This window comes from Centruroides vittatus, unplaced genomic scaffold, assembly GCF_030686945.1.
Source record: "Centruroides vittatus isolate TY-2023 unplaced genomic scaffold, ASM3068694v2 contig_390, whole genome shotgun sequence".
Lineage (NCBI taxonomy): Eukaryota > Metazoa > Arthropoda > Arachnida > Scorpiones > Buthidae > Centruroides > Centruroides vittatus.
This window is the reverse complement of record NW_027122206.1, coordinates 1046568-1118656: the sequence shown is the minus strand read 5'-3', so window position 1 is coordinate 1118656 and position 72089 is coordinate 1046568. Positions and strand designations below refer to the sequence as shown.

At 33.1% G+C, this 72089-nt stretch overlaps 2 protein-coding genes across 2 annotated transcripts; both read right to left on the bottom strand.

Moving 5' to 3' along the window:
- Positions 1-23843: 23843 nt before the first annotated feature.
- On the bottom strand, positions 23844-32648 carry LOC136975867 (nose resistant to fluoxetine protein 6-like). Its single transcript, XM_067271013.1, has 3 exons — positions 32492-32648; positions 31749-31891; positions 23844-24416 (listed from the first exon to the last, which is right to left on the bottom strand). Exons 1-3 carry the CDS (start codon positions 32637-32639, stop codon positions 24225-24227), a joined length of 483 nt encoding a protein of 160 aa, XP_067127114.1. The 5' UTR covers positions 32640-32648; the 3' UTR covers positions 23844-24224.
- An 8258-nt stretch (positions 32649-40906) lies between these two features.
- On the bottom strand, positions 40907-65833 carry LOC136975844 (nose resistant to fluoxetine protein 6-like). The gene is made up of 8 exons (XM_067270986.1): positions 65497-65833; positions 61027-61277; positions 60762-60885; positions 59969-60056; positions 47772-47866; positions 47394-47567; positions 41094-41187; positions 40907-40997 (listed from the first exon to the last, which is right to left on the bottom strand). Exons 1-8 carry the CDS (start codon positions 65780-65782, stop codon positions 40907-40909), a joined length of 1203 nt encoding a protein of 400 aa, XP_067127087.1. The 5' UTR covers positions 65783-65833.
- Between the last annotated feature and the right edge of the window lie 6256 nt (positions 65834-72089).

Sequence of the window (72089 nt, the reverse complement as noted above, 5' to 3'; positions counted from 1 at the left end):
TAGGCTAATTAATTTAATCTTAATTTACGTTGTGGGCTGGAAGCGTTATTTAATAATAAGTATTATACACGAGATGAATTTGAATGTTACAAATTTTCCAGTAAATAATTTAATAATAGAGACAAAATAATACATTTATAAATAAATGCACAATATAGAACATTTCTTTAAGTTTTACTTCTCTTGCCTTTAGTTAAGTAAATTCATCAATTATTTTATCGAAATTAATTTGTTTTGTAAATTCCTGTTCGATTTATAAAACTTCCCTGCTTAACAATTTTTCCCGAGCAAGTAACAACTTAAACGTGTTTTCATAAATTTCAGTTTACAAATGCCTCTTTCACAAAAAGCTAAAGTAGCAGATGCTGTTAGAAGTACTCTCAATGCAGCTTCTAAATTTAGATAGGACTGAACTAAACTATATTAATGAATCGCTTTTAAAAGATCAAAACTTGAAGCTGCTTTAAAGTATGGAATTACCGTCATTTGAAACTAATTATTTTTGATAATAATTTTACAGAATTTATATTGTTTGGATATTTAAGAAATAATGCTTACTAAGACGATATCATATGAGGAAACGAGTGTATCGAGCCAGAGCGTTTGTTACAAATTGTTTGTGCTTAAAAGTATTTCATAAACATTGCAAGATACATTTGAGTTTTTAATTTTTATTTTGCAATTTATTAATTTTCATTTTTCACCAGTTTGGAGCAGTTTCTCATTGTTCGAGTGAGGCAAGTGCCTGGTTTCCTCACTCTTGTCACGGCTTTACTTTTCGTCTGATTCGAAGAGTAAAATAGCATGTTTACCATTTGTTTACCATACTGTCAACGTTGTTAAACACGTTATATGTGAAATAAAATGGAATGTAGTCACAAAGTTTAAACAGTACTATTTGTGATATACCTGCACAATACTGTGAGAGCCCAGATTTTATTATCGATTATAACTTTTTATATAAATTCAAAAACAAAAAAATAATTTAATTTTTTATAATTATAATTTACATTGCGGTTAAAATTTATTTTAAACGCAATGAAAATTATATGAAAATATTATCCCAGCAATTAATAAAAGATGGAAGGATGTGATTGTGTTTTCCACCGGATTCACTTACAGCACCCATATTAGTTATTTGGAGAATACTATTATGATTCTTTGGGTCTTCTCAGAGAAACGTGCATGTTACTTTTAAATTAAGCCACCTCCATAATTTGATTATCGCTAATACCAACATCATACAGAGGCATTTTCATAGGCTTACTCTTGTCCAGAGTTAAATCTAAGTCGAATTTACGTTTTTTAGACTTGTAGTCTGTATTATTTTTAGATTTCGGTAGCCTCTTCTTAGGTTTTTTTTTCGCAATGAATATCATATTGTAAAATTAAGTTGATATTACTATAATTATTAAATATTTTAACAAAAATTATTAAAATAAAAGTACTTACCTTCGGAAGACATGTTTTCTTGAATATTTTTGTAGATGAAAGGATCGTTGAATAATCAAATGTTGAAAATAAGGGTATATTTATCTTCTCAACTTATTTCTTAAAGTGATAGACATGTTCGGTCACGTCTGAATTTAAAAAATTGCCGTTGTTTAACCCACTGCTTTGTGTGATGTTTTAAAAAATGAGACACATATTTTTAGGAATAGGATAAAAAAAGGTGTTGCCCGACCCACAGCTGAAAACTATCGTTTACTTTATGAAATTTTACGATGCGTTTGTAATGATAATTTTATATTAGTCGTTATTTACCATTAGTACAAAACTCTTTTAATATCTCTGACTTAATGCGCAAATTGACATTGTTGGTTACAAGTTTAGGCTGATTTGCCAAATCTATATGAAGACGTTTGACTAAATGAATTACTCTACTTATTTTTCCTAATATTAAATCTTTTAACAAATCCATTGTTAGTATTATTTTCTTTTAACCTTACGCGGTATCTTTAAAAAATAATGGCTTGTTAAAAATGTTTTTGCACTTCTTATGAATTAAATAGCAATGCATGTATTTACCGTTCAATCTCATCATAAAAATATAAGTGTTATACTGATAATGCATAATTTATTTCCTCGTAATAAAGTAATGAGAGATATAAGTTTAAATACTCATTATTTAATATTATTTAAGAATAATAGAGATGAAAGTCAAATCAATTGTCTTGCTCGACAAGCGTTTATAGGTAGGATGTCCTACTTTATTCCTTTCCATGCGGAAAACTTTTAGCATTAAATAAATAGGTGGAATTCGTTATGCGGCGCATTTTTGCGTTTTTTGGGTAATTTTTTTGAATCGCGATATTTCGCTTCAATATCGCGCTATACTCAATCTGTTTTTTTGTGTTTGATTAAAAACATTACAGTTTACGATTGTATAATTTTTAGTTTTATACATATTTAAAATAATATGAAGTTTACGAACAAATTTGAAGGTTACGAACAAAAAAAAAATTAATTTACAGAGAATCGCTGAACTTTGTACATCTGTTAGATAGAAACATCTGTCCTCTATTAAACAAAACAAACCGCAGCTTTTTACCTAGAGCAGGGGAGAAGGTATTGTCATTTTTCACACTATGTCTCTAATTACTTAGCTGGGAGAGTAGTCGATTGTTATCGTGAAGCGACACCGATTAGTCAGCTGTACGACTGTGTCAGTCGTAGAGCTTTGCTCTTACTTTTGTAAAATAATTAAATGTATTCAAAATATATATGAATTCATTTGACAAAAATTTTAAAGCCAAATTAACAGCGCGAACACTTTCCATAGACTTACTATAAGAAAGTGGAGTTTCCCGGAAATATTTATTGATAGATAGTTTTAAAAACATATTTACTCGCCTAAGTATTGTCGAATTAGCTAATTTAATGTCTAAGGGCATTAAATTAGTTTATTAGAATTAAAAATCGATTTAAAAAGCGAATTTACACTGATTGTTCACATTTTACTTCGAAGGTTGTAGGCGGAGCTTTTCGCGGCAATTTTTTCGTTTCATAAGTCTGTGATTACTTAAAGTAACGTCAACAAAGACAGATGAGACTCAATAAAACTGTAGTAGAAATTTCTCTTTGATTGTTTTCAGCCAACTGTGTAGTTAACTGTGAAGATTTACTGTAGAATAGTAGGGGATGTATTTACCAAAGTATTTATGGCCCAGGGGTGGAAACAAAACGTTTATTGGATTAAACAAAGTCAATCGACATACAGAAAAGCGAATCAAAGCTAAGATCTCTGAAAAACTCGAATATAACGCAAATTAATCGAAGTTTTTTATTAATTTTTTAATTTGGACCAATCGGTACGTTTCACATCACCGATAAACGAAGAAGTCACATGATACAGACCGATCGGTACCTAACCGCATGGAAAGGGTTAACGGGTAAACGACCTTGAAGAGTGTTTTCACAAATTTTACATAACTTTTATTTGATCGGCAAAAGCTTCCTTTAACAACGCTTTTCTCTGAGCAGATGTTGTCTTTGCAATCACATTTAACAAATGATAATGTTTCTTGATATTCTTCATTTTTGTGGAATATAAACCCAATATACACTTTGATTGTCGGGAAAACAGAAAACTCTTAAACACAATTTTTTATCTGTAGACAGGTGGAAATCAATTAATAAATATCCGTATGGTTTGGATGTTGCAGTTAAATATGCATCTTTAATCGAGAAAAATAGATATATAGAAGAAATAAGAAGCGAAAATGTTGAAAATACGATACAAATACCAAGTGAATTATATGGAACAAAAAAATTTCTTAAATCATTTCAAATAATAAGTTTTAAAACACTTCCAGATAAAAAATTATTATTGAAAGTTTCACAGGAAACATCCATAAAATTTAATAGACAATTAAAAGATATATTAGGATTCCATCGATCAGAATATCCTGAAGGAGAATTTATAGGGACCTATCCTCTAGAATTAAATGCAGGAATAACGGAAATATTTGTATATTCTAATATAATGGAATCCCATCACGTAGGCGATACTACTGCTCCATTGTTTCCAGTAATTCCAGTCATGAGAGAAAAAGATAAACAAATTGATAAAATTTATATAACTCCAATATTTTTCCCGGTTCGAACAAATCACATCTAGACTATTTTTATAGACATACGATTAGCGACTGGTGAAAACATAATTTCTACTTCTGGAAAATCGCTTTTGGTATTGTTTTCGACGAGTATAAAAACCTGATTTCACGAAATATAAATCCGTTTTCATTTATTTAATAAAAGGAAGCTTAAACCGGAAGGATCGGGATTTTTAATCCCGATCCTTTATTTCGACAGAGATTTTTAGTCAGATCCTATATATCAACAACTCCGTTTTTTCCAATCAGGAAGAAGTCAATATTTTAAAAGTCGACCGATCCAACGCGGTTATGGATTTTTTGGAGACGTGTTTAGACAAGCAATACCAATTTTAAAAGATGCCGGAAAATATATTGGAAAGAAAGCATTAAATGTAGCAAAAGACATTGGAATGAATTTACTCAGTGGGAAATCGTTAAAAGATGCTGCACTATCGCGGATTAAATCAATGGGAATAGAAAAAAAAGATGACGTCATTCAAAAAGTTCAAAGCGGATCATGTAAAAAACGAAAACGTCGAAGAAAACATGTAAAACGAAAGAATATTGAGGAGGAAAGAAGTCGATATTTTCTCGTAATGGATGAATTTTCATGTCCTTGTCTGAAATTTGAATTGGATTTCTTTAAAACTATTCCCACACAGTTAGCCATAGAGAATACCATATCTAGTATTCTTTACCCTATTGCCACTATCACCGATCAAAAATCTCTTATAGAATTTCTAATACCTGGTTCGGGTGAAAGCTTAATACATTTGAGCAGCATTTCGATTAATGCTCAGTTATCTATTACTAAACGAGATGGAACATCTACATTGGATACTGATCTCGTTATTCCGGTAAATGATTTATTGCATAGTATGTTTTCACAGTGTGCCGTATGGTTTAACGAAAAATAAGTATCGTCGCATGTAAACTATGCATATAAAGCAATAATTGAAGCTCTGTTATTTTCATCTAAAGAAGCGCAAAAAACTTTTTTAACAAGTTTTTTTTTCTACAAAGATACTGCTGGATTTTTAAACGAAACCGATCCGATTAAAGATGCTATGAATAAAGGATTAATCACTAGGTTTAAGAAAAGTAGTAAAAGCCAAGTATTGGATCTAAATGGACGACTTCATTTCGATTTTATTAATTTACCTAAATTATTGATAAATGGAATTGATGTTAGAATCAAATTGGAATGATCAAAAGATGCTTTTGCTCTAATGGCAACCGACAATAATTATCAGATTCGATTAAAGAATATTACATTAAAAGTAAACAAAGTAGAAGTTAGTCCTAGCATTTTAATTAAAATGGAAATGGCCTTAGAAAATTCTGTAATTAAAATGCCTTATCGACGAGTTGATATTAAAGAATTTACTTTAAGTAAACGTATTTTAAGTTCAAATATTTCAAATGCAATAATTTGTCAAATCCCAAAAAGAATTATAATTGGATTAGTTCGTAATAATGCGTTTAATGGACAGTTCGATTTAAATCCTTTCAATTTTGAAAATTTCGATTTAAATTATATTTCTGTTATAAAGGATTCAATTTTAATCCCTTCTACGCCATATACTCCTGATTTCGATGAAAAAAGTTATGCTTGAAGTTATGCAACATTATTCGAAGAGATGGGTGAAATTCCCTATGGAAAATATGCTAATATATCCTATTCCGATTACGCCCAATGATATATGTTTCGCGTGTTTGATTTAATTCCTGATAAGGCGGCGTCAGAAAACCACACAGATGTTTTAACACAGGGGAACATTAGTATTGATTTAAATTTTTAAAGATCTTTACCCGAAACAGTTAACATCGTGTGCTTTTTAGAATATCGTAATACAATAGAAATCGATCGATCTCGGAATATTATGTCGACTTCTAAGAAAATGGATACAATTTCTTTATGGAAACTAGCATTAGGAGATCTGGAAATTAGCAAGACATTTAGAGGAGTTTATCCATCGGATTTATTGTTTCAAGAAATCGGAAGAAAGCGATGATTTATAGTTAACACTGAGAACAGTCGAAAGCCGAGACAACATTGGATCGCAATTTATTTTAAAAATTTTACCTGTTATTATTTTGATTCCTACGGACTACCTCCGAACATCCCATCAATTATAAGATTTATTCGTCGAAATAGTGATCGAATATATTGGAATCGTTGGGCTTTACAGGGACCGTATAGTCCTGTCTGCGGATACTTTTGTCTATTTTTCCTCTATAAAATATCAAGAAATCAAGATTTAAGAGAATTGCATCCTTTCACAAAATTGTTTAACCACGTTTACGTTAAATCTTTTGTAATGAATAATTTCCGTTTTGGTCGTCTACCGTCTAATATAAAAATTAAATGTAACCAATGTAATATTGGATTAAATTTATTTAAAAAAATTAAATGTAATCAATGTAGCTCTAGTTTAATATAAGATTATTTTAAAAGTTTTAAAAAAAATATTTTATTGAATACTGAAAAGAAACTAGTGTTAGATTTATCGATCTATGTATAGAATAAAAAAACAGAAATATTTTACTTACCGCTTTTATATTACAGATTCTATGACAAAATATCATTTTTTTCTATATATCTGCTGACAAAAATATTAAATATCATTTTTGTATTTTAATATATTATTTTGGATTTAAAAACTTAAATATAATCAACATAGTGCTAGATTAATAAAAGATTATTTTTAAAATGTTTTATTAAAAAAGTCTTACAAGTAATAGAATTACATTTGTTTTTAGCAGGATAACTAACTAATTTTTTAGGTACTACAGTACATGTAAATGTTTAGTTTTATTATAAATAATACATTTCTATAGCAATATTTTTATATGTTTAAGGTTTCTGACTATTTTTCTTTCATCTATATAATTTATTATGTTAGAACAAAACTACAGTACAGCTGCTACAACATGATTATTACAGTACTCCAATCAGATAAGCTTCCTTCGCTGGTACACTAATTATTAAGTTATTCTAGAAAAAAAAAAAAAAAAACATGCAAATTATAACAATTTATGCTTAGTTGAACACAAAATGTTCTTTGAACATACATATTCGTAGATAGACGGTTTTCTAAGAAGTAATAATTTCTAGTAAAATTAGTAAAAAATAAAATTTTGGTTATATTTTGCTACCTTACACTAATTATTATATAATATATATATATATTTATATTAATACCATCGCTTAAGCGGATATCGGATCTAATGTAAACAGATACCCTAACTATCGATTTTTTTCATTTGTTGCCTTAGATTGAAGCTTAAATATGAACGTAAACATAAAAATATAGCGAATTCATGCCGATCTGTTGTCAAATGTGTTCAAAAGCTTCTAGATTTTTTTATAAACAACTTTACAGAAAACTTACCATTTAAAATACACAGAGCCACGCGAAATTTTTGACAGAACATGGCGGATTTTAACCACGTGATACAACTAACCAATAGAAAATTTGACAACCCATTGTCGCTACTCCGATAATCTAGGTACTCTATATAAAATTATACCGACGTTCCATCTGGTTTCATAAGGTTCCGATGATGAAACAAGATATCTCCAGTCAATCGGTTGAGGTTAGCATGTGGCGACCAGAAATATGTGGGAAATAACATAAGACAAATAAGTAGATTTTTTTTCAGATTCGTTTGTCAAAATTCGATTTTTCAACATTTGCTTTTCGAACTTCCCAACGTGCAACACATGCGCAAATCTCGCACTACTGCCTGTTTGTAGAGAGCGTCACCATTTTGTATTTTATTGTGTTTCGGTTCTCGGTCCCCTGACTACCTAAGAGTCTGGTTTTTTTACGCGCGCATGATTTAGGCACCTAATACTCTGTGCCAAATCTCAACTCCTTACATGTACTCCTTCATACCTCTAAGCTGATAAGACGGCAGGCAGTACGATTTTATAAACAAGACATAGTCTTGTCAATTATACTCACACAAAATATAAACGAATTCAATGCGATTTTTTACATTGCTTTTTTATATTGTCAATATATGCGTTTATTGTACAAGTCTAAATTCTAACAATGTTATTGAACAGAAACGTACTCAGCAAATTAATTAATCAAGTAACTAACATCTTATTCGTTGCCCAGGGAGTTTATTAAAAACGAACGTTTTTGATCTACTCCATACATCATCTTCAGGTTGAAACAGTCGAATTTGAAATAACTACTACAGAATAGAACACCAAATTCAAATTCAAAAATAGATAAATACCGACAACGTAGCAACTAATTATAGTAAAAATTAAAGCGTAAAAATACATAAATGTAAAAATAAATAACAAACAATTCTTAAATACTATTATAAGCCATAATCCGTTAACAAATAATAATAATCGTTAAGGTTCCCATAACGAGATTGCGGATCATTGCGCAATTCATGAACTACTTGTAAGCTTTTAAGTTTTTTAATGGCGAACTGCTGAGGGTAGGCCTCCGCCATAGATGCCGGAGGCCTACCCCATCCAGTACCGTAACGTTTGATCTTTTCCTGATACCTTGGCAAAAACCTTGGGTTACAGGAGAAATATAATTGCTGGCATTGTTTAAAAATTTGAGATAGGCGATACAAGGGCCTCTAAACAAGGGCCGAGGACAAGGGCGATACAAGGGCCTCTAAACAAGGGCCGAGGACAAGGGCGATACAAGGGCCTCTAACAACATTTTTGTTTCAACCTGAAGATGATGTATAGAGTAGATCGAAAACGTTCGTTTTTAATAAACTCCCTGGGCAACGAATAAGATGTTAGTTACTTGATTCTAAGAATGTTAGTTAAATGGGAATCACTCAGCCTATTTTTTTCAGCAGTTTTGATGTTTTGCAAGCAAGAAAAAATTGTAAGAAAAAGTTTTGATGTTTTGCAAGCAAGAAATAACAAACAGATGGAATGTACAGGTACAAGAAGTAATACTCCACATGTATAACGGTTTTCTAGATAAACTGACAATTTCATCAAATTCATTGAAAAATGAACTTTTTTACAAACATTGGGAAAGCTTTATCTATAGAAGTGTTTGAATTAAGAACTATAACCATAGCCTATATTAATTTTATTGTTGCAAGTCTACAATCAAACCAAACAGGTCGACTGAGTTCAAAAAAATAATCGGATTGTGTAAGATGCACTTTTCATGTTATTCAATTTCAGAAACGTGTACATTTATTTCTATTTTTGATTAAAAGAGCCTGTGCCTGGCGAAGCTCCGGTCAATCGGGAAAACGAGGACTCTTCAACTATTAAATTATTCATTATTCTTTTGAATAAAATTGTGTTAAGAATTACATAAGTTTTAAATAAAGACATCTCGTTCATCTACTTATACAATAGTTCAATAATAATATTACTTTGATTATATGATTTAAAATTTTGCCAAACCAGGGTGGCAACGTGGAGTTTCCGGATTCTCCAAGTCTGTGACTCCTGAATAAGAGCCAGTTATTATTAAAAAGATCTCCCAGGAAGAATCCCCCCTGTAGGCAGATCGACCAAGTGTTGCGTTGACGTAAATTAACTAACAAACAGATGGAATGTACAGGTACAAGAAGTAATACTTATCTAATGTGAGTAGGAAATACTTGAAGGTAACAAAGTAACTGAACTACGAAACATTATCGAAAAAAAAAATGAAGTCAAAAAGTAACGTGATTCGCAGAGCAAAAAGTGCTGAGAATTTAGAAATGAACGAAGTAATTTGATTACACTAGTCGACGGTGACGTTCATAAACAAACGTTACAGAATGAATATCGAAAAACAGTTAACCAAAACGATATGGTGTTACAATTAATGCAATCAACGATGCACCTGATAAATAAGCAAGTATAATGAAACCGTAACGACGACATTTACCACAGTTGAAGTGCAAACAGAATACGATTTAATTAATGACTTGAAACCGTGTCGTGCTTGATTCTTGTTGACTATGAACACAATATGGTGCTTACGACGATCACTTGGTTTTTTCTTCTCCCTGTTATTTAGTTGAGACAAGCATTCCGTGCGTATGTAGCTCATTTGTTGTGAGTCGAAGTTTTAAAGTAGAAAGCTTTAAAGTTAAAAAGTTTTTAAAACCAACGTTTTTAACATTAGTTGTAAAGTGTCGTCGTCCTAATATTTAGTTGACTGAAGAGGGGCATATTAGGCCCGAAACGAGCTACTTACGCACGTAATGCTAGTCTCAACTAAATAACAGGGAGAAGAAAAGCCAATTGATCGTCATAAGCACTATATTGTGTTCATAGTCAACAAGAATACGATTTATCAAGGTCGATGGAGGCAGGAGTTTAGTGAAACAAATAAGAAGAGTGTGGATGAATGGATTGATTCAGTAGGATATGAAAATAGCAACAAAATCTTGCACCCCAGCTATGTTATTTGTGGATGTAATTGTTTACATGCAGCAGCAAAAGACTAGCACAAAACAACAGGAAGAAACTGTACAACAAGAGAACAGGGGAAGGAGAATATTCACAAAGAATTTGGACGCACTGACTGAGTACATTTATGTAAAGCTAAGATTTCCAAGTATAAATTGTCCATTTTGAGTTACAGAAACTGATGAAATAGATTACATTGTCAACAATACGTAACAAACATCACGCAATAAACATTGCAATGCATAATATTAAAACAGTAAGTCAACTACAGCAAATAGTGCAACTTGCTCACAGATACAAGTGAAAAATGCGAAAGCAAAGAAATATGGCATAAAAGTAAAAGAAACAGCCAAATAATAAACAATGATAAATAACAGAATGAATCGGTAAAAATCTTCAACAAACATCAAGTAAAACGAAAAACAGGAAAGATTCTTTATGAAATAGATCGATGCCTACAGAGGCCGATGTTTTAGATACCAAAAGAAAGGACACTTCGCTAGATACAGTTTTGAACCACCCCGAATAGATTATTTACAAAATAAGTACATGTCAACAGCTTGTAATAATTCTAATTTTACATTTTCATTTTAAGTCTCACAAGAAATGACAGGCGAAGAGATGAAATGAAATAAACTGGATTTAATTCAAAATAATTTATTGCGAAATTACGAAAATCAGTAAATACGTCTTCTAAGATAAAGCGTCTAAATTCTGATAAAATTTTAAATAATCTGTATAAAATTTACATTTAAATTTTTTCTAAACTAGTTGAGCATGGTCATATTTATCATCACTTACAAGAGAATTAGTTACTTCATTAAAAAATATTTTTTTGAAGGTAATTTTGTTTCGTATAATACTTGTCAATCATTACAATAATTATAATAAAACATTTCTTTCTGTTTTAATAAATATCAATCTTACTGTTTTTCAGTGGCGTGCCGTGACATTTGATGACAGGGAAGCTGTGTTTCTGTAAGAAGCCGACTTTCAGGGGCAATCAGTTAATTGCGCGTCAGTGATGGTCTAGGGCAGTGGTTCTTAACCTTTTTATACTCACCGCCCACCAAATATTTCATAATTTTTTTGTGACCCCCATTTTTTAATAATAATTTATATTTGATAATTTGATAATTTATCTATAATAAATTGATTTTTTTATTATTGCTTTATTTTTTATATAATAAATGTAAATCATAACTTTATTATTTCATTATCTATTTAAATAACATTCAAACTTCACAATTAAACACGAAAACTCATTAATTTTTAACAGAAAATAAAATAAGAAACACGTCGATAAATCGATCCAATGTCGATGCCAAAACTAAACTAAAACTAAAACGCCCACTTGTGGTAAGGATTTTGCATGACTTTTGCAAAAATATTTAAATTTTCAAAGCCTACTATTTTTCCTAATTATTTTTAAAATTCCAAGCATTAATAGTTTCTTAAAATTGCTTTGGAATAAAAGAAGTAAATACTGCGGTGTAAGTAGCATATTTACATTTATTTCTTCTGTACTAACAAAGTTGTATGTAGGAAGAAATACAAAATAAATAAATAAAAACTAAATAGGAAAACTTTATCTTACTTATTTAACTTTTCAATACGATATTCGGATTATACATCAATTTTCTTTTTATTATATTCCGAAGGAAATTTTGCATAATTTGGCGACCCCCGGCAAACTTCTTACGGATTCCCAGGAGCTGCGGCCCCCTGTTAAGAATCACTGGTCTAGGGTCCATTCGTATTCATTTGTTCGATAAGCCAGTAAAAACTGTAGACTTCTCTAAATGTATTTTTACTATCACAATTACATTCCGAATCGCTAGCCACGATATAAGGGCTAAAATTAAAAATAAATTATAAAAACTTACTCGGTGAAATAAAATGTGCGATGGATATACATACCTGGTACAATGTATTGTTCGATTGTATTAATATACTTTTAAAGAAAATTATAATTAAAATATAGCTTTGTAAAGAAACGTACATAAAAATAACATAAAATATTCTTTACTTTTTAAATCTTAAAACAATCCACTTAGTCAAATATTTTGATACGAGTAGCTAATGGATGGAACTAGTGCCGGTCCAGGTAGGTGTGTAGTGAGTGTGTGCGTGCCAAATCCCGAGGGTGCCGATACCGGTCGATGTCAAATGCCTCTTTTGTCGCGTCACTAGTATATCTCAAAGGACGCCACGGGGCTGTTGTAAATTTTAAACGTTTTCACTGTAGCTGTAAAAATCTAACTATGTTAAACTTAATAGTCATTCGTTTTCTAACTAATTCGTTTTAATACCGGGTGTACACGGAAATCAGTTTTCCACTGTACTGAGCGAGTGATTGGTTCTGTTAAGCTTTTGTTGAAGTAAAATTCTGGCTCTTTCAACAGGATTTTATTTATGTCCCCATTCCCTAATCTCTTAATTATTTAGTCACTTCTTAAGTAGAAATAAGTCGAAACCAGTTACTTTGTACCTGAATATCTGTAGTCTTGAGAAAACAGTGGAAAGACAAATATTTATGACAACGGATATATAAATCGTAAATTTAAGGAAAATAAATTCTAGAGCTTTTTTTGTACCATTGTATGTACTGTACGTCTCATTCATTAAATTTGGTTGTAAATGATGCTGCCAAAGTAACAGTTAATTTTTAACATTGTACTAGAATTGTACACGTTTTTTCTGTATCCCCTTACAGATGGGACATACTAAATGGTAATATCACCGGTTTAACATCGAAATCCGTAAGTAATATAAGATGGGAGAGCGGAATAAACGCAGAATAAATATATCAAATATTTTAATGGAGTTTTTTTAAACTCCTGTCAACTATACGGAACTATCATAAAAACGTGCCAGTAAACTCCTATCGGTTGGGTTGTTATAAATGCAGTCTAGGGTGGGCAACCCTTTTTATATCATTGCCCAGAATAAATTTTACGTTTTTTCTGCGGGCCGTAGTAGTTAATTGACGCCTTTTTGTGACTCGTAATTTTTTTAGTCTGCAAATGTGAAATAAATAAATAAAAAGTTAATTACTACATTTATTTTTTTATCGTTTTCGAAAATTACAAAGAATTGGAAAAATAACTAATTAATAGTTATTTTTCCAATTTAATAATCTATTAAAGATCTCGCGGGCTGGAATAAAAACTTTTCGCCAGCCGTAGCTGGCCCGCGGGTTGCCCGCCGTTGATCTAGTCTGCTCGTGATTCACATAATTGGGCGAGGGTGGCCGAATATCTAGCAGGCGGCTAACAGCCCACAACCGCTCCGGGATATAAAGTCGCGTACTCTTTACGCGTGTGTCGCTTCTATTAGCAAAACCGTGACGTTGGTGCTCTGTAGAGCGCATGCGCCAATGCCTATAATCTGGCTGCTTGGAAGTTGACAGGCAGGCGGCTAACAGCTCAGAACCGGTCCGGGTTATAAAGTTGGACTCCGTACGCGTGTGTCGCTTCTACCAGCTAAATCGGGTGAGGTTGGTTCTCTGTAAACCGCATGTGCTAATGCCTATATAATCTGGCTGATTGGAGACTGACCCGGTTTCGACATTCCTTTTGCCACTGAATTATTCGAATATACAATAGCGATCTTATCGTTTTTTTTCACATGTAGTATAGAAATTTGTAAAAGATACATAATGCAGTTATAATAAAATATTCATTTTAATTAATTCAAAGTACGTTAAAATATGAAAATTTATATTGTATAAAATACAAGGGAAGGTCATTGGAAGGTGGAATCGGCGCTTCTATCGCTTCCAATGACGGCACGCCACTGCTGTTTTTTTAAAAAATTATTAAAAGATTGAAAAATAAAAACTTGATAGAATTAGATTTAGATAAACTTAAATTTAAGAATTAATAACTACAGTCGACTCCGCATAAGTCGACACCCGAAGGGGAAGTGAAAATGTGTCCAGTTATCCGATGTGACGACTAAAGCGAAGTTGAAAAATAACCAGAAAACTACAGTTAGGAAAACACAGTAGTGTAGGCTTACAATACATTGTGTCCTCTATTTACATACTCTGTAGATGAAAAACTGAAAAATTCGTTTAGTGTTGTTTGTTTTGAGCACTTAACTGTCTCGAATTTCTTTTTCAACGATCACGAACGCCTCGAAAACATCATCTTCGCAATTGTCAAACGTTAGCAAGTAACGTCTAAGGATTCTAAAACTAAACTTGTGTCAATTATCACCAACTATAATTTCTAATGTAAAATATTTTTACATAAAAACATTAATCTTCTTTTACAATTTCTTTCATCAAATTTTTTTTATTGGGATATTTCTTTTCATATATTAGAATAATATTTTATATTTTAATTTTAATTTAATAAAAATCTGTAATATCATTTTTTCCACAATAAAACTTTTGAAGTATTATATTAATTTCGTTGTCAACAATTACCATTAAATAACGTATAGGAACATGGATTTGAGTTGCTGAGCTGAAACTTTGAGTATTACTTAAATGTATTGATTGTATTGTTCTTGATTTTTGTGAAACCGTGTTGTATTATTCTTCGAAGTATCAAACACAAATTTGTGTTAATAACAACCACTTGGCTTTTTCCACCTTTATTTAGTTGATACGGTACACGTTTCGGGCCTTATGCCCCTCATCAGTCAACTAAAATAATATAAAATAATGTATACAGCGTTTTTACCGACAAGTTATATAAATATTTAAACGTATATAACATACCAATTCTTCCCCCAGTATGGCACTTGTACACGGTAAGTTTGGATTGTTCTTGTTAAACATTCAAAATCAGTATATACACACAGTTTCTGTTTTCCTTATTTTATTAATAGAATTAAATTGAATTACTGAATTATCTTTTCAGGGAAGAGATCTTATTGATATTTACAATTTTGACATAAATCTATATGATTGACTAAAGTTGAATATCAAAAGAATCCACTTAAACAAAGCGAACAAAAATAATTTAGTAGTTTTCTTTTATCACATTAAAATGTATTAAATTTTTCTAATTAAAAAGTAATGAGATTTATATAAAAATAAATTAATTTTTTTAGAAAAATTACCTGTACTCATTATAATTAAAAAAAATATTTTGTTATCATAACATTAATAGATAAATTATTATTGTTTTCAAATCTTGGAATTTAAAGAAGCGGCATAGTAAATTTTACATTATTAATAATTAAATATTTTATATACGAGGGTGAATCAAATATAAACGGGATTTTTGTTCCCGAGCAAGTAAGGTTGGCAGTACAGGGCCCGCGCGTCTAGTCTGATTGGCTAGGGTCATTATAAGTGAGGGACACCGATCGTTTCATACTTTCAACCAATTCGTCAGTAGTGCTAACGATGTCGGAGAAACAGGTGCACCCCTCTGTCGCGTAATACATAATCATACAATTTCTTGCTCGTGAAGGAGTCAACGCGACAGAAATTTTTCGCAAATTGACTGCACAGTTTGGGGATAAAACACGGTCAAAGACTCGTGTGTTAGCCTGGCATAAAAAGTTCGAGGATAGACACGAGTGGAAAATCAAAAACACGATCGCCGTCGTCGGACCAGCATCACAAGCGAAAACATTCTAGCGGTTCGAGACATTATTGAAGAGGAGAGACGAATCGGAGTTTGCGAAATTGCAGAGAAGGTCGGAATAAGTTATGGAAACTGTCAAGCGATCCAGATGTCATTCTCCTCCCCGATAATGCCACGCCCCATACTGCGGCTCTAACAGTCTCAAAACTTAACGAAATGCACTGGACTGCACTTGATCATCCTCCCTACAGCCCGAACCTATCGCCATGCGATTTTCGTTTGTTTGGGCCGCTTAAAGAAGCTATAGGAGGGCAGTTATTCGAAGATGATGCAAGAGTGGAGGAATTCGTGCGCAATTGGCTCCTGACGCAACCAACTTCATTCTACGATACTGCAACTGGAATAAGAAACCGTCCTTCTTGCTGGGAAAAATGTATTTCTATAGCAGGAAGCTATGTAGAAAAATAAATCATAATATTTTTTCTATTTCTTAATAAATAATTTTAAAACATAAAATAAATCCCTTTATATTTAATCCACTCTCGTATTTCTTAAAAGACGAAGAAGAAATTATTTTTATTGTAAATGTTGGGAAATCAACAATTTAGAACTGAATATACAAAACACAAGTTATGATTACATTACATTTGTAATAAACATTTCTTTTTCTTTAAATTTATTGAAAGTTAAACTTGCAAATCAATATACATAATGTTGAAAATTTCTCATTCTGACTCATTTCGAATAAACTCAATAATTTTATTTAGTATTTGTTGCATTATAAATTTTTTCTTCTAAGTCATAAATAGATAATGACCATTAAAGTTTAGATGAGAAATAAAATTTTTGAAAAATAGGTTCATCGGGAACATATTTAATAAATTATTTAATGTTTAAAGAGATAATTCTTAATTGTAAACCTATTTCACTATTATATAAGAGAAAAATATAATAGATGTATTTTTAAATTTAACACAACTTATAAACATATAATTAATACTTAATTATTAATTTGTATATATTAGGAATATATATTTTTATTTATAGGTAAGTCTTTACAATTATGGCAGTTAATCCGAAAAGAAAGTCGTTTTCACCGAGTTTAACGGAAGGAGAGACCAGCAGTAAAAAGAAATCTTTGAAGAGTTGCGAGGAAGAAGAATTTGCATATCTTCTGGAAGGAGAAAATTTTAACCTCGAAGAGGGTATACGTGTTCTGTTGCGTTTACATTTTTCTATGAATTCTAAGGTTGACGAACTTATTTCAAGATTAAATTACGTATCGGAATGGTTAAAAAATTTGGATGAAGGTTTGGGTGACTTAGATACCAGATTAGAGATATTAGAAAAATTGGCTGACAAAAATTGTGGTTTAAGCGATCAAAGTAATGTTACGAGAAAGTTTAATGATATTACTCGGGAACTTGATTTTTTGGATAACCAACGTCGTATAAATAATGTTGTCATTTCCGGTCTGGAAGAGGTACGGGACGAATCATTTCTAGAAACGAAAGAGAAAGTAGTTGAATTTGCTACGCGAGTCTTACAGATGCCCGACATTAAGATTGGTAGGGCAATGAGAGTGGGAAAGAAAAAGGCTAATTCCCCTAGATTAATTATTTGTACTTTTGTTGATTATTATGAAAAAATGAACTTTAAGAAACGAATTCTGGAATTAAAACCGGATGGTGTCTATGTAAATGATGACTTTTCTCCTAGATTGAGAAATATTAGATTTAAGCTTCGTGATTTCGGTAGACAGTCAAAACTTTCTGGAGCGCGAATGGTAAAAATAGTTTATGATAAAATTATTATTGATGGAACGAAGTACTTTTACGATGTTGACTGTGACCAGGTTAAGCCTGTCTCATCCTAGCAATTGCCGGATAGGGGTACTTCTTTTTTAATTTGGAATTGTGCTGGTTTGTTTAATAAACCTGAGTTTTTTTGGAAGTATCTATTGCAGTACGATATTATATTTCTTTCTGAAACTTGGTATGGTTCTACTAATAGAAATTCGGACGTAACTGATTGTTTGCAAGGTTATAATCTCTATTTTGGTAAGGCTTTTAAGTTACATACGAGAGGTCGTTATTGTGCAGGCTGGTTATTGGCAATAAGATCCTCTTTTCCCTGCGTTGTTATTTATCAAGATAACTATCTAATACTTGTTAAATTTGGTGCCGAACTTGGTAATATTTTGGTATGTTTTGTTTATTTTAGGGAAAATGACTGGCAGTCTATTTTTGAAACTTTAACTGGTTTGATATTACATGATAGGAATGTAATGATTGCTGGTGATTTTAATGCTAGGATTGGATTGGGGAATATAATCTCTGACGCTTTTTGCAACTCTTTTGGTATTGTTTGTCCTTTGCATAGGAATTCGAAAGACTTGGTGATTGATTCTTTTGGTAGAAAGTTGCTTCATCTATGTGATGATTTGGATTTGATTATTGGTAATGGAAGATGTTTAGGTGATGAAGCGGGTGAATATTCTTATATCTCTAGTCGTGGTTGTTCAGTTATTGATTTGGTTATAGTTTCTCCGTTAATTTGGAAAGATATTCTCTCTCTAACGATGGGTCAGTTTTTGGATTCCGACCATAACCCTTTGATTTTACGACTGGCTTGTGGCAATGATAGATCGGTTTCTTTAGAGAAGAGGCAGAGGATTAACAGATTGTTCTGGGATGAATCTAGAAAGGATGAATTAAGGTTGGCTTTGGAGGAAATGTGTATCTTGAATAGGTTTGATTCAATGGAAGACCTGAGTAATCTTCTTTTTAATTTGGCTTGTAAGTGTGGATTTAATATTAGGAGACATAAGAATTCTTTTTCGTGGTTCGATTCGGACTGTAGGATGTTAATTTGCGCCAGGAATAGAGCCTGGAGATCTTTTAGAAAGAGTAATGATTCTAATGATCGTTTGCGTTTTGTTATGTTACGAAGTCTGGTGAAGCGATTTTGCATTGCGAAAAAAAAAATTATTTGCTGGAAAAATTCAAAATTGTTTTGGGAAAGATAATAGGCTTTTTTGGAATTATTTTCGACATGTTAAGCGGACTAAGTCTTGTAATTTCTGCTTTATATCTATTGATGATTGGTTTCATCACTTTTTTAATTTATTTGGTTCCTTGGACCCTTATTTTGTTGATTTTTCTACTTTTAATTATTGTAGTAATTGGTATGATGAACTTTTGGACCATGAACTTTTTGCAGGTGAGCTTAATGATGCTCTGAGGAGGTATAAGCCAAATAAAGCGCCAGGTTTTGACGGGATCCCAATGGAATTTTGGAATTTTGAGATGCTGAGACCACATCTTCTGTGTCTTTTCTCAAAGATTTTTGATACTGGGATAATACCAGAGTCTTGGAAGACGAGTATTCTAATTCCGATTTTTAAGAATGGTAGGAAGGATGTTCCTGGTAATTATAGAGGTATATGGCTATCATCTTGTGTTTCGAAATTGTTTTGTATTATTTTGTATAGAAGACTGATTCGGTGGTTAGAAGTTAATAATATATTGCATGAGAATCAGGCGGGATTCCGAGCTAGTTATTCCACATTGGATAATATTTTTGTTTTGTACACGGTTATTCAGAAAACTTTTTTACGGAAACGGAGGAAGGTGTATGCTTTTTTTGTTGATTTATCTTCTGCGTTTGACAGAGTCTGTAGGAACTTGTTGTGGTCTAAGATGTTGCGTTATGGTTTCAGTTATAAATTTATATCTTTACTTGTTGCTTTGTATGAAAATTCCTCGTTTATGGTAAGAGATGGTGGGAACTGTTCGCCATTAATGTTTTCTAAGACTGGTGTTAAGCAGGGCTGTATTTTGAGTCCAATCTTGTTTGGTATTTTTTTGAACGATCTCTTTGGTTTTATTAATTCTTCCGGTGATGGTATAGAAATAGATGGTTTCCAAATTAAAATACTAGCTTATGCAGATGATATTGTAATTTTATCTGACTCTGTGGTTGGACTTCAAAGATTGATTGATAAATTCGCAATTTATTTAGATGAAAATGGTTTGAAACTGAATTTGAATAAGTCCAAGATTGTTGTTTTTCGAAGAGGAGGTAAGAGTGCGAAAGCAGATAAATGGTGGTTTAAGGGTTCTCCAATTCAAGTTGTCTCCAATTACAAATATTTGGGTGTTACATTTTCGTTTAATGGTTTATTTCATACGCATTACATTAATAAGAGAACTCATGCCAGATTATTGATGAATAAAATCATTCAGTTGGGGAGATCTGCCAAATTACGTAATCTGAGGGATTATTTACGTTTATTGAAAACTGTGGTTTTGCCCTCTTTGTTATATGCTTCAGAGATTTGGGGTTTTAATCTGACTAATGGTGATGGTATACAGACTGAATTTATTAAAAACTTATTTTATTTACCTCGTTGTACACCAGGTTATTTAATTATGATGGAATGTGCTTTGACCCCTATAAAACTTATAATATTTAGTAGGATAAGAAATTGGATTAATAGAATTTCTAAGCTCGATGATTATCGTCTAAGTAAGGTTTGTCTGAAATTTATACTTAACAAAAAGTCTATAGATTGGACACGTTATCTTATTGATACATGCAATAATCATGGTATTAATTTTATTAATGATGATTTGAATCTAATGGACTGGTCTCTTCTCCTTGTAAACATTTTTGATAATTTTTTATATAATATAAATGAAAAAATAAATAAAAGCGTATATAATTGTTGGTATAAGAATTTGAATGTTACGTTTTTTGATAATTCTTTATATAATCAAGATGTTTCCCTTAATATTTTGTGTTTATTTATACAGGCTAGGTGTAATTCGTTAAACTTTTTAAATAATTACTCGAGAGAATTGTGTAACTTTTGTGTTGAGAAAGAAATTGTGGATGCCTGGCATATTCTGGCTAAATGTGGGCGTCTTAAAGTGTTACGTAAAGAAATCTTTGGTTGCGAAGTTCTTACCAGGTCTTTTTTCCTTAAAATTTTATCGAAACCTTGTTATAAATTTAATGTATTTTGTTTTCTAAGAAAATCTGTTAAAATTTTGTTTTAGGGGGCGTGATTCCTCTACTATAAATCTAGCCTTGTTGTTGGTGCTGTTTGGGAGCATCTGTCAGTGCTGTGTCTTCGATACTAATTTTTTTCTATTTATAGGTAAGCAATTTGCCTTTTTGGTTTCTATTTTTTGGTATTTTGTATTATATTGACAGATGCTCCCGAACTTTAACTTTAAACTTTATTTCATTACTGTATTTGATTTTGTAAATTTTATATAATTTATTTTACAACTAAATTGTTATCTATCATTGTATAATTTTGTTTGATTATGTTTATTGTATTTAAGTGTTTTGTTTTGGGAGATGGTTTGGCTCCCCGCATCATGGAATAAAATCCAGTATGCTAAATAAATAAATAAATAAATAAATAAATAAATTTAACACAAGTTATAAACATATAATTAATACTTAATTATTAATTTGTATATATTAAGAAAATATATTATTATTTATATTATGATGTATACTAACAAAATAAAACAGTTTATTAAATTACAAGAGTTTTTTTATTTCTTTTATTTTAAATTTTTACACTAATCAAACTTTAGTATGTAACATGTAGTTACATACTAAAAATAAGTTGTTATATTTTTTCACAAATTTTTGCTAAAATATAGAGAAACGTTGATAATGTTTAGTATTAATACTTTCAAACGATAAATTTTGATATGAAATAATATTCCACCAATTAACTTTATGCGAATAATCATGAATAAAGTTTTTAAATAATTGTCAATGTTTTGATATTAATTTCCAGTGAAAATTATTTTCTAAAATCTTCATTTTAGATTCTTCTACTTTGAATATTCGCAAACTGTTTTCATACTTAATTTATATCAATACAATCCAATAAATTGACCATTTAGTGTTTGACATTTAATAATATAATCACAGTTGAAATATTTATTAAATTCATGCATAATAAGCCAGACACCAACCAAATGCCGAAATCCTATCGGGATAGATATAGCTAATTACTACATAAATTAGGTAACCAATTTGGCACTAGAAGGAGGCGTTAGGCGCCATCTCTTATTAACTTTAATAATTATAATTTTAATTAATTAATTTTAAAATAATTTATAACCGCTGAAAGAGAAAAATAGTATATGTGTTTAAAGAGGGGCTCAGACTGGAGGTCCGTATAACTGGCAACGCATCTGCGTGGTAAGCAGGAGTTGTGGGTTCGAGCTCCGCTCCAGGCCGATTTTTTCTTCCAGCAGTTCTAAATTATCTAAAATTAATTAATTAAAATTATAATTATTAACGTTCATAAGAGATGGCGCTAGTGCCTCCCTCTAGTGCCAAATTGGTTACCTAATTTATGTAGTATTTAGCTATATCTAGCCCGATAGGATTTCGGTATTTGGTTGGTGTCTAGCTTATAATTTATCGGGTCTAGCGATGTTTTCGTACATAATATCAATAGACAATTTTTGGGTAGCCTATATACTAACTTTGATCCCATCTATATGATTAACTTAACATTGGAAGTCCTTCGCTATGTGCTGTATTCTTCGACTGATGGCGTTATTGGACAAAGGCACTTTTGTAAACTGCTGCAATGATCATAATGTTTACCATAACTTCAGTAGCTGGTAAAATGAGTTTTTGTGCGATGGTATGAGCCGTTTTACATTTTGCGATTCTATGTGCCACCTTTGTTACTGACTTAATAATTTGCACCAGGTCTGCTAGATGTCGCATCTTATCACATTGAATTGAAAAGTGGAAGTAAAATTATGAACATTTTATATTTTGTGGTGCCCCTGTGTGGAAGCCGCGGCGCAAACTTTGGAAACCGCTGCTGTATAGTAGGTCTATAGATGTGTATATTATCACTTTAAATCCAAAAATTGGTTGATTTTCCCTCAGCAACTTTAAATATTATACAAACGCATTGGATGCGATCAGAGAACATTTGGAAGAGCATATAAAAGTTTAATTGTAATTTATAAATAAAAGAGTCACTCACATTTATATTAAAAAAGAAAGCTTAAGGTTATGTTAATCAGCACAATATCAACTGGCCATGCCCCCTCATGAACTTATAAAGGTCCGGAAACTGTTCTCAGCACTAAGTATTTTTATTAAAAATTACTTCAGCAAGGTGAGCAATAGTTTCAAGACTATTAGTGCTAACAATAATGGCACCTAAGCATTTGTGGTTCTTTTCTTTGTACATAATCACATTATCAATTCTGTAAATTTCTGGATCCTAGTTTAGTTCTAAACGTTTTTGGCATGTTTGTACATAAAAACGTAATGTATACTTTTAATGTGTAGACTTTCACATTGTATTAAATAACTTTCTATTATATATTTCTATATGTATGTTTCTATTTATGTATATAAATTATGTATGTATTAACCTCCATGGAGGTCTACGTAAAAGTGGTCCTTTGTACATAATAAAGTATTAAATATGGTATGGTAATCTCTCCTCGTAATTCAAGCACTTCTCTGTAATAATTTATTTCAATATAGTATTGCAACTCATGACATTTTTAATGAACGCTATGACAATAAAATTATGTATAAAAATTACTTGAGTTTGATGAGGACTTTTGTTCTTGCAAATAAATATGCTACACATTATTACAGCAGTGTAAATTTTACGGTAGGAGACATACACTGCTTGTCAGAAATATCTGATAGCCGCATCACGTAAATTACGGTAAATATTATAAAGATAAAATACTATAGTTATTACAGTTTTATAGCAAATATCACCATATCTTTATTTGTCTGTTATATATTAACAAGATAAACAACTATTTAACTCTTCTGCACGTAGCATATTATACGGTTGCATTTGTCCGTTGCATAGTTACAATGTCTGTGTATATTGAAAAACATAACAGTCAGGAAACTTATAAGAAGATTATATATGTGTAAGTTGTATGTACCACGTTTACAACATAAAATCATATAAGTATATGGAAGCGGCGATAAAGGTAGAGCATAACCTTATGCTGCTTGCGAGACATAAGACATCATAATAATAAATCATATACTAAATATATTTAAAGTTATTTAATTAACATAATCATATATTATTGGAATATATAATGTTAATATAATTTGCAATGTTCATCACACAACAAGCATTTTTGAATTCTTTCTTGTGTTCATTTCCGTAATGTTTTGATTGGAAGTTACTGTTTCTTGCGATGTTCTCTCTCTTAGCACGTTGGACAGAAGACTGCTCAATGGGGATTGGAAAAATACAAAAAAGAACAGAGCAGCAATCAATGACACGAACATAAGAAAGGAATATGCCATCCACTGTAAAAAAATAAATGTAATCAGTTACGAACAACTCGTCAAAAGTGAAATTGCCATACCGCGTAAACTACATGCACATTTTTTTATTAAATTTGTTTAGTAGCTGTATTTATGTATAATAGGTGGTTGTCTCTTTAATCCGAAAACATTCGGTAGACTAACTTACAGCTAAACAGGCTTAAAACTTTTTATCGGTTCTTCATAAAATGCATTTCGGACCAGTTTTATGAGTTCTGGTCCCTCATCAGTGCTACAGGATAACAAAGGTTTTTATTAACATGCGTGACGCGGGTACGTACTGTACATAATAAGATTTACAAAAAATTCCTTAAAAAACATTTTTAACTAAATACATTTTTTTATACCTTTTTAGTTTTTCGTATACTCCTTATTATCTATACATTGCTCACTGGGATCTGTTTTCATATTAGTTTATAATTCCTATTTTCCCGTGTACTTACAGTAGTACTATAATTATAAAGTTTTCTTATATAAAAAAATTTTTTACAAAGATCTGTGTAACTTATACAGAGTTTTCTAAAAGTAAATACGTACTTACTATTTTTCCGGATGTATTTCAAACATTTTACAACAAATTTTGGTTCTATAAATATACCCTTAAGACTGTTCGAAGAGCATTGCGCTTTTTACAATATTAGAACGTTTAACACAGTAGAGTGCCACACATAAAACTATTAGTCTGTTGCGCTTTCTATTACATAATACCACTGTTGGTCGATTTGCATACCATTTGACAGATTTACTAAGTTACTATTATTGCTATGTTTTTTTATTTGTGATGAGCAATGTATAGATAATAGGGAGTATACGAAAAACTAAAAAGGTATAAAAAAAATGTATTTAGTTAAAAATGATTTTTAAGGAATTTTTTGTAAATCTTATTATGTACAGTACGTACCCGTGTCACCCATGTTAATAAAAACCTTTGTCTTTCTGTAGCACTGATGAGGGACCAAAACTCATAAAACTGGTCCGAAATGCATTTGATGAAGAACCGATAAAAAGTTTAAGCCTGTTTAGCTGTAAGTTAGTCTACCGAATGTTTTCGGATTAAAGAGACAACCACCTATTATACATGCACATTGCAGGACTGATTGTGGAGAATCTACCGGTTCCGCAATTCGTACCTATGCACATTCCTTCGTGGTGTTGAGATTTCACTTTTGAAAAGTGTATATGGTTTATACATTTGTATATTACATTTATGTATCACTCGACTTTTGTACTTTACGCACTAAAAATTTGAAGATAAATTTTAGTTGGTTGTTTCAGTTTAAGAATATTACATTTGACTCTGGCCAATCCGGCATCAATTATGCAAAAAGGCGCCAAATTAATGAAAGTGCCAGATTGTTGACAATGAATACACCAATGGCAAAAGAATGTCACGTCCCACGACGACATCGAGATTTTTGGAGGCAGAAAGATAAATAAGACGCCACGTTTACATGCAATAAGCCTACTGTTCTCATAAAACAAAACTCGAGTATACAGGAAAACAGAATGTATGACATAAATAAAGCAAGGACATGTTTTCTTTATCCTCGCCTTTTCTTATGTTTATATAGGGCCGGCGTTTTCCTTCTCTAATACGTTTCTTCTATTTCTTCTTATTAAAGGCTTCTTCTCTGTTAAGTTCCCTCTGGTTTAAGTATTCTTCCACCTTATCTTTCCAGTGCAACTTTGGTCTTCCTCTTTTCCTGTTTTCTTTCCAACATAATTGTTGCTTCTTCGTTCTACGTGGCCAAACCACCTCAACCTACATTCTTGCTTAAGGGACCCACTTTAACAGAACCTCTAATAAAATCATTCTTTATTCTATCCTTCCTTCACACTCCACACATTCATTTCGACATTTTCATATCTGCCACTTCCATCTTTCTTTCTTGGCTCTTGTTGGCAATGTCTCCGTTCCATATAACATTGCAGGTCTAACAACTGATTTATACAATTTTTCTTTCAGATTGCAGTAACGTTTTTGTCGCATAATACACCGCTCAGCTTCCTCCAGTTCATCCATCTACATTAAATTCTATGCTACACCTCCGAGTTCAATCCCCTTCTCATCTTGACAAATGTCCCAAAATATTTAAAACTCGAAACCAAAGGGAGCGGCACATTTTGGATTTTAATATTACACTGGTCTCTACTATTCAGAATCAAATAAGCTCTTTTAATTCTAGTGGCGTAGCGAACATAACTGGCGCCTGGGACACGACAATTTATTGGCATCCCTCTCTCTTCCTCCAGAAACACATATAGTAATATAATATATAGAATTTACTCGTAATAAGAATATAATACATATAATAATAGAATGTACTACCAGTGGCGTAGCGTAATAGGGGCGGCAGGGGCGGCACTTTTAGGAAACGGAAAAATTTCACAATAAATAATAATATCTTGTAAAAATACCTAAATAAAGAGGCGGCGAAATTTTCCTCCGCCCCGGGCGGCTGACACCCACGCTACGCCACTGTGTAGTACCTACCTTGAAATATCTATAATATATTACGAATAGTTACTCTAACATTCATGCTCCGGACGCGCCTCTGCAATAGATCCCCTTCACCCCCTCGCTACACTACTGTTTAGTTCTGTTAATTTTCATGCTTCTTTCTTCCAAAACTTTCCTCTAATCTTTCAGTTTCTTCTGAACCTTGGTTTTGGAAAGTTCAAACATCATAATATCATATGCAAACACCATAATCCATGGAGCCTCACACTTTAGATCACACCAACACGTCCATTATCGGGTTAAACAAATAAGGGCTAAGGGCCGATCTTTGATGTAAACCGACATTAAAGAATAACCCTTCTGTAGTGTCCATGCTACTCTTAATTTCGGTCTCTGCTTCCTCGTACATTTCCTTCACGAGCCTAACATATTTTTCTGGAACATGCTTTTTCCTCAAACGTCTCCATACCTCTTGCCTTGGTACGCTATCATACGCTTTTTCTAGATCTATGAACGCCATGAGCAAATCTTTCTGCATTTCCCTGTGCCTTTTCATCAGCTGTTTTAGAGCATCAGTCGTTCTCCTTTCTGGGGAAAAAGACTAACTGTTCCTCTCCAATCTCAGATTCCTGCCTAATCCTTCTTTCTACAATTTTCTCTGAAATCTTCATAGTATGGGACAATAACTTTATACCTCTGTAATTTTCGCAATTCTGTACATCCCCTTTATCTTTAAAGATCGGCACCAGAATGCTCTTTTTTCATCTTTTCCTGCTGCCAGTGTTTCTTCATAAGGTCGCAGAGTATGTCAATTCCCTCCTTATTCATATTTCTCCAAGCCTCAACCGGAATCCGATTAGTGCCAACTGCTTTCTCCATCTTTATTTTCCCAAGCACACTTTCCACTTCTCTGCTAATATCTTGCACTGCTCCTTCATTTGCCTCTTTATTCTCGTATAAAGTTCTGGGGTTTTCTTCACTCAATAAATTCCTAAAATATACTTTCTATCTTTCCTTGACCCTTTCGTAATCTTGTATTACCACTTCTCTATTATCTTTAATCGGTTTAATAGAGGTAAGAACTTTTGATGTTTTATCTCTTGCTTTGGCAATTCTTATAAATTGCCTTTCACCATCTTTCCTTTCGAAAATTTTATAAGCTTCCTCAAAAGCCTTTGCTTTCGCAATAGCTATCTTTAGTAAATTTATTTGCCAAATGATAAGTTTCTTTATCATCTGGTCTTCTTATCAAATCCTGCTTTTTCTTTGTCTCTTTATTTTGTTTAACTGCGGCTTGTAACTCAGCACTCCAACACCAAAGTTCCTTCTCATCTGGCGATCTCTTCCCTGAAATTTTCCCAAAACCTTTTCTTTAACATTCGAAATGCAATTACTATTCAGCAACCACTATGTTTGCCCATCGTCCGGAAACTGTATTTCTTTTTTCACCCTTTTACTTTGAACTCTTTCCTTAATTTCACCTTTTTAAATCTCCACCAATTGATCTTTTGTTCATTCTGGCTAATACAATTCTTACAATGGCCCATAAAAAAGTCACAATCCACCAGGAAGATTCTATGTTGTGCAGCAACACTTTCTCCATTTAACACCTTACTGTTTTTTTAATTTCTGAAGACAAATTCGCCCAAATAGGGATCATCATTGATTACTTTTCCGTTCTATACGATACATTTCCAGCAACCTACCTTCCTTTCTAGGCTACTAGCCGCCAAAAATGTTAAAAAAGTTAACTGCGCAATGATTAACAGTGCTGCAACAGCCATTTTATTTAAGCCAAAAAAACCTACACTACAATACGCATATACAATATTTGTAAAAATAAAATTAGTATTTTTTGATTTTCTTTACATTACGTCCAGCATGATTCTGTTAATGTTTATGGTTGCTCCCTATTTGGGCGATCCCTATTTGGGAGAATTTGTCTTCGGAAATTAAAAAATAGAAAAGAACCATCGGACGAAGAAATTACGACCTTACTGTTTCTCACTTCTCTCAGATGTCTTTTGCGGCACAAGAAAAAATCAATCTGGCTGGACCTACCTCCACTCATGTACGCAACCACTTGGTTCGCTTTCTTCTCAAAGTAGGTGTTAACTAACGCAACGTCAAAAGACACAACATGATCGACTAGTCTTTCTCTTTCTCCATTTCTTTCTCCCACACTCCACCTCCCAATAACTCTTCTTTCCATATTCTTCCTCTTCCGAACATGACTATTTAAATCGCCCCACAGATTAATCTCTCGTTTATAGGAATGCATATTATAACTTGTACGTGAAGCTAGGACATATACAGGCACTAAATGCCTATTTTGTTCCTTTAGTTCAATTTTAAGTATTCTCTATCGAAAGCATACCAGCGGACTAAGAGTTTACGCAGTACACTATCAATGTTCGGAAATTTGTTCATTCGTTCGGGAAATTTATGCACCAAAATTTCGACTTTCGGGAAATGGGAGATTATGTACAGTACTGCTATAAATTGGAGATGGTGCCTGAGCGATTTGGTTGTTTGGGATGCGCGATGCTAAAACTTCTGTCAAAAGTTATGCTACTGTTCCGTTTACGGTAATTGTCGTTTCGTTTTGGTATCGTCTGATCTACTTCATGCTGTCAAATAAAAGCACATTGTGAATCTGTGATAAGGACTCACAGCAAGAAAGATTCAAAATTTTCTAATAGATCACACATTTCTTCTGTTAAAATCTTCAACACTTTCTTTTCAAGTTTTAGAAGATAAGCAACCGTGAACATTAACAGAATCATGCTGGACGTAATGTAAAGAAATTCAAAAAATACTAATTTTATTTTTACGAGTACTGTATATACGTACTGTAGTGTAGGGTTTTTCTTTTGGCTTAAATAAAATGGCTATTGCAGCACTGTTTATCATTGCATAGTATATTTATTTAATAAAACGATTCATTTTTCTGAATATTCTGTAAAACAGCAGTGGTATAATATCTTGGAACGAATAACAATTTAACAATACATAACGTAACTCGAAGTTCGAGAATTCGATGGTTACGAAGGATTTACTCCGTGAAAAGTATTCACAAAAGCGAAGACAGTGTATGCCTAAAATAGCTTATTTTGCACGTTAGCTTATTTCACTTTAAAGTTCGCCTATTTTATGACTTTTTCTGAAAATCGTTTATTTTCCCTTAATTAATGTTAATTATTAACGTGAATTATTTCTATTCGTTCAGTTGCCAATACGAAAGATAATTTATTCGCTGCAGGAAAAAGAGAACAATTACAGGAATTCAGACAGAATTTTTAAAACAGAGTATTATGGGTACGAAATTAATGTAATGTATGTGTGTTAGTGTGTTGGCATATTTCGCTTAATATCTCAGGTTGAGATGAAAATTAAGTAACGAAATTTCGCATGGTGGCTCGTAAATAAGCGACATTAATGAAATTAACTATTCCTAAATGTATAGGGGGTGAATAGATAAAGGGAGTATGTGTATCTCCAGTTGGGTCGGCCTTAATGACGATGTTACTCGTTATTAACATTTATATTTATTTATATAAAACTCATACCTATACTCAAAATTAAGCTTATTTCCATTTTACAGTAATTAAAAATATAAATAGGCTCTATAACGAAATCACTAACTGATGATGCCACACAAATTTGTTCAGTGATACTGTAATTAAAATTATAGAAGTTATTTCCTAAATAAAATCTGATAACAGCTAGAAATGTTATGCAACTCGTTGCTGGGTCTTTTCATTACGAACAGTGCTACATTACATTTTGAAGGTTGAAGATAATTTTAATGCCATTCAAACAAAAATGCTCCACATCATCTGTGTTCCTTATGGTCTGTCTATCGATTAGCCGAAGATATGAAAGTTTGCTCACCTGCAATCAATTGCAGAGATAGCATCAGTGTGAGAGAAGTGTTTCTGAAATGTCTCTGAAGAATAAACGTTTAGAAAGACTTTCCGAATGTTTCCTTGCCATCAAAACCAGTTTTGAAACGTTTAAGTACATGAGTGGAAGCTGTGTTCTACTATGCGAATCACATCGAAGCAATAAATAAGTTTAATGAGAAGATATCATTTCATTAACTAATGATTATATGACGATTTACTTAGATAATGTTCAGAGGATTCAAATATTTGATAGCGAAGAAGCTGCAGTAGTTTGGCATGCAGTAACTGCATTTGTTGCTGCTACATTAAAGCACATTCGACACACGTGCGAAATAATTTTAAGAATATTTTAAATTTTATTGCTGAACTGGAAGGCAAAGGTCTCCTGTGGTGAAAACTCTTGATATTTTGTTCGAAACTAGGAACAGTCTTCCCACAGCTTCTCGAATAATTGCAGCTAATTATGAAAACGAATTCAGATTGAGTAACAGTAAATCAAATTGCAGAAATTTTATCAAAATCTTGCACAACTGCAGCCGAACATTAATATTTTCCAAGAGGAATCGGTGCATTCAAGCATGTACCAATCACATCGTGCAATGTTTAGAGTAGGTTCTCTCATTAAACAGCATTGCAAAGGTAATGCTATTTTGTTGGCGAACAAAAAGCAAAATTCCGAAAAGTCTATGGATAAATACGGATAAAACAAACAATAGCTGCTTTCAGTACTAGTGACTATTAATTTGTCTAGTTTTTAAGTTTTAAGTATCTATATTTTCCTGTGTGTACCTACATTTTACCCTTATACAAATTTTTATTCCTTATATGTCCTACCTTTAAAATGATTAAAATTTTCCAGGAAATGGAAGTGCATAGGTCACCTTACAAATTATTAAAGACTAGAGTAGTAAGTCTATTTTATAACATGAAAAATTTCAGCTTTACCATATTAAACTGTAAAAGACCAGTAGCCTTTCTCATACTGAAAGCAAAATAAAAGATGATTTGAATGTGAAGCAGATATATCCAAACATTCAGATTGTTTAACACCACAAAAATACGAAGAGATAACAAACGATTGACGGTTCCTGAAAATAAACAAAATAAGTTAAAATTTTTATAACGTGACGATTGAAGTTAACTAAAATGTACACAAAGTACGGTTCACGGTAAAGTGATTATTTAATGTTTTTCGAGTGACAAGTAAATAAAAACTTGTAAAGTAATACAGTCTGATTATTTTAATCAGGACAGTTCAAAAATTAAACCGAACTAAGTACAATTTCCTATTAATTTAATTAAGTAGAATTGTCAGGTAAACCGTAGTGGTAAAGTAAGTAAACTTGTTCAGGTAATATAGCATACATTGACTACAATATACAAATACTTTACCGTAGAAAATTAATGTTAACCTAAATAACTTTAATTAATTTAGTTACCGTATTTATTTACACAAATATGGTACATAAACTATGTATCATTTACAAAATGATATTTTACTTCAGCTAAAGATTTAAACTTAGCAAGTGAACAAAAGTAATTAATATTATTATAAAAGCAGCTTATTGAAACTTACAATAGATTAGACAGAAATAAAATAGAAATAAATCCGAAAAATATATTTATTTATCACTATATTTAGATGAAAAAATCGACCGTAGACACTAGATAATGAGAATTTTCTTTACCTCCGTGACCTGTTACACAAGCCACTGTCAACCAAGCGAGTCCGACGGTCCACGCAAATGGAGCAATGCATTGAAAGGCGATGATTATGTTTTCGTTGGCCAGAATATTTTTCTTGTAACTACTGACTCCGAAAATTGAAAATGTCATTGAGGCAATGCATCCGGTCCAACAAAGTAAAAGAGTAATCTAAGAATTCAAACGGAAAATTCTTAATAAACGGACTAGTAAAAACGTTTAATTTAAAATTAGGTGATAATACTTTCTGTGTATTGAAAATAAATGTTTAGAGATTTAAAGAGAAAACGTTTTAAATGAAAATTTTGATATTTACTAACATCACAAGTAACAGTCCTGTCAACGGCAATGTATTTCGTTAGCTGCTTTAACTTAATTAAATATTAAATATTCAATGAATATCAATTATTCTGCTATCTTTATGCCATGAATTATTTTTTAATGGTTAATTTTGTTCGTAAGATTTTACTATACGTTTTGGGAAATGTGTAAGTGTGGAATTGATTACGCGGATAACATGTCATATACACAAAAGAAAAGAACTTGCAGGTATTCCTCGTATAACACGGTAGTTATGTTCCGAAAATATCCGTGTTATGCGAATCCTACCTATACGAAACTAAGGAAGAGTGCAAAAAATAGGGTTATGCTCCAAAATCTAGTAAAAGTATAGAATTCTTTTTGTTCCAAAGAGAAATATGTTTATTAAAGTAATGGATAATTTATTTCTAATCAATAATGAACTAACAGTCACAACTGAAAGTATTGTATTACGCTGACTTGTTAAATGCTAATTTTATACTGTATTTTGAAGACACATGGCAAATTTTCATCGGTTATCTTTATTTACTTGATTAAATTTAAATTATGACTATCTACAAAAATTATAAAATATTCGAGTCTATCTTACATCCTTTTTTACACCTCAGAGAATCACAGTATAATGGCTTGAATTAACTTTATTAGGACAGATGGTAAGTTATAAAAAACTAACACACAAAGTTAAAACGGCATTTCTACAACCGATTTCGCTCTTACACAGATTGAGAATTTCGGAAATCTTCTGGCAAAATTTCCTAATTTTTATGTCCAAACTACATTATTCGATATATATATATATTTTTTTATTGAGGTCAGCATGCATATTTTCTCAAATCTGCCCACGGTTTTTAGAAAATTAAAATTTCGAAACTTTTATGTGCCTTTGTTCAGTTTTACTTAACAAAAATTAATAATACAATTATTTTGTTTTTCCTTTCTTATCAACCAGGTTGTGTTGTCGTTGCTTTCAAACTTTAGTTGTTAAGTCCCTGAGTGTTTTGAATTTATAGATTCATCTTTGTATTTAGTAAATTTTATTTAAACACTTTTAATGCCTATTCTGAAACTGTGTCTTCTTTTATCTGTTTTCACTGTCACAACTAGGTGCATCAATCTTTATTCAAGAATAATGATTGTTGTTGAATAAAGTTGTGACAGGAACACAAATAAACGTTTTTAGCTAGTGTCATTAAGCTTTTTTTAAACTGTAGGTAAATAATCGTTCGTGAAAATAAAGAACGAAATACAGCGGTGTCTCGGTACTTGTACTGTTCTAACTCGAACCATTCGGTATTGCAACACAAATGATGGAAAAAACTTTTTTCGGTACTCGACTAAACAAGCTCAAAAGATGACGCTACTTTGTAAATAGAAAACGTTTTGGCATAGCTAAAATTAGTATTAATGCGTAATACAATTTGTATTTTGTGAAACTGTGTCTTTTTCCTATTGTTGAATTGTTAAACACTAATTTTATAGTGTATTTTCAAGACACATGGCAAATTTTCATCGTTTGTCTTTATTTAGTTGAATGTTTCACGATAAACATTGTTTGATCGTGAAAAATTTAAGTAAATAAAACCAAACATGATAACACCCCAGGATATCTTCAATTAAATTTGAATTATGACTATTTACAAAAATTATAAAATATTCGAGTCTATCTCACATCCTTTTTTACACCTCAGAGAATCACAGTATAATGGCTTGAATTAACTTCATTAGGACAGATGGTAAGTTATAAAAAACTAACACACAAAGTTAAAATTGATCGGAACGCCGACCTTTTATTTGAGGATTCGGCGTCCTTTAACACTAAAAACAATGATTACAAGTTCTGACCGCCGAATCTGTAGTATTTTTAAAAATCCAGCAACGAATTGCTTAACTTTCCACACGACATTTGGTGGCGCCATCTGTTACGATATTATGTTTAAAGAAAACTGATTATATTTTTCGAACTACTGTATTATAAATTGGAAAATAGCTTAATTTGGAGGTCAGGAATGGGTTTTATAAAAAAATTTTAAATTCTGTTAACAAGTAAAATCGTCATTAGGTCCGATACACGCGAAACCATTTATTTCCCTTCGACTTTTAATCACCAAAATTTAACACCATTAATCTCCATAATAAAGAAACATCTTTGCCAAATTTCAGAAATTTTCGACAGACAGCACGGAAGTTATTAAGCTTCAAAGAGGTTGAACAAACTCGTCTCACACATTCAGACACACTGGCGTCTATAAATACAGGAAAAACACCTGAAATTGTTTTGCATTCCTTGACGTTTCAGAGTGTGCAAATCAAACTGTATAATAAGCCTTGGATTTTGTCCGATCGTCATACCTCCCCTCTGTTATATAAAATAGCCGAGAAAGCAAAAATATCCGGCGGGCGTTATTGTACGACAGAAAATAACAGGAAGGAGTCAGAATATACAGTAAAACTTCGCTAAAGTAAGTGGAAGTTTTGAAATTCAAAGCCGTCTATAGGTCCGGAGCTCAATATACATAGTTTTTCGTATAATACAGTCTCCTTAAGTCTAAATTGTGAAAACTGGAAACTATTCTTTCCCTTACGCTATGCATTTGAATAAGTCCGCGAACTTTCCTTATAGCCATACACTGACATTTGGTTTGGACGCAGATTAAGATAAGTAAACACTGTGGATCTCTGCCGAACACGACAGTACCCATAATGCCTTTTGTCCTCATTCTTTTATTGATGAATTATGTTACCGAATGGAGTAACTTATCTAATCGAAATAATTTCAAAAAATTAGATATTAAACTCGTTAACTCGAAACTCTTTAATTACAGGTTAAGACTTTTTACGCGTTAATCATCCACTTGGAAAAAGTTTAGTTATTGGGCTGCAATTTGAAAATAAATTGTAGACCCATAAATGCTGGAGTGTAAGGAGTAGGTTAGATGAATGAGAATCCCATATGTGGAAACCTTGGGAGAAGTAGGCACAGATTTACTAAATCCGAACTTCGTACACAAACAAGAAGCCAGGTGATTTTATTTCAAAACTATTTCTTCGAAAAAGTTAGATAGATAACCTGAACAATTCTGTTGTTCTGTCTGAAAAGTACGATGTACGGAGGCAAACCACTACTACACTGAGGTGGAAATACATATTTTAATACTAAATACATTTGTGAGAATCCGAATTTTAACAAGAAACGATCGTCGATGTCGTCATACTTGCTCAATAATTGTTGTTCTCGGCTACCTGAGAAAACCTTCACTTACACTTTCTCGACGGAAAGCGACTCATTCCCATGATCCGCTGACCTCATAGCCGGGCGATTTCGTACTGATATCAAAATGAACGGCCGAAGGAGGGAGTCGTTGCGAGTCCCTCGATAGTAGGAGTCGTCGCCAGTTCTTTGTCTCAAGTGCCTCAATATTTGGATATCTTTGGATATATTGTTTTATTATACGTTCATATATCATTCTAACATATCATCGAAAACTGTCGTTTCGAACACCTTTCCGGATACGTTCAAGCAAGTGTGAAAATTCGAACCCGCCGGAACCAAGCCGTTAATAATAAAATATTTTATTGCTTGGTTCCCACGGAGAAAATATGAATCAGGAGGAACAAGAGTCGAAAAACGCGGGTTGGCGAAACTGAATAACGTGACCGAGAGGATAAAAGGGCGACGAGGGAAGACAAGGGGGCCGGTTACGTTCTGTCACTTTGACTGTGTGTGTGCGCAATATCGAGGGAAACCGCCCGAAATCCACGGAATACGTTGACTACGAGGACCGACCCGGATCACGAGGTATGACCCGAATTTATGTAAACTCTCCCTCCGCGAATCCGAAAGGAGGCGACCGTCGCGCGCTTCCTCTGTAATTATATCGTTAGCTTAAATAAATTTTTGTTGTTGTTATTATCCGTTGGCTATGTCTTTTATTCGGGTATCGTCACTGCCGCTCTATCGTCGGACCCATCCACTTCCTCCACTCGCCTAAAAACGCGTAACGCGTAACACTTCAGAACCGCCAGCTTGATGTGGGCAGGTCTAACGGACCTGTGAGCCGAAAAAAAAGGAACGAGACTCCGTCCACCTCCCGGCACCCACACAAGCCTATGAACATTTTATCTATAGGATACCCGAACCGTCATCCCGAACATTCTTTTTTTCAACCAGAGCACCCCAGATCAAGATCCCATACAAAATCCTCAATAAGGTATTACTCGCCACGCGAATCTTATGTAGATTCTCTTTCTTCAAACCCGGGGAAATATCTAGACATATTTTTAGTTCGATTCGTTAACGATATAACATGCATAAAATCCCCCTTTGCAAATAAATTGTTTGGTTTAGTTAACCTAGTCTCTGCGTCACTTCCTGCTTGCTAACTCGCGATTTCCATCCCGAATCCGATTGCTTAGTCACGCGTGACCAAACTTCTACTCCAATCGCCGTCGCGGCTTTCGTGTCAATCGGGACAAGGTGGTGTCATTCCTGACAGGGCCCCGAAGAGAAGCCAACCCTCCGGTCACACATTAAAAATATGAATAGAATTGCAGTCGGCATTGTGTCTATGTCACAATAAATAATTACGGTAATACCTCGGTTTTCGTCGGTTTCGGTTTTCGTCCATTGTTTTCGTACGAATTATCGACGAAAACCGAGGTATCACTGTACTCGTATAAATATATATGTCTATATAATAATAATAATAATAATAACAATAATAAATAATATAAAATGAAACAAAATTAGTATACTTTTCCAAATGTGACTTCTTTCTTCTTCCGTAATATATCTCCAAGTATAGCACCAAAAAAATAAGTACTAAGATGGGAATAATATGGTTTACAATAATTATAAACACTATATTTTTCACTTTTCCTAAAATAATAAATAAAAATATCAATTAGTTAATTTAATTGATCATTTTTCATAAAGAATTTAAAAGTTTATACTCATAAGCCGTAGGTTTTCCAGTCATCACGTAATATCTGTTTGAAACTACATCAACGATATACGTGATAATTCCTGTCAACATTAACACAATTATGGCGAGTCTTCCAAATCTGGGCCATCTGCAAAATGATATTTAATACATATTACAGGAATTCAAAATATCAAGCATCCGTTAAATAATAGCATTCAAGAGTTTTGTAGAAACTGAAGGAATAAAGTATCCTATCCAACGCCACCTTGCTAAACCTTTAGGGTTCCAAATGCAACCAAATCTGCTGTCTTTGGTGAGATTTCGTAACAAGCTAAAAGCAATTGTGTAAAAAAATTAGTATCAAAACTTACCACTATTGCGCTTTTGCGCTGCAAGCAACAAACATTCTATACGAGCCAGACATTCATGCTATACACAGGTGGTAACGCCGCAAAAGATACTGCTCAATATATCTACATTCTGTAGACGTAAAACTTAAAAAAGATAAATAATGTGTTTAATGATCGAGCCTAATTTACCTGCGATGCATTTTACCGACATTTTGGTGGTGTGTTTGGAAGCTGCCAAATTTTGCAACTCGAATTGGATAAACTTCACTTTCTGAGTATTACCAAAACTTAAAATTACACGAATTAAGAACCGAAAACTCAAAAATATCAGAGACTTTGGAGAATTACATCTGAAATCTACCACATCGAAGAGAATCCATTTCAGACAATTATGAGATAATTTCATACGTGTTGAAAAGGAAGAGTTAGGTACACTTGAGGGAAACCAATATTTTTGCAATTATTCACCAGCATTATTATTATTCGTACCCAAACATGTTCCTTTCGATATTCGCCAGACGCTTCTTGACGAGTTGTATAGATGAAACGCTCAAAAATCTTCACGATCCACATAGCTGATCCGGAGTGGGGTCTTCCTATCGTGCCAATTTTAAACAGAAAAAAAACAGTTAGGATCTCTGGCGATTACAAAATATTCTGAATAATGCCATGCGATCAGTTTCTTATCTCTTACCGATTATAAGTGTCAGATTAATATTTATATGCAGAGCGACATTTTTTCCCCAGGCTTACCAGCTACTCAAAGTAGATGACAAAACGGCAATAGCACAAACAATACTGGCCAATCGTGGTGCTTTTGAAATTTATTGCGGCCTTAGCAGTGATTATCATTGGCCCTTTTTGAAAACACCTGTAAACCCGTGTCACGAAGATAGTGTTTTCGGAAGACAGTAGAGCGCAGGAGGAAACAGAGGAAAATTAAATCAGATGTGAAAAAGTGGACTACTAGAGCAAAACACAAGATGAGGGGAAAAAAAGAGAGGAAAGACACATTTCCTGCCAAGTCTGAAGATACATCAGATCCTAAAGGTGGACTGTAGTATAGTCAGGGTTAACGTAGTTCTTAAACACCGACTCGCATTTCTGCGGCTGTTATTTATTTCACTCGAGTAATTTTCGGTTTGTCGTGTTTGTAAATAGTAAACAAATACATTTTGTAAATCTGTACATATGTATTTTACAAACGTAAGATACCTGTAGTATCACTGCCATATATGATCTTTCGTTAAGGACCAATAGAGATCATTTCGTTTGGAACAAACATTCCCAAAACAGTCGAAACACTTCGAAGTTTATCAAATCGATTTAGCGTTATATCAGGGGACCAAATTATAAAATATAAACACATTTTTCATTAGTAAGAAATAAATTGTCGAATTCTTACCTGTCAACAATACATAATAACAGTGACATTAAGATGGAAAGCTGCAGCAACGCACTGATGAACCATATTATGGTGATATCCTTCAAAAAATTTTATAAAGTAGAGGAATTAAAAACTAATATACCTACTAATATTTTATTCGATTTATCTATAAATGTATCATACACACAAATATAAGTAATAGCCACAAACGCATTCATAGACTTGCAGAAATAACAAATGTTTACGTTTATCTACCTTTATACTATAAATCCCATTTATTAAAGCCATACCTACTAATTACTGTGTGCCACTAAATTTTCCGTTAATAAGATTTGTCTTTTAAACCTTTTCCATTTTACTTAAAAAATAATAATAACGAGATAAAACAGATTTCAGATGTTATTTAGTTTCCTGCACATTACAGTTTAATATAATTTTTAATAAACTAATAAATCTCTTGATTAAAGCAATTACGAGACAATTGCTCTGGACAAATCCTTATCTAACCAATAAACTAACCATCGGTCTTGATGGTTCAATAACATTGCTTTCTTTTTATACAGTATCACGATTCCATCTGTTTTCTAGAATGTATAAACAGTTCGTATTTCACCAAAATGCAACTAAGACAAGCTATTGCCAGAAGCAACAGCAACCTGCACTAGGGATACGCTGGTGTTGATCTGCACTACAAATGATTATCAAAAAATTGTAATAATATTTAATTTGTTAAAATGATTTTGAAAGAAAGGTTTTTATTTATAAAGAAACTTTTAAAACTTAAATATAATAGATAATTTTAGAGGAAACGAATTAAAATGAAATTTTAAACATTCTTCGTATTACTAAAAAACCACATTTATAGGTCTACTGAATTTTTCCCACCGATTCAAGTTGCGAAATTTGTAGTGAGTTGCGTTTCTCTTAACAAACAATCGACATTATGATAATCAAATTGAAAACGTCCCAAAGAAAACATAGTTATGCAAAGTTTAAAGTGAAGGAACGTTCACAGACTTTTCAAATTTCTTACATGTAATACATTAAAAACATTTGTGGCTGAACGATTAATAGTACATATCTAATACATTAATTTGTTCAAAACCGCTTGCGTGAATGCAAATGTTAATAATTTCACGTAATCATTCATAATGTCCGAAACTTAAATCGAAAACTGAATTTTAACTTTTATGCACTTACCATCGATTCACGCACGAAGTAAATATGAATATGGGTGATATATTTCCACCATTCGTTTTCGAAGTGTTTTCCCTGACTAATAATATAATTCCAATGAGGACCTTCTCCGAGAAGAGGCAGAAGAATTGCGAAGCCCAAAAAGAAGAATATCGGAAGCTGTATATCTGCAACACGAACAAAATATAATACACGAACCAGCGACAGAGACAGTTAAATATTTTACCTGATAACTCGGTTGACTAAAAACATGATATAGTACTTCGCAGAGTTCCGTCCACAATTTCGTCTCAGATACATTACCATAAACCCGCTAGCGAAAAGTGTTATTCATTATTCATTTTAAACAGATGTAAATATTTTTCGAAAAGTGTACTTATTTGTAACATTTAAACTTAAATGATCTCACCTGTAGAAAAAGAATGATTCGATCATAGTCATGCCTTCTTTAACAATGTCGAATAAAACAAGATCCATAAGCTTGAAGATATTGAAATATTTATCTTTAAAATATAATTATTGTTATTCTTATAAAAATGGATAGATATAAAAAATGTTTTGTATTAAATATAAAATTTATAAATTGAAATAAAATATATATTAATTTTAACTAATTGTTCTTAATTGTTCTTAAGCAATTGTTGCAATCATTCCACTTGTATGATGTCGAAAAGAACTTTTTAACAAAATTAGATTTCAGAATATTAAATGATTATATACACTGCAAGCAATTCTCTACGATGAAGAAAAATAGATTAATTTAGTTCAATCATCATTTAAAGTGAAATTATAATGTTCCTAAACCATTACTTTAAAAAAGATTATGTATTTTTATACAAAATCTAAGGATAAACACGGTTCGATTTTTTAGTCGATTGCTTCGTAAGAATTTCGAATTTTTTAGAATCGAATTAAACCAGCATAAGAAAATGAAGGCAACACGTGATAATCGATACATTTGGCTATTCTTGAAAATCCTGATTAAATAATAAGATTGATAAATTGAACTAGTTATCATCAAATAACGCGATTCCAATTTCCCTACCCAATCATTTTCCTCTCAGCAATCGGAAAAGCTTAGTCTGCAAAGTAATTGTGGGTGATTTTTCATTTCGTGTTGCAATACGAATATTTTAAATAAAAGGCAGAATTTGTATGGGAGAAAAATAGTTAGGTCTTTTTTAAGAGAACTTTCTTTAATTATGTTTAGAGATTTTTCTCTTTATCCAATTTCTGTATCTTCACTTTTTAACGTTTCAAATCCATCCTGACTTATTCCTGATCAATATTTCACCGGTAACATTTTTCAATTACAGACCTTTTTGCATTGCGCAAATACTGACTCCCATCTATGTTATACACAAAAGAACATAAACGCTTTCAATAGTAATTTGGTATTCGTGATTCATTGCTGCTATTTTTCCAAATTTTATCCGTTGCTTTCACAAAAATTCATTGTAGGTTTGCCAATTTGATTATTGATTTTCTTCAACAAGGATATTTATTAAATTTTTGCCAAATAAGTAATGTAAATTTTTCTCCAATGAATATTACTCCTTTTTTTAATGGATTGGATCGACGGAATAAGTCAACGCAAAACACGAGCGATCTGCTAAAAAAATCACTTCGGATTGTACCTGTCGAAATTTAGCCCCTACATAACTAATTGCATTTTTAACCCTGCCATTACCTCAGAATTGTAAACATCGAGATGTTTCTTAAGATGCTCAAAAAGATAAAAATCACAGAGTATTATGTTTGCACTATACACAGAACGGCTCCATCCAGTGCTGCATGATAATTCAAGTTTTCATACTGCATGATAAACATTAAGCTAGCTATAATGGTATGACAAAATCACATTGTACCTTCGTAGATGTCTTAAAAAACATTTTGGTGACGTACGTTTTTCAGATGTTAATGAAGTTAAATATGCAGTTATGAACTTTTTCAAATCATTACGTGGAGAACTTTTTCAGAAACGTGCTATTGTTGTTTTTTTCTACTGGAGAAATTGTTTTGAAAAGAGTAGAGTATACGTAGAAAAATAACTTACATTGTGTACTTTCAAAGGACTAATAAAAATTACTAAAGTGATTTGTTATTAAATTTCTATAGAAGACTCCACTTTCTCTTCGAGACTTGCCTGTACCAGTATTTAGTACTGTTGTTTTTTCATGTACTTTTGCTGAAACAGATGTTTTTTCTTTGCAGTATTAAAATGTTGCTCGTATCTTAGCTTTCGGATGCGCATTAAACGATTAAAACGTGTAGACTGCAAGCGTTTTCCTCTTTCCGGCAAGAAATAAACAAAACTTATGGCCATTGTCAAACTCGTGATGATATCGAAATATTCCAGCTTGGAGAAATGGGAGAAAAATGTGAAAAATAAAATTTCGCGAACTGTAACTTTTGCATTATCGTTAAGGCTTATTAGCAAACTAAATACTTTATTAAGCATTACACACAACCTCAATCAGTGGCGTAGCTACGGTTCTCCGGCCTGATGCAGAACCAGGTTTGTGGACCCCGAGAAAAAATTTTCGGCAAACTTGTCCTTTTTCGGTAATGGTAATCGTGAACGTCCAAATGAAAATAAGTAATTTTTTCTATGAATTTTGGTTTTTGAATTTATTTATTCCGTTAAAAACATTGCGTTTAGACGTTCAATTTCTTTCGTTTGATGAATGATGCGTTAGGTATTTTTTTGTTTTGTTTACGTAAACGGACAAATATTTTTGTGTAGTGGTTTATATAGTGTATAACTAGATTACAGTTGAGCTGCTGGATTTCCTGTGTAATAGAGGCCCCAGCTCGAGCATCCAAATGCCAAATTTTGCTTTGTTCTGATTGTCGTGAAAAATTTTTCGGATCTTTTTTCTTGCGATTTTGGGGCCTCCATGGGCCTATCGCTTTCCAGGGGGCCAGTGCGGACCGCACCTACAGCACCCCCTAGCTACGACACTGACCTCAATACTATGCACCTTATTCTGAACTGCTGCTTTCATTCGGTCTTTTAAAAGTAACAACGCAGATATGGATATTAAAGTTTGTCTTCGAGTTTTTTTGTTACTAACATAGACTCGTTGAACAATTTGCAGTGAAATGTAAAGAAGTAACATTTTATGTTGTACTCGATCGATTCTAAACCCAGCTTCCTCCTGTTTGAAATGCTTTTCATTCGAGCTTCTTGTAATTTTCTCAAGTCTGTTTACGACAAACGAGAATTGCATTAAGAATATATTTTTAATGTTTTTACGCTGTATTTTATTTTCTTTCTTTTATATTAAAATTAGAATCAGAAGAGACACAGGAATCCTTTCCTGCCTCAATGCCGTATTGCGCGACAAAAATATTTCTACTAGTAAATATTTCATACTATAGTTACATATCTCCTTTATTATTCCATTGTCAGTTGAGGCATTTTTTATTAGCTATAACGTTTTCTGCTATTATAAAATATAACTTAAAAAAAGTATGGTGATGGGTCAAATTTTGGTCATCCGGGTTTTTTACTTTTCTCAACGTTTTTTAACCTCAGGAGTTGAAATCCCAAACGAATATTTTATAGAAAGTACTCTTTGTATCTGTATGTGTAAAGATGTGTTTGTGTTTGTGTGGGAGACATATATTTTACATTACATCTGAAAACCGGATGAATCAAGTATTTTGAAACGTGGCAGGTTGTTCCTATATACAAAACATCGATGTTCTTACATTTCTTGACAGAGTTTATCAAAGAAATTTCACAAACCAACATATCTTTATCACGAATACAGAAACCCTTTGCAAGTATTTGCAGATTAAAAGTGTTCGAGGTAGCAAAAAACAATGGACAATTTGCAAAAATGGAAAAACACGCCGCAGAAACCATCGAACAGATTGCACGAATGATCATAAAAATCTCACTTTTAACATACAGCAGGGCAGGTAATTTAACTCGTGCTGAATAGAGCGGAGAATTCCCACAATTTACTAAAATGATTTTGCCTAATTACGGAGAGATTAGTGTGTTGTCCTAGAGAAAACTTATTCTATTTTTTATTGTGACATGTGTAAAGTTTCGAACGATAGAAGTTTCGTGATGTTCTGTAATATTTCTGTTGTATCGTACCGTAGTTGCCAAATAAAATAAAAGGAAGCGATACAACTCGGAGAATAAAAAATAGGATAAGACTATAAAATAGCGCTTTATGGGCTTACCATCTCAAGATTCTGATCAAACTATAGCAATTACACGAGAAGTGATAAGTTTCAATGAGACTAAAATTCTGTTTATGATGCATTTTAATAAAAATTTAATTAAGTCCGTCACCTTCCGTTAGGCACAAGTTTCTATAAATACATTCGACGATTCTACAATTGGAGGAGTGCAAACTAGAAGCATATCCTGTACAAAAAATAAAAGTTCAATTTGCAGATGCATGAATGTCGCAAACATTTTCCAGAAAAGCCTGGAAAAGTTGTGGTCTCGACTGTTGATACAAAAATAATAAATGAAAGAGTGTGTGTTACGAAAGGACAATAGCCAATATTTCGAACTCAGCATTACTGTACATTACTGTATACAGTAGATAACGCAGGAATAAATGTGCACACCCACCGACGTTATAAGTATTACGAAGTAATACCCGTGAGGCGGTAGGTCTTCTATCTAATACTTTCTCTTCCTTCCTGTATTCGATGGACGGGCGAATACAGAGAAAAATGTAAGTCTCGTAGCTATTCTGGTTCCCACCGGAATTGTGAAAAATAAGGCAGTGGAAGGCTTGTACAACTCCAAATTATCCCAGTCCTTAGCATTGTGACGATGTGAAAAACGTACTTCCGAGATTACTTTTAATAATGGATAACGTAAAATTTCATCTCGCTGACGATGTTACGTTATACTTGACGGAGCAGTCCATAAATTACAATTACTTACCACCGTATTCATTGCAGCTTAATCCTTTAAAGGAATACTTCACTGCATTTAAAAGCAGATTCTACAATGCATATTATTTATACAACGAAGTCGAACATTGAATTCTATCGTTTTTCCTGCTTATCAGAGTACTCCTCCGGAGAGCATATAATGCATTAGCGTTAGTATAACTTCATCGAACACTAATTGCTGATGTCTCTTTACTGACAGAGTAAGAAAAATCGGTTTATGTAAGGTATGAATGCTTTAATATGAGCGAAACGCTAAATTTTCAAATTAGGAATGATAAAAAACAGAACTTAGTTTGATGTAAACTTGTCTCTTAGATTAATTTACATAAAAAACAGGATAAAAAAATAGGAAAATTGTTGCGACAACTCCATACTAATCTGTCATTCCGTTAAACTGTAGGAATGGTATTTAGTATTCTGTACGGAATACTGAATACCATTCCTACAGTTGATAGTTCTATTTGTTGCCACGACATACGTTGGAGGCAGTGGCGGCCTTAGAGGGTGGCGAGCAGGCCAATCTTCCGGGACCTCGCTCTTGCAGGGGTCTGGCGCAACAACTGGAGTAGAAAAAAGTTGATATTTAAAACTTATTATTTTATCGTTAGCTATTAGTTATAAGCCGCAAACATCAGTTTTAAATCCCTGCGTATATCGTTTAACGCATTTATGTACCTTAGTTTATCATCATTAATAATTTGTTGTCTTTATGATTGTTAACTTTTGTAAATCTTCCAATATAATATTTTAAAACTCTAAATTTATTTATTTATAACTTTTGCATTTCTCCTCAATCATCAGAAATATCTATTTTCAATTCACATACTTTGCACAAAGGACAAGGGCCACGCAAAGATCTGCCCCCGGAGCCTCGCAATGATTAAGGCCGCCGCTGGTTGGAGGATCGTGCCATGTGTTCGATGCTTTTTGCAACGAGCCTTACCGTTTGTGTAATATGTCCATTACTTTTTTCTACCTACAACACTTTTATGAAATTAATCTGCAAATACTTGCAAAGTATTTTTGTATTCGTGATACAGATATGTTCATTTGAAAATTTTCTCAATTTAACTCTTTCGTGAAGCGTGAAAAATATACAAAGGTCAAATGTCATCTCTCTAGTGGGATCATATAAACTAAAATTTTTCCTCGTTATTGGCATTCATAATGAGTTAGAAAACTTACCTCTTTTTCGAAAATACGGTTTCGCCTATTAATTAATGTTCAATTACTCTGTGTAAAAAGTAATTGTAAAATCAGTGACATTCAGCAAAACATTAGTTTAAATTTTTGACACTGCATAAAAAAATCTCTACAGTGATTGTTGTGTATCTTAATTTATGATGCGCAGCAATGAATTAACAAGGTGTGAGATAAGGATTTACAAAATATATGTATATAAAAAGCTTTAATTTCAAAATTATTTGTATATAATTCTTAATAACATGATAATTTTTGTCTTAAATTTTAATAAAATAAATACGGCTGTCATCATTTCTTCTAACGAAAGAAATATAAATATCTATCATTGTATGTTCGTAACAGAATAAAAAACTGGATTAAGGTGGAAATTTCTTATTTCATAAGAGGATACATTTTAAAAAGTCAATTAAAAGTGATAATATAATTACATTTTCCGTATTAACTATGACAATGGACTAATTCAACAATAGAACAATTAAAATTGTGTCATGGTGGCAAGCTTTTTGCATACACTGAGACAAAAATATTTATAAGTATGAAATATTATATCTTACAGTAAAAGAAATATTACCTCCTATTGTGGGAAACAACACTGCTATTCCGCATACATGTCCCAACACCACAATACTTATTAGAAGAAATTTTACCCCGCACATCGACTTTGTACTTTCGTCAAAATTCGCCGAATACAATTTATGTAGAGATTCATAAGGTGAAGCACTGAGAATATACTCGAAAATTTTACCTAAAAAACAGATATTAATAAATTAATATTTAGGTGCAGTTAACTGATGTAAATTTATTTATTGTAAAACTATTTTTATAAATTGTTTTTAATATATTCGAAAATATAAGCATTAAAGATCCTTTCCTTAACTTTAAATAATAATAGAAAAATTCTCGTAGTTAAATATGTTAAAAGTTTGTTTTGATAATCGTAAAGACGTACCTTTACTTGCTATTAAAGGAATGATATCAAGTCTCATTAATATTTCGATTAACGTTGCCAATGCTACCCATGCAATAAAAATGCCGAGTACAATTCTAAATTAAGATAATTAATGTTTTTACATCATTTAACAATGAAATAGTAACTAGTATTATGAAATAGTAACTATTATTGTAACTATATCTGTTTGAGTGTAAAAAATATAAATATCATTTTTGTCTACATAATAACTTAATGAAATTTTAATGTAGCTCTTATTTATAAATGTCTTAAATACTTGCTTAATGAAGCCCTTTTACTTGTGAAGCTCTAGAATGGGTCCGAATCGCCACCGAAATTTGTCTCACAGAAATTGTAGAACTAAACCACCAAAAATCACAAAAACTTCCCGTTTAAAGTTACACAATGATGGGAACTGACGAACATGTAAATTCTATCGGTATCTGAATTCGATTCCGAAACGAACACGGTCGTCAACCTCTCCCGCGTCATGAGCAGTTAAGAGAAAGATTTTACCTTACGAATACTAGGGTTTCTCATTTCCCGGTCTTTTGCTTGTCCCAGGATTCCGGGATAAAAGTGAACTGTTTCTCGGGATAGAATTAATTATTTTTAAGATATATCATTTGATTTCATGATATTTTGTATAAGATAAACTGATAAATGATATCTTTTTAAAGTAATTTAATACGTTCTGCAACTTCGAAAATCATATTAATAATGCTATGTACGATATATATTAAAAATTACCTTTGAATTACGTAGAAATTTTCACAAATAGAAAACATTTATTAAAGTTTGCTGGAAACTGCATACAACAACAAAAAATAACTTTGAATTAGGTTGAAAATTTTTTAAAAAAATGAATTTAGATTAAACTTTTAACTTAGAAAGTAATTCTTGATTTTTTAAATAAAATATAATACAAAATATTGTAAATTTTTATAAAATTTTAAAAAGCAAAAATGGTCAATACTCCAATAATGATCACTCAATCTGATTCTTATTTTAGTAATGAAAAGTCTCGCTACCGAGATTGCCTTTACCGATTCAATTGATGCGATTGGAATCGTGTTTAATGCATTTAAGAGAAGACAAATATTATGTGTTTTTCACCCGTATCCCGAAAGATTTCTAGTTCGTTTTCGAGATTGTAGTACTTCTTTTGTTCTCTAGTATTCTCGATTTGTCTACCTCGACTACTTTAATAAAAACATCATAGCCCAATAATTCGGCAGTTCCTTTGTCTTTAATAATCAGATTATGAAAAAAAACTTCATACTCGCTGACTTCGTACTCGTTTGTGTCCTTGCCCAATTTCCACAACTTGGCGTTACGCAGTCATTGAAGCTACTGCGCATAATTAAAAATTAAGACAGCGTACGGACAATTATTGCAGATATTACTGGTAAAGAATTTTGAGAGTTCTGCCACAAATAAGCTACGTATTGATTATTGACCATTTGTGACGTGCCATAACGAGCAAAAATTAAAAACAAAACTAATAAGTAGGTTTAAAATTAATAAATACAAATCTATTCTGACAGTTTATGAGTTAATTATACTTTCTATTTGCAAAATTTCCTCAACCTTAACGTAAAATAAGAAAAAAGTGAATTTTGAAGAAATTTGCGGGATTTCCCGAGATCAGAAAAACAACCAGGAATCCCGTTTGAGAAACCCAAACGAATACCAACGAAGAGATTTTTACCTTCAATTTACGGTTTCCCAGGAAATGCAATTCCTTGTGCAAAATAACAAAGAATCTCATAATTTCACGAAAGAATTTTTCCTCATTACGAACATATTAGTATGCTCTTGTCACAGAAATTATTCTAATTTTTTAAATTGTGTTGTGTATAAAGTCTAATGTAACAGATGTTTCGTGACGTTTTGTAAAGGTATTTTACGGTATCATACCACGCAGTTCCGAGTAAAGAGAGATACAATTAAAAAAACAGACTGTAAATTATCACTTACTTTATTGATTTTATATAATTGCCGAATAAAGGAATACAGGGAAACCAACAATAATGCTATAAAGGTAAACCTTCAACACAATACGTTTGCAAAGCTCTGGTTGCAAACAGAAAACGAGAGATACAAGAGGCTTTGAGAAACCTTAGTGATGCAATAAAGGCAAAATGCAACCAGAAAATAATAATTTGCTTAAGAGGAAATCGACAGACATGGTAAAATAACACTGAAAGCTGGACAATTACGCAATGTGGATAACTCGTTACCTAAGAAGCCACATAAAATCTGACAGAAGATTTGAAAGATGGGGGAAATCGGAAATTGCACAGTGAAAAAAGGCGTTATAGAAAATTGAAAAAAATGCTAATATCAGGAATGTCACTGTAAATGTAAAGAAAAATCGTATTATCTGTTCGAAGAATGACCTTGTTTGGTTCGGAAAACCCATGTTTCCGAACCATTCAAAATCACTATCTAAAGATTTGATAAAATTGTTTTTTTGAAAACAGGAGAAGAAATAAGACAAAAATACACGCTTTCACAATGTTCTAGAAAAGAATGTGGATTTCATTTTAGACTAAAAAGTCGTTCAATGATCAGGTTTGAATTAGAGCAAGAGAAAGAAATTCGTTCTTATCACTATAAATAAAGGAAAAAAACAACATAATAAGATATCTATTAAGACATTCAGGTAAAATGAAAATATTATTTCAGTGAATGATGAAAGGAAAAATGTTGGAGGTCGATCTAGAATGAAATATACCCAATTCCGTTTTTACACGGTTTTCATTTAACACGGTCTGAGAAACAACGATTCCGTTTTTATACGATTTCATTCGATTTAGCATGATTAAAAAAAAGCTATTTGATTGAAATTTTAAAGAAATTTATTTTTATTAACCGTAATCTTTTAGAAATTTTCTTCTATCTGTTACTGTACTGTATTTATAAAATAGTTAGGAAATTCCCCTTTCTAATTTATTTTTATAGCAGCTTAAGTATACTGAACTGTATTTTTTAATTTTTAATATTTTCTTAAGTACAACAAGAAAAATTATTAATTAATAATAAAACTATTTTATTTTTTCTTTTCACAATACGATTTCATTACATTCCGCGATTGTCCAATGTCCTTGAGACGCATGCGCCACGAATTCAAATTTAACCGACGATCTCTTATCGGCAGTGCTGGTTACCAGTTCAAATCGACCAATCATGTTCCTTACATGATATCACCGTGACACTGGACTAATCCATTAACACCTGCAACTAATTTCAAAAGTTGGAGAAGTCTTTTGTTTAGTTTCAATAAAATTGGACGTGTTCTTATATAAGCTGTTGACTAAGTAACATAAAAAAAAGTTTAAATCGATAAGAATACGGGTAAGCCATATTTATATACAGTACATACAGTATACATATTCGAACTTATTGATATCTTTATTAAATTTTAGGGCCCTAAGAAAAATGTCATTTTACTTTAACTATTTTTTACAGGGTTGAAGGATATGGAACTAATCCCCTTTTTTCTTATGTACTTCGTGTCTTTTTTTACACGGTTTTGTCTGGAACGATACGTTTCAGACAAAACCGTGTAAAAAAAGAATTGGGTGTATAGTAAAAGGCAGAACACATTACACGATTATGTTCACCATTTCTGTGAATAAAGAGAAAAAAAAAGAAGCAAAAGCAGTTGGTGATTTAAACCGGAATATTGAAAATACAGAAATCAAGACAAACGATATGAATTGAAGATGAAAATGAATTTCTCTTTAATATCATGTAATGTGATTCAAAATAAAACAGATTTAATTGGCTATTTTCTTTGTTAAACTTATTTTCTGTCATAAAATTATTGGTTAAAATTATTTTTAATCAATTTATTATCGGTTATCAAAAAAGTATATTATTCATATTTTATATTGCATCATCAATTTGTTCAACTTTTAATTAAGCTGAAGTTGTCAAGAAAATTTAATCGATTTAAATTATCTCAAAATTCATCTAAAAGAAAATAAGCATTTGGAACACTTTCTTTCCCAAAATCCAACATGGAGGCGATCCCAACAAGAAAATATTTTAATCTTAATCTTAAAGTATTAAGATCGGTAATAAAATATAAATATATTAAAGTTAGACGGCTAAAACGTAATTAAAAGAAATTCAAAGTTCAAAAAGAAAGATTATTTAAATGATAAAGATGAAAATATTAATTACAAAGAGTTAAAGAATTACACAACTACAAAAATTAAATAAATTAATTAAAACTAAAAAGGAGCTCATCCTAAATAGCAGTAATGACCGTACATCTAAAATAAACATTCAACTTAAAACCCATAAAGTTAGGATCATAATAAACTTTAAATATGCAATAGCATATAAACTAGAAGAATTTTTAAAGCAAAGACTTAAATAACATCAAAATTCTAGATTCGCCATATATAGTACAGATGAGCATTTGAAAGACATTAAGGATTTAAATATAAAAAATACATTTAAAATCGCTGGTTTAGATATTGTTGATATGCACCCCTAGATGGCATGGGAAATTGTTGAAGAAAAATTAAAACAAATTAATGTAGACCGTTTTTCACGATCATTGTTTATCGAATAATTGTAACATAGATAACACTAATGCAAAAATTTTACATAAAGAACAAAACACATAATTATAGCAGGAAATTTAAGGAAAGTTTTGAAATCTTAAACGCCAAAAATTGTAATAAGATAGGTTGTTCTCTGTAAATTTCTTATAAATATAAAGAATATGAAGTTAGATTATAATTTTGTAAAAGAGAGTGTAAAAATTTATCTAGGCCAGCGCTCTCCAACTTATCATAGCCCGCGGGCCATATTTTCTTCACCAAACATTTCGAGGGCCAAGAAGGTTGATAAATGAAAAGTCAGTTTATGTTAATTTAAAAAAATATTTTATTTATACTAAAAAGAAAACTTTAAAATATTCGTAATATATTAATGAGAACATTGTGGCTGTAATTGTTTTGCAACAATATCTTTTATGTCCGCATCAATATTTCTTGCGGCAAATGTAATTATATCTTCAAGAGCGGAATCTTTCAAACTGTTTCTATATTTTGACTTTATATATTTCATATCGGAGTATGCACGCTCGCAGATATACGTACTTCCGAACATTGATACAATTTGAAGTCCAAAATCTCTCAATTTTTCATGTTTCTCTTTATCTAAAAATTTGAATATTTCTATTCCAGTTACTCCACGAGATGTAAAAAATAGGTCAGCCTGCAGGTCGCATAATTCTATTTGATATTTAAGATCAACGGAGTTAATATCAATATTAATTGGATCATAAAATAAATCAATAGACGGTTTAAGTTCATCAAATTGAGAAAATCTTTCATTGAAATCTGTAATTAGCATATCCAATTTTTATAGAAATATTTTAAAATTCACTTCTATATTACATTCTTTCATTTCTTCGTAGATCTCTTTGCAAGATTCAAAATGAAATAAATTATTTTGCTCCAAATTAAACCTTAACAATTTTAATTTGTTTCTAAATCCAGTAACATATTTATAAAGGCAACACACATTTTGATCTTGTCCTTGCAAGGATTTATTCAAAATATTTAAATAATTTGTAATGTCCGTTAAAAAAGCGAGCGAATAAATAAAATTTTTATCAACTAAATTTGCTGTCAAATTTTCATCGACGGCAATTTCTATGAGGAAAAGATGAACTTCTTTTCGAAGTGTAAAGAATCTCCTCGAGCACTTTCCAGCACTTAACCAACGAACGTTACTATATAAAAGCAGATCTCCATACTCGGTTTCCAATTCATCCAAAAATGTTTTAAATTTTCGGTCTGTAAGAGAACGATTTCCGCCGCGAATGAAATTAGTAATTTTGCAAACCTTGTCCATTACGTCTTTTAGTTGTAGGGATAAACCACATAATGCCTCCTGATGGATAATACAGTGTAACATACGACGTGTTATTCCTTCTTTTTGCAAAAGTCCCGCGAGCCCAATATTTTTGCCCCGTCATAGCTCTAGCATCGTCGGTTACAATAGCAGTGCATTTGTCAAATCCGCTATACTGCTCTACTGCACATTTTAATCGTTTGTAAATATCTTCACCTTTTATTGTTCCGTGTAATGATTGTAATGTTAAAAGTTCTGAATAATTATAGTTTTCATTTACAGTTCTTATAAAGATAAGCATTTGTCTTGTATCGGAAATGTCTGCGCTTTCGTCCAATGCTACCGAAAAATAGCAGCAACTGTTGATTAGGTTTTCTAATTTATTAGTGACACGCATGCTAATCTCGTTTACACGTCGGCTTACGGTCTGGTGAGAAAGTGATACTGTTTGTAATTTTCTTACCATTTCGTTGTCATTAAATGCTTGAGCCATTTTTATGGCACATTTTTTAATTAATTCTCCATCCAAAAATGGCCTCTTTGCCTTTACTATTTCTAAACAAACTTTAAACGATGCAGCTACAGATGCTTTTTGAAATTTTGGTTCTTGATTAAAATAATTCGTTTGATGATCCAGCTGCTTTTTAATTTTTTTCACTAGTGGTATTTTCGTGTCTCGCGTGTACGAATGATACTTTTTTTCATGCATGGAAAGATAATGGCGCTTCAAGTTATATTCTTTACACACAGCTATGATTTGTAGAACATTCCAAACACTGTGGTTTACCATTTTTGTTCAGAATAAATAAATAATCTATCTCCCAGCGATCTTGAAATTCTCGATTTTCGAGGTGTATTTTTCTTTTATTAGTAGCACTCATATTCAGTAATTATTTTGATAAATACATGAATATGAAATTAAGTTAATAATATTATAACACAGTCACCCCTCAACAAATTCTACACAAGACTGCACTCGCACCATTGCATGAATCAACCAAATAGCGCATGGTAGTGTGCGCATCACGTGCGCCAACCATAGATAAACAACAACCAACCACAAATATAATATGTGGCGCCAACGTTGAGCCAACCATCATCAGACGTTAAACGGATTGCTGCTGTATTCAGCCAGGTTAAGTGAAGTTACGCAAACTAAATAGTACCTACTTTATGTCGTGGCTATAATTTGGCTATAGGAGGGCGGCGGGCACATCTCTGCGCTGAGAGGGCGCTTTTGTACCATTGAACCACGAGGTGTGCTTGTTACCTTTCATGTCGAGCTGGTGAAACCTTTATAGTTGACAATAAAGTTGTTATGTTGTTAAACGATTAGATTAATTGAGAACATAGATATCCTAGCATGCGACATTAACGTAACAAAGGGTTATGGGCCCAGGAAGAAAATTCCAGCGTTGATGCAACTGGATTGAACGACCAGCCACGGTAAGCCTAAATTTGCTATCCTAGAAACCGAACCTTTATAACGAATAGAATGGCCGAAATAGGACATGGTCAGTTACCGAAGTTTACGGGTAACAATTTCACAAGCTGGAAGTACCGTATAATGGCCATCCTAGAAAGTAGAGATCTGGGAAATCTGTTAATAGACGACCCACCTACGGATCCCGCCGAAGAGGCGAAATGGAAAAAAACGGACTCACAGGCCAGAGGCATTTTAACATGCGCGATGGATGACACACAAGTGGCCCTTATCTTAACGTGTAGAACGGCAAAACAAATTTGGACCCACTTAAGAGAAAGATATGAAGGGGACCTAAGGAAACAAGCGATAGAGGCCAGAAACAATGTGGCGAGATTAGTAATGAATCGTGACGAGACATGGAGAGATTATCTATTAAGAGGAGAAAAACTTCTAGAGAGTGCTAGGATAATGGGAGCTCAAATAGAAGACGACGAATTTATCACCGCACTATTGAAAGGTTTACCGCAAAAGTACAACCTAATAGCCATGCAATTCGACAACTTAAAGGACCCCAAGATCTCCGATGTGAGAAAAACCTTTGAAAGATATGAAGAAAGAAATGGGCCCGAACAGAGGGAAAACCTCGCAGCCTACAGAGCATATCACCCACCGAATTATAAAACCCCAAAAGACAATGCACAAAGAAAATCTCGAACAAGGGAAATGCTATGCTACATCTGCCGTAAACCAAATCACAAGGCAATTGAATGTTGGTTGAACCCGATTAACAAAGCAAGGAATAGAGACAAACGAGATAACTACTTCGATCTCGATAACCGAAGATCAAATTTCAAAACTTCTAAAATAGCTTGGGAAAACTCAGCTAGAGAGGACGATAACCGACAGAGAAAGGGAAAATCAGCTAACGAGGATAACAACCGACAGAGATTAATGACTTTAAACACAAACGGTGAGCCAGATACATGCTGGATCATAGACAGTGGGGCGACCAGTCACATGACCCCAAATCGCCAATGGTTAGAGAACATGAGTGAAGACAGAAAAACAATCACCATGGCCGATAATAATGTCATATACTCAGAAGGCATAGGAGTCGCAGAAATAAGAGACGAAAACTCTAATAGATTACTTCTTGAAGACGTACTATACACCCCAGATCTGAGCAACAATTTAATTTCTGTAAACAAACTGGCAAAGGAAGGAATCAAGATAATCTTCGACGCCGAGAATTGTAAAATACTTGACGAAAGAGGAAATGTCATCATGTTGGGCAAGAAGTGGAAAGACCTATACACTGTTAGACTCAGGACCCCCAGCCACGAATACAGTATGAAATCCCACCATAATGACTGGGAGACCTGGCATAAGCGTCTCTGCCATATCAACGGAAATTACATGAACATTTTAGCCAAGAACGAGATGGTACACAAATTCCCACTCGTACCACAATCCAACACACCGGTATGCGATACCTGCATTCGAGCGAAGTTCACCAGGAAGCCCTTTAAGCCAGTGATCACAAAACAATCAAAAAATCCTCTCGATCTCCTACATCTTGACTTAGTCGGACCCTTTAGAGATGAATCAATGGGAGGAGCAAAGTACGTACTCACCATTGTGGACGATTACTCAAGAAAACTTTTCACCAAATTCTTAAGAGCCAAATCCGAAACGCCGGAAGAAATCATAGACTTCATAAAAAACGTCGAAAACGCAACTTCGAGAAAGGTCAAACAAATCAGATCTGATAACGGGGGAGAATTCCTTAACGAAAACCTAAGGACATTTTTAAAGGATAAGGGTATTAACCACCAACTGACTAATTACTACTCCCCTGCTCAAAACGGCGTGGCAGAAAAGGCCAACAGAACTCTTATCGAGGGTACCACAGCGCTACTAATAGAAGCGGAACTGCCAAAAAACTTCTGGGCTGAGGCAATGAATTGCTTCACTTATGTACGCAACCGGACACCCACCCAGAACGACATGAAGAGGACCCCCGAGGAATTGTTCTCTGGTAGAAAACCCACTGTAGGACACTTGAAAGTATTCGGCTGTAAAGCATATTATTGGATTCCCAAGATGAAGAGAAGTAAACTTGACTCAAAGGCGGAACTAGGAATCTTTGTGGGATACTCATCCTGTAGGAAAGCCTACCGAATATTCGACCCTACCACTACGACCGTAATCGAGTCACGTGATGTAAAATTTCTAGAAAACCAAAAGGGCAAAGACCTCCAAAAACAAGCGAATCCAACGCAGGACTATACCCTAGTCGATATAGAGAGACAGGGCACCGATTCAACTTCTACAGCTCAGGACATAGAGGATACAGAAGTCACAAATCCTGATAACGAAATCGAGACAGATTACGACCAAAATGAACTTATAGAGGAAACCCACTCTCCAATTGAAGGGAAAAGACCTAGACCACCTCTAAATTTTTACTATGAACCACCTCTAAGTGACTCCGATGTCGAAGAAGACATACCAGAGGACACAAACGATCCAACATATCGACCCAACAACAGAGTCCTGTTATCAGAAAGCAAAGTCATAATCCCGAACAGTTACGAGGAAGCAATGAACCTACCGAGCAAGGACAAATGGATTGAAGCCATGCAAAAAGAGATGCAATCATTAAAGGCTCACAATGTATGGGAAACTGTAACCCTACCAGAGGGAATAAAACCGTTAAAATGCAAATGGGTATACAACATCAAGCTCGACCCCTTGACCTCATGCACAAAATACAAGGCCAGACTAGTAGCCACGGGATGCTCCCAAAAGTACGGAATTGACTTCCACGAGACGTTCTCACCCGTTATGAAAGCGGATAGTCTTAGAGGACTTTTGATATACGCTGCTATGCACAACTATGACGTCAACCACCTAGACATAGAAACGGCATATCTGTACGGAAGGTTAGACGAAACAATATATATGGAACAACCCAAGGGATACGTAGAAAATACGAAAATCCAAAGGCAAGTATGCAAATTGAATCAAGCCATATATGGATTAAAGCAGAGTGGCCGAATCTGGTATCAAACACTCAACAAATATCTAATAGAGATCGGCGCAAAGAACTTTCAAACTGACAAGTGTGTGTACATCTATAAACTAGGCACTAGAAAAGTTATCCTGGGAATACATGTAGATGATATAATAACTATATCTACTGACAGGAAGATCTTACAGGAACTACTAGAAAAACTACGAAGAAAATTCAAGGTCAAAGAAAGTCCAGACACGAAGAATATTCTAGGCATGGAAATAATAAAAGGAAAAGGAGAGGTAGTAATCAAACAACAAAATTACGTAAAGTGCATACTAGAGAAATACTCAATGCAAGACTGCAAGCCAAGAAGTACCCCACTTGATCCAGACGTTAAACTGGAAAAATATAACGACTCAAAACCGTGCGATCAGAAGTTATATCAAGAAATGCTAGGCTCGTTGATGTTCCTGGCAACGCGCACGAGACCCGATATAGCGTGTGCAGTAACCCTGCTCTCAAAATATACCAAAGATCCAAGAAACATTCACCTGACTGCATTAAAGGGCGTACTCAGATATCTAAACGGAACACAATCGACGGGACTGCGCTTCACACCAGACAGACTAGATGTCAAGGGCCTCTCTGACGCCAGCTGGAGAACCCCCCCAGAAAAGAGTATAACGGGATACGTATACTCGATAGGAAAGAACATATTAAGTTGGACTTCGAAGCAGCAACCCGTTACCCCTCTTTCGACTTGCGACGCCGAACTATACGCTTTAGGAAGCTGCGCCAAAAAAGGGATTTGGATTAAATTCTTTCTGGAAGAACTGTTTGGGAAATTGGGAATAATCCAATTGCTATGTGACAACCAATCTGCGATCTCCATAGCAAAGTCAGGCTACACGAGTAACAACTCAAACCATTTAATTAGACTGGCGTCATATCTAAGTCAACAGATAGAAGGAGGAACATTTCAACTTAAACATATAAAGACCGAAGAAAACGTAGCCGACGCCTTCACAAAACCGTTAAGCCGACCGAAGTTAAATCTGTTCGTCAAAGACAATTTTTTGTATATGTGAACGCCGCACCCAATCCATGGCCAAATTAGGCAGGGAATCTGTCGTGGCTATAATTTGGCTATAGGAGGGCGGCGGGCACATCTCTGCGCTGAGAGGGCGCTTTTGTACCATTGAACCACGAGGTGTGCTTGTTACCTTTCATGTAGAGCTGGTGAATTCTTTATAGTTGACAATAAAGTTGTTATGTTGTTAAACGACTAGATTAATTGAGAATATAGATATTCTAGCATGCGACATTAACGTAACACTTTAAATTCAAATTAGATTTAAATTTTCACATAGTAAAATAATTTTAATATTAATAATAATAATTCAGTAACAAATTTATTCACAGTAAACTGCACTCGCGGGCCGTAAAATTAATTTGACGGGCCGCCAGTTGGAGAGCCCTGATCTAGGCAGATGTAAGAAACTGCATTACTTTTATACATGTGTACGCCTTTCAAGTTTGTAATGGGACGTCTCGCAAATGAATTTATACATTTAGATATATTTTTGTACAAAAAGCTTGGTGTATGACGTTACTTTGTTAAAAAATTTAATGTACACCCTTTTTAATATTTAGTTGGCTGATGAGGAGCAGTGTGAGCCCGAAACGTGTAGTAATACTCGTATCAACTGAATAAAAATGAAAAAACGCCAAGTGTTTTAGTAGCAGCACATTTTTGTGTTTGAGAGCCAAAGCAATTATAAAACACGATTTCGGAAAATAAGTTGAAGTTATGTTCATACATGTGACGTTCTTAATTTATTATAATTAGTTTAATAAAAATTTACTTACAACGATATCAATTGCCCGTTACTGTATTCAATGCGTTCATCTTTGATTTTGCAATATTCAACATTCGAGTCTACCGCTGTCCCTAATACTAAAAAATAAAGAACGTAGTTAAACACTTATATAAGTTCATAAATTAACTTTTCGGAAATGAAAATTTAATTTACAGCTTATATTATATTTAATTTATCAAATAAAATGGCATTCAAAATGCGTTTCTTTCCCCCTCGGCTGTCTGAAGGATAAAGATTAAATTATTGTAAAATCGAATTTATCTAACGGAAGGACAAGCATTTGAAAGAAAGCCGATCTCTCAAAACGGTGCTTCCCTACATCGCAAGGAATTTCAATAGGAACTTTCTACTCTATTTACGTCTGAAATGACTGACGAGACGTCAGTCAATTCTTTACGAAGTCGTAACAGAATCTGTCATTGTCAGCATTTCACGTATTACAGTTACTACTTCTTTATAAAAGTAGTATAAAAATAGCTACTTTTTCACTTTATACAAATGACTCTTGCTAATCCTAACTAGTTATTATAAAGAGTTCAAGGGTTACTGAATTGTAATTTTAACAATTTTTATACTGAATTCGGTATTTCTATCGACATTAAAATACATTGTATATAAAAATAATAAATTTACAAAGTTATTATGGTTTTTTAGTGTGATTTTGTTTTGTATTTGGCTAAATATATCGATCAGAATTGATTCAATTCCAAAGGAGAATTGGTTAAAGCGTGTTCGAATTTACGAGAGTATTTCGTATAATTACAAAATATCAAACGACTTACTCCAATTCCCAACGTTTTTTAAGTCTTCGTTACTACATGTACTCGGAATGCACACATCCAAACGTATTCCCATCTTCATTTTGGCTACATCTACATTCAAGTAGTCATCGAACTTCATTGGTTTCTAAAAAATTAATTAATTCAGTATGAAAATTTCTTAGGAATTATTTTATATACAACTTTGTTGTATAAATAAATTCAACTGGCAAATTACACCAACTGTATTAATCCATCGAAAAATTTCTTCTTAAAGTTTAATACTTACAACAATCTCTTTTGCTATTTTAATTAATGAATTATTTTCGAACTTATGAATTGATTTCGTAATACGTTTTAGTGATTCATCTATTCCAATTGTCAGGGCACAGTATTTGCCTCGAACCTGTTCACTTCGTTTACCGCTAATTTCTTCTTCATTTTGAGGAATTTCTATGCTCAAACACTGGTCATAATCCCCTGCTAGCCACTGTGTCATTCCTAACATTCCTGCCGGAAGTTTTCCGAAAGAATCAATCACTGAAAAAAGCAAATACATAAAATTAACGCTATCTTTATGTATTACGTGTTTGATAAACCAAATCGAAAGAGAAAATAATTATACTTTCTCGGGCAGATTCACAGTACAGAGATTCTTCGATACACGTGGTTAATTACTACCACACAAATAGCGCGCAAACGAAACCGCAAACGTAGGTGCTAACAATAAACCTCTATAACCGAAACTTGTACATTTAAAATTGATTGGAAAAAGCGGAAACGATGACTACCAAAGATTTACTACAAAATACAGTGTAGATTCACAAGTAAATCAAGTTTTAAAAACATGGCAAACATATTTATCAAAAGAAATCCTCACTGTTGGAACAAACGGACATATCATTCGAAACTTTTGTTCGTTTGTTCCAACGATTTGAAAATATTTTGAACGTTTTGTGAGATAAATACTTTAGGAGGGACTGGCAGGTGGTGACAGCAACTCTCCTAAAAAAGTAAACCTTGATTAAAAATCTTAACCTACAGGTTGGAGGTTGAGATGTGGGCCCAGCTCTCCCATTCTACAAAAAAAAAATAAATAAATAAACGTAGAAGCTCAGAAGCCCAACACAAATAAGCCGGCTGGATATTTGGGACGACAGCAAAGGCTACGGAAAAAAACAATGATTATAGGAACATGGAATGTGCAAAGTATTAATAATAAAAAGAGACTAATTATGTCGGAATGAAACAAAATACAACAGGATATTATGTATTAACAGAAACCAAAAAGAAGGAACAGGTAGTGGTAATAGAGGATAAATATCTACATTTTTACAGTGGAGTGCCAAAAGATACTGGATCAGAAAAAGCAGTTTCTGTTCTGATATAGAGGAAATGGAAGGAAAGTGTTACTTCTTGGGAAGCATTAAATGAAAATATCATTACAAATAATTTAACGCTATTTGATAGAAATATTACAATTTTGGAAATGTATGCTTTAAATGACAGTTAAAATAAATTAGGTAAAGATAAATTTTTTGAGAAATTAAATATTAAAATAAATAATATTGGCAACAATAGAGAAATTGTAATGGCAGGTGATTTTAATGGCCGAATTGGTAAAAAGCGTAAGAACCAAATAGTTGGACCTTTGGAGAGGATACAATAATTGATAATTTGAAAGATTAATTGAACTGTGCATGCAAAACTCATTAAAAATAACAAATGGTTATTTCTAGCATAAAGATATATGTGAAAATTCGAACCCGCCGGAACCATGCCGTTAATAATAAAATTATTTTATTACTTGGTTCCCACAGAGAAAATATGAATCAGGAGGAACAAGAGTCGAAAAACGCGGGTTGGTAAAACTGGAACTTGTGACCGAGAGAATAAAAAGGCGACGACAGAGAAAAGGGGGGTCGGTTACGTTTGTCTTTTAGACTGTGCGTGTGCGGACACAATCGAGGGGAACCGCCTAAAATCAACGGAATAGTGTCGACTACGAGGACCGACCCGGATCACGAGGTATGACCCGAATTTATGTAAACTCTCCCTCCGCGAATCCGGAAAGAGGCGACCGTCGCACGCCCCTTCTGTAATTATCTTGCTAGCTTAAATAAATTTTTGTTGTTGTTATTATCCGTTGGCTATGTCTTTTATTCGGGTATCGTCTCTGCCGCTCTATCGTCGGACCCATCCACTTCCTCCACTCGCCTAAAAACGCGTAACGCGTAACACTTCAGAACCGCCATCTTGACGTGGGCAGGTCTAACGGACCTGTGAGCCGAAAAAAGGAGGAACGAGACTCCGTCCGCCTCCCGGCGCCCACATATATATAAACACACTCGACATCAAGACAAAATTCAAAATCAATATTGGACTATATCATTGTGAAACAGAATACTGCACTATTAGTCCAAGATGTCAGAGTTTTTAGCGGGATTGATTGTGGAAGTGATCATTATGTGATTAACAGTAAAATAAATTTTCTGTACTTTAAAGTTGACACTAGTATCAATAATGAGTTATAAGGGACAGAATTACAAATTCCAAGATATAATCTACTCTCTTTACAAAGTGAAAGTACTCAACTATTGTACCAGAAACGACTAGATGATAAATTAGAGGAAACTAACTTTGATACAGTACAAGAACAATACAATCATATAGTGCAGAGTATACATCAATCGGCTAAAGAAGCATTAGGAGAAGTTAAAAATCAGGAACATCAGAAAATGTGGGAGACTATACGATTTTGTTGAACAAATGATTAAACTGTTGTTTTGTCATTTTTTCCTAGGTAAGTCTAGTTTATAATTATGTCCCAGGCTCGGAAGAGGAAGACCTTTTCTCCAACCGTTCCTGAAAGATCAATAGCTAGGTTTAGAGGTGAGAATCCTTCTGGTGAAGGGAATGTTGCGAATTTATCACTGGACTCAAATTTTCATGTGGCAGACTGAGTTATGTTTCTATTGCGATTGCATGTTTCGTTGAATGGTAAGCTTGATGAATTTATCAGAAGATTGGATCACTTGACAGAGTGGATCAAGAATGTAGATGAGGCCTTCATTGATTTCGAAGTGGGTTGGGGAAAGTTGAGTCAAAGGTTGGAGGGGATGTAATTAATGTCGGGCATTCGCTGGATACGGATAAAATTTTTACGAAATTGACTTCTTTTGAGAGGAGACTGGATGCCGTGGATGATCAGAGAACGATGAATAATGTGTTATCCAGAGATTGCGAGAGAAGAAAGAGGAGTCGTCTTTAGAAATATTTGATACTGTTAATTCTTTTGCGGTTAATACTTTGAATTTATCCTCGTTGCATATTGTTAACGCGCATCGGGTTGAGAAGAGAGTTGGAGATAAACCCAGACCATTGATTTGTCAATTTGGTTTTTTTAGTGACAAATTACTGTTTTAAAAGGCTGTATTTGAGAGTCGAAATCTTAGTGTCGCTGTGTATGACGATTTCTCTAAACGTATAAGGGAATTTAGATACAACCTAATGGTATTTAAGAAGAAAAAAAGGGTAGAAGGTGCAAGAAGTGTTCACTTAAGTTATGATAAGTTATTGGTAGATGAAGTTCAGTATAAAGTTGATGAAGTATGAGCAAGGTGGTACCGATCTGATAGCAACCATTAATAACATCTGTGTTTTCTATCATGGCGTGGAATCGTGCTGGGTTTGGTAATAAACCGCGGTTTTTTTGGTGTTATTTATTGAAGTATGATGTTTTCTTTTTATCGGAAACTTGGTTTATTAAAGGCGGGAGTAGATGAGAATGTATTGTTGTTGATGCTCTCAGAGGTTCACAGTAGAGTCACAGTACGGTTCACACCTATAATTGGTTGGTTGCTTTGTATGAAATCTTTTTTGAAACTTAATATTATTTATAGAGATAGTTATATTGTATTGATTAATATTTTGCTACCATTTGGGAAGTTTAATGTTTGTTTTGTTTTTATGCAGGAACAAAGGTGGCAAGAAATTTTTGATACATTGTTCAGGTTTGAGGTCAACGATTCGAATTCAATTTGGTTGGGTAACTTTAATGCACGGACCGGTGACCATAATGTGATTTCGACAAGTATATATGATAGTTGTGGTATTCTTGCTAAAAGAGAAGTAGAACCTCCAAGGATGTAAGTATGAATGTGAGAGGATGAAAAGTTTTTGGGTATTGTGTGGATAATGATCTAATAATTCTAAATGGTAGCGCTTGTTACATTACAGCACGGAGAAACTAGGTTCAAAATTCAAATGTAACGAACGTTGAAAATGAGTGAGAAAACCTTTCAAGCAGAAGCGTTACAAGAAAACGGTCTCTTAAGGACCTTTTTTTTTCGTAACGCTTCCAAAAATGTATGGGCTACTTTACATACATAGCCATCTATGGCCTGCACAAATTTCATGAATTATTTTTGCCGCGAAACTTTTTACGACGATTTATTAACTAGCTAATTAATTGCGCTATTGTTTTTTATGGGAATTTTTTATCAAATTAATTAAATCGTTCCAAACTTCTATTGGACCGATTTGACGTGGGTAAAATTTTTTAAACACTATTGGATGTTTTCTATGACATCAGCAGTTCGTTTTTAATTTTTATTCAGTAGAAGTTTTATATATTACCTTTTAACGGTTCCCCGGGGCACGGTTTATAAGGAACTTTCATCCGCGTTATACGAGGCATACCTGTGTATATAAATCCTACCTTAAGTTCTAATAATTGAAAACATTGAAGATCACTTACTTCGAAGAGGCCACTCTTTCAGTTTCATCAGGTCTTTCAGGAAGAGAGTGGAAGACTTCACGCAAGGTGCAGATACGTTCACTTCTTCAAAAATTCTCATCAGGTAAGGAAGACTCTGCTTTAAAACAGACTTCAAAGCGGTTTTGATTCGCATCTCTGCAGTTTCTAACATCCTCGACGTTTGTTCGAAATCATCGCCGTCCTCGGGATTTGTATTGTTGCACTTCGCGTAACACGAGAATATCGTCAAGAGTAAGAAGAAACTAAAAATCCTTTCGTACTTCATTTTCGGAGCTTTCTCTGTCTCGATGAACAACTTGGAAGTGACCTTGCATTTACTCTCGTGACAGAATTTATTAAATTGCGTTTCCCGATTAAAAAAACTGACTTATCGATGAGAACTACTTTTTGGAACTTATATAAAATGATTTGTTTTCTAAAATACAAATTACCAGGTAAGTTTTAGACGTTTTAATTATTCTTGGTGTTAAAGTGAGACGATTATTCTTTAAATATTAAAAGAGAAATAATTAACATCGTATTTAACATTTTGAAGATATAATTGTTTTTTTCACTATCCAAGGGCAATGTGTTCGGCTAGCAAATGCAAATCGTCGAGTTGCGTGACAAAATATGGTAATTAAAGTACTTGCTTCTATTGCGATTATTTCAAAAGTTATCTGCAAAAAATAAAAAACCGCGCATTGAAATAACTTTTCGAAAAAAATGCATTTTAAGCAAATATTTTATACTAAACGGGTATTTAATATACGCTGTCTCTTTCTCTCTTAGAGACTGTTTGTACAGACAGTAAAATCTTAGAATTAAGTAATCAAATTTAGAAAATTTTACTATAAATGGCGAGGATTAAACTATCAGTCCACTGATGGAGCGTAAATTCAAAATTACCTTCCACAGGAAATTTCCAGCATTGTCTCATTTCTCACGTAATGAAAGACTTAATTACGGATCAATTGCACATTTAATTTGATTAATGAGTACACGCCACAATACACGTGCCGGTCAAAATTTAGAGAGGATGACAAAATGAATACTTATAGCATACAGGTAAGAAAATGTAAATATCCAGCAACGAGTTGCGTAAATTTCCCATCCAAAAAAGTATAAAATTGAATGTGGCGCAATTTATTACGATATTTTAATTTAAGATGTATATAATATTATTTACTCTAAAATTGCAGAATCTTCATTTGCACGGTAGAGGCGAGTTTCATAAATGAAAATACATTGCAAGTACTAATAACGAGTGAAATCTTTACGAAGTCCGACCCTACTCCAGATATGACATAAGAGTCCCCTACGTCTCCCCATTTCGTGCCCCGTTAGCCACAAAAATAAAACAGCATTAGTTTCCCTCATGCACAAACTTTCCGCAAAATTTCAGAAATTTTCGACAAAAAACAGGAGTTATAAAATTCAAATTAGGCGAACAAAAACGTCCCCGCCCAACACGCTATTATACTTACATATAAAAAATCACTTCGAATTTTCTTATTCATTTCTCGATGCTTCAAGCACTGCTGAGTTTCTAAATATAAAAACTTTGACGAAGTCATTTTTTGACTCCTCTCCATTCTTCCCATTCTTCTGTATAAATGCGGATAGAGTAGACAATAATATTTTAGTAAAAATAAATATATAAAATTAATTATATTTAAATAAATATCATAAAGAACTATACAAACGCAATAATTAAAAACTGGTTTCGCGAATAAATTAATTATTTATTGTTACGGTATTGTAGATTTTCCAATTCGATAAAAATTTAAGTAACAGGTACCGAAGCGCATCATTAATTCAAAGCAGGTATTTGTAATTTACGTTTGTATCAAGGACGGCGATACGTTAAAATTTTGCTGCTTTTACATGAATAAAATTCTTATTTATTTTTACTCTTATATGAAAACCTGCACTTGCGCTTGACTCGTGCAAGGCAGAGTGTAGTGTAATTTGTAGTGTACGTTGTCGTCGTTATACCGATTTTTGCATTTTTACGCTCTATCTTAGTATTAATCTGTACATATATATTTATATATGTTGCTAGTCTGTAGCTATAAAAACGAAAAAATTAACTGACCGTCATCTTTATACATTATTTATATTGTTTACTTTATAAGTGACGTAACTGGCAATATCAAAAAAAAAACTTTTCCGTGCATTGCAATTAAGTCTGTTACCAATTTCATTAACTTTACCTTATTTATGTCAATGAATTAGTTTTTATTTTTCCGCCCGTTATACAGATGTAAAGTATCGGAACCTCCAGATTGATTCATTTTTGAACCTAGCACGTTGAAATGTGAAGAATTGAATAAACAATAAAGTAAATTTAGGGTTTTCTGTATACATGTATGTATACGGGAGAGACGATTTTCTTCACCCGTTTTTAAGCAAAATAACTTCTATTTCAAGATAATTTCTGATATTTGACAAGGCGGTTTGTATATTAGTGGGATCGATGTCATTAAATCTTAGTAGTTAAAGGTGGAAGAAATGGGGAAATATAGGGAGTCACTTATGATATTTCGAGTGGAGTCGGACATTTTGAAGAAATTTGCTCGTTAGTAACTCTTGCAATTTTTTATAAAACCCGTCCCCATTCTCACAACCTGTTTCTAAACTAAAAGAGGAAGCCACAAATTGAGAATATAAGATGTGGATGTCCTTGGCTATTAAATGTTTAGAAAATTCGCACACGTCCACTCCATTTATCAAGTTGTAACTCTCGTCAGAAAAAAAAAATACAGTATAATAGCAAAAGTTAAATTCTACTCACCTAGAGTAGAGTTAATCTATTTTTATACGTTTTTAAAAAGAAATTATTTTCTATTTAGTTTAATTACTTTTAGTGAGTATTTCCATAAAAATAACCTACTTCAGAAATATTTTTTTAACTTCACGTAATAATACGCTTCTTCACCAACACTCTGAACTTTATTACCAACACTCGATATCCTCCATACGTCACACCGGTACAAACGTTTCTAGTGTTCAACGCTAATTAAAAACGTAAAGGTTTCACATTGCAAGGACAGTAATCTTTCTTTGTATATCTTCCTCGTAATCTTCGTCCTCGTCTTTAATTTAAAACATACATAAATATATAATAACTTTGACATAAACTTTGCAGCTTTCGAACAGTTTCGGCGGTATACGAGGGGGGAAATGCGCAAAGCCACCATACGAATTCTTTCAGGTAATTGGAGAGTGAAGAAATTGAGTCAGAAAATATTCGGATAGTCGCGCGTAAAACAATAAAGCCTGTCCAACACGAAACCTGTTTAAAACGGAAATATTCTTCGAAACGAGGCGATTTTTGTATTAAAAAGGACCCGTTCGTAACGGAAACCTGCTAAATCGGTAATGTTATTCGGTTTCGAGCCATTCCGGTTTACGTGTGTTTAATTAAAATATTTCACAATAAGAATCCCTTATAGTTACATTTATTTTATCGAAATTTTTGTTTATTAGTTCAAAGAAGGCTCGAATATAAGGGAAGGCTATATATTTCTTAATGTCTTTATTTTTGCTGTTGTTTATTTTCCAGCCTTGTATTGTTGATTTTACTCTCCTAGATTTTAATTATTCTTTCTGGATATATGTTTTTTTTTTTTTTTTAACTTTTCGCCCTGTGGCACTAAGTACTCTTTTAGTAGGCCCATTATGGGTTCGGCCAGGCCCACAATGGGGCGATCGGGTGGTGAAGGACGGGGCCCGACATATCCGAACGGACCACCACCCGAAAAATTTCTGGGGATTTTTCGACCTGTTCGGATTCGACCCGGGTCCCCCAGAGCAGAAGGCTGCAACCTTGACCGCTCGGCCATCCGCCCTGGATATATGTTTAGTAGAAATTTAGTTCTTGGTAAAAATAATAACATGTTTTGAATTGCTAAAGTTTTAATAATTGATTTTATTCAATAGTGAACTAGATATACAGTCAAACCTGTTTTTATGCGCTCTTTTTATGTGCGATTTTTATTTGTGCGATTTTTTTAATGCGAAATTTTTAATTTGTGCGGTATAGTTGGCGACTAGTCTCGTGCGATTCGTCATGTCTTACGTTGACTTATTATAGCTAAATAAACTTATTATAGCATAAATGCACTTATTATAGTAATTTTATTGCATGAATATGCGAAAAATGAAATAATTTACTTTTTAAGTCAACAAAACACCACCTGGACAAAAATATGTAAAACAGACGATAGACCAGACGATGCAGTCAAGTGCTGACATCTGTTTGTCAATAAATTCTATTTCGTACGGTTTTGAGTTATTTTCTATGTGAGACTTTTTTTATGCGGTCCCTGTTGACCGCATAAAAAAATATTTTTTTAATTGTGTCGCGAAAACTATTATTTACAGCCATTCGTGAAGTTTCGTGAGATTTTTTTTATGCGTTTTTTTTAATGCGGTCCCTATCCCCCGCATAAAAACAGGTTTGACTGTATTTTCGATTGTCATATATATTTTATTCCGGGATGTAATGGCATGTCTTTAATTATCACAATAGAATACTATGTTATACAAGGAATTTAGGTAATGTGTACCTAGGTAGCCAAGATGGCGAACTTTCCGATAATCTCGATCCAGGTTACTTAGTGACGTCAAGATGGAGGGAGCTGCGGACTATAGCGTTGTGATATGCAAATTAATAGTAACGACGCATTTCGTGTAGAGTTATTGGCGGAAAGTGGTAACAGGTGTGTTAATTTGTTGATTCGATTGATTTTTGACTTTAGACGTAAATTTTGTTTTTCGAAGTTTTTCGTTTAATATTAATCGGTTAGTTATGAGTTCTTTCGATATTTCTTCCCAAGAGTTTTGGGCAGCGTGTACCACCCATGATTTCTATCGAGTGCTCGAATCGGAATTTTCCGAATTAGGTATGGACCCCAGAATCGATAAAGGTTTTAAATTTGCGGTGAGTCTAGGATTACAGCATATTGAAGAAGTGTTTGTAAGAATTGTTCGAATTCGTGCCAAATTTTTTATCGACACGACGGAAATTCGTTTGTGATGAGATGCAAAAAATGTCGAAGAAATAGTTCTGCATTCGAAGGAACCCTTAAAGGTATATGTGGGAAAATATCGCGAAATATCTTTTCTTTTAAATTGCATTACATTGCATTGGAATGCCCTTCGACCACCTAGGGTATTTCTGTAGGCATTTCGAATAAGGCTGATGTCGACTGGTCCAACCATATAGGTTTTATTATGCTAATTGCTCTGCACAATATGACGTCGTTTAAAATTAGAGGTCCGAAGAAAACCGTCGAAATCGACGAGACTGTCATATGTAAACGAAAATATGAAAAAGGCCGCAAACTAAAAAGTACGAAATGGGTTGTAGGGGGAATATGTCGAGAAGACAAGAGCTGTTTTATCTGTCAAGTAAACGAATGTTCCGAAATCAGGCTAAAAAAAGAACCCGAGACAGTCCCTGCAGCCCCAGTTTCTAATATTCAGAAAAAAGTAAAAAAGGTGGTCGAAGAAAAGAAGAAGGAATGCAATATTACTGATGATAATAACGATAAAAGTAGGAACGAAAGAAAGAAGAACAGAAAGACAAGTAGTCAAACGGTATCAATTCCTGTCCAAACCAAGCGTCGGAAAAAAAGAGAGGAACAGCAGCATGCACAATGACGTAAGTAATAACATTTATATAATTATCGTTTATTTTTATTTATTTTTTTAGTATTTCGAAATAGTAATTATTTTAACAAAATCTTTAAATTCTAAAATCGGGATTTAGTATTTATTAATTCGCAGAGCAACTCACGTGATCGCATCTGCTCCATCGTAAATCGCAGTCAAGATGGCGGCCATCTTGACGTCACTAAGTAACCTCGATCGAGATTACCGGAAGGTCCGCCATCTTGGCTACCTAGGTACACATTAACCGGAATTTATATTTATGTTTTATTATGTAGCCGACCGAGAAGGGGCTAAGGCCCGAAAAGCGTCTCGGCAAATAAAGTTCTGCAATAAACAGTTGATGATGAAAATTGCCAAGTGTTTATGAATACACCCAGTCGTGATATTGAAGCATACATTTATATTTTTCGCCAAACTATCTTCGTGCAAAAATTATAAATTTAGAAATTCTCGAAATGATTCAACTCCAAGCATTGCCAGAGAACATCTTGTAGAAATACTAAATTGATTCAAAATCTTCTGCAACTGTATTGCTTCCGTTTAATTCGATTAGTGCAGAGTCTGTTCTGTCGAGTTCTTCAACTCAATCTTTTTCATAAAATTTGACCAACCTGGAAGCGATAAACAATGCTTGTCGACATTAGGGATTGCAATTGCTGGATCCCTCATCCAGCAATCCAGCTGGATCCAGCGCATTCTTCGGCCTGCTGGATCTGCAAATACTCAATTAACTTTCTTAAATAATTGCGAAAAATTCTAACGTCGTCGCGTTTGCCGCTTTGCTAACTACTAGACTGCTACTAATTACTTACTCACTACTTTACTAACACTAATAATTAAATTACTCATAAATAAACTATACCTTAATCAATCCAGAAAAATTTAATAAAATAATAACGTATTCAATCGCT

Coding starts and splice junctions, on each gene's coding strand:
- LOC136975867 (XM_067271013.1), bottom strand. CDS start 32,639: ATGACATTTTCAATTTTCGGAGTCAGTAGTTACAAGAAAAATATTCTG. Junction 31,892..32,491: donor TTGTGTAACAGGTCACGGAG/GTAAAGAAAATT, acceptor GTTTATTTTCAG/GAACCGTCAATCGTTTGTTA. Junction 24,417..31,748: donor GTCTTTTACAGTTTAATATG/GTAAAGCTGAAA, acceptor ATTTTTTTACAG/TGGATGGCATATTCCTTTCT.
- LOC136975844 (XM_067270986.1), bottom strand. CDS start 65,782: ATGAAGTACGAAAGGATTTTTAGTTTCTTCTTACTCTTGACGATATTC. Junction 41,188..47,393: donor GTTGTTTCCCACAATAGGAG/GTAATATTTCTT, acceptor TATATTTTAAAG/ATAAATATTTCAATATCTTC. Junction 40,998..41,093: donor GAATCATTCTTTTTCTACAG/GTGAGATCATTT, acceptor ACTTTTCGCTAG/CGGGTTTATGGTAATGTATC.